Genomic DNA, 72089 nt, shown 5'->3' on the forward strand with positions numbered 1-72089 from the left:
CTTCAGAAGACCTGAAATATAGCATATACTTTTATAGTACTTGGTCGTCCTTTTTCAAGGTTTAAAGGCTTAAATCCAAATTTCTTGTAACTGCATAGAAAAGACCAACTATTTTCCTTTTTTGTTTCACAAGGAAAGAAAGTAATTTGAATTTGGAACAACATGAAGGTGAGTAAATGGTGATTTTTGGTGACCATTTCTTTAAAGGAAGGTGCAGAACTAGCAATACGTGTATAATGTGTACATTTGAAACACATAGATAATAGTTAGTTATAATACAGCAGCACCATGACTATATAAGCACATTGTGTCATTGATTAGGATTAGAATGTCTGCTACTTCAAATTGATATGTACTATAATTTACACATGTTGTTGCTCTGTGTGACAGGTGGAATTTGTTTCACTGTCAATATAAATGTGCCGTGTCCTTCGCTGAGTGGCTTTATTTGCCAAAAGCTATTCAAGTGAATTACAGATTCAGTTCTGTGGCTTAAAGCAAAGCAAAGTGCATGCAAGTAGTATTTGCAATACGTATACGTGGCCAAAACATCATATCATTATTTATTAGAATAATAGTTTTAAAACACTCTGCAAATGACAGATGTCAAGTCACGTGTTTGAAATGATCAATCAACTTTATTTGAAGTTTCTGGTCTAGTATATCTATCACTAATTTACAATTAAATTTGATTAAGATTACTAAATTATCACTTAGCCTAATGTACCCTTGTGAAAAAGAAGTGTGCTTAACTATATTGAATGTGCACTTGTAATGTACTTCAAATTTTAAAAGTTAATATGAATTAAACTCAAGTGCTCTTAAAGTACGCTTTCATGGCTGTTTCTTAACATACGTAAATACACTTTTGAAAAGTGCACTTTGTAATGTCAATTTAAAGGTTTAACTTTGTTTTAACCATTATGTTTTAATCATTTTTTGTTGGGCTTTTAAAGAAGTACACTAATTTTGATGTGTTGACTAACAAAGCACATGTGAAGTACTTGATTATCATTTTAACTGTAATGTGTTGATTTAAATGTGCTAAATTGCAACTTCATCATTACAAATATGCAATTACACATATTTTAAATACATGACATACGTATTTCAATAGACATGACATTAAAGTATTTTTTAGTTTACCATAAATGATTGTCAGTACATTTGTCGGTACAATTTAACCATACAGTATTTCAAAACCAGTAAGTAATAATGAAATTACATATAAAGATGTACTACAAAAAACACCCACCAAAATTCAGATAATTGCATTTAATTTAAATGCAAATTATAATGCATTTTAATTTAATTGCAATTAACATGCACTTACAACATTCAAGTATATTATTTTACTATTTCCATAATAAGTACACTTTTTTTAAAGGTATGTAAAAGTGTACTTCTTTTTCACAAGGGTATACTTCAACATGGATCATTATACACTTTTTCTTTTATAAAATACCTTTGAAATGTCTTTTATCTGTCACTGTATTGCCAACCATAACATGTTGCTATTGCCCTGTCGTCCCAAATGACACATCAACCCTTGCAGTCCTCCTCATAGTCAATGTTTTGGTGACATAATGCCACATAAGCTGCTAAAAAGACTTCTGCTGTGAAGTCTTCGCAGAAGGACACATAGAAGGCACATTACAAACACACGGGGCACTCTTGAGTCATGAGTCTAAATCATGAAACATGACAAATGTTGCCACAAATGTGCAAGCGAAGGCCACAAGATCACAGGTCCACGTCAAGTGCATCATTTGGGACAGGGCCTGAGTTCTCACTGAAGCTTGATATTAATCAATTATTTTCTCTCTGCTTCTGTTACAGTCCCCAGAGAAACACTGCTCTTATAATTTACTACGCAAACATAGCACTGAGAGCACACTGACTATAGCGTTTGTTCACTTTTGTCTACATGCTTACTCTTACTGATTTCATTGTGTTTAGCTGAAATGGTCCATGTAGTTTTGTAGGGCCTGACTGAATGGGAAGATTTATGTTTTAATATGTACTAGCTTGAGTCTTTTCAAAAGCATGGTTGCATTGAGAGTTTCTGAAGAGTGAAAGGCATTAACGTGTAGCCATAAAAACATTGTAACCATTCAACTGGAAAAGTTTAAACATTCAGTCGCCATTTACAAAGATATTTATGGTGTGATACAGTATATTTCAGAAGCATCAACTCTTGGTCAGTAGTTTTCCTCCCTCTCTCTCTCTCTCTCTCTCTCTCTCTCTCTGCTTTTCAAATATTGCAGGGTCAGTTATTGACTGGAAAGCCAGCAATGTGGGAAGCCTTTATTTCAGCAATACACCTGTAGAAAATTGCTTTGAGGTATTTATGTGAATCAGTATTTTTGTCTCATTTTCTTTTTTATTCCAGAGTTATTTCACTGGCCTCAATAGTGGAGTGTGCCTGAGGTTAGCTGGCTGTTTTGCATTAAGTTGGATTCTGAACTGCTTGCAATAAAGCATTTACAATAGACCTACCATAAATAAAAAGTCACATACGCAAAATGTCCATTCATGAGGCTGAAACAGTAGCCTATAATAACGCTGTTTACAAACCCAGTGAAGTATTTGAAAATCACCTGGACAATGCAGCTCTTACCACTACACACAACTAATTTTATATTATAACACAACACTAAATGTTATTTTTTATATCATTGATCGTTCACATGTAAATCTTTATAATTTGTTGTTCAGGACAAAGGAATGTGCCATACATAATCATAATTCATTTACATTATTCAGAACTGTGTAATATTACTTAACTCATTATAGCCTAATTTCTTAAGGGAACCAAAGTCCTACGAGTATCAGTCAAGTCAAGAAAATTAAATTAACATTTTGCCAAGCATTTGCTTTGGTTTATGAAGAATGCAAATGGCCATCTAATGTTTTCTGAAGTATTCTCAACTGTAGTTATTTGCACATCATTCATGTCATGGGATATTTGGTAACGATGTACATATAAAAGGACCAAAGTTTATATTGAACTTCTATTGATGTTTTTCCTCAATTCTTGAATGTATACTTTCATGTATATTAAAAAATGTAACCTCTCCATATCTTGCCCTTTTTTGTGTTTCTAAATGCATGTTACTAATTCCTAACTTTATATATGTTTTAAGTTTTGATCTGTGCAGTTAATGTTGTTTTGCACCAGACACTGCTCATAGAAAGGCACAGAAACAGACAGCTGAGAGAGAGAGAGAGAGAGAGAGAGAGAGAATACCCATCATATCTCACCATATGTGCCCTACAGTCTTTTGTCTCTTTGTAAATTTGTGGTTGTTAATGGAGGTTGTGTTAACTGATCTTGAGCCAAATTCACTTTTATCTTTCTCGCATATAATAAATTGGATTACTGAAACTCAGGGCAGAGTCCAGAGATTATAGTCCAGAGATAATAATACATTTCTCTGACATTATGACTGAATGGTATAAGTTTTGTCAGTAATGTCAGTCAACATTTAAATTAACTGCTTTTGTCCGGTCAAGGAAATTATTTAATATGACTAAATCAATCCAAGTGCATTGGGTTACACCAGTCAAAGTCATTAAATGCTTTAAGAAAGCATAATAATCTAGAGGTTCTCACAAAATACTATGATTAAACGAACAGAACACTTGACTTACTGAAGAAGATTATATTATGAATAACTATATGTTCTTAAATATTACTTGCCATGTCAAAATCATTTGCATATGGTGACATACTTTCCATATTGTTAATATCAAGCGTTGCATTAGTTCTGGCAGGTCACGTGAGTGAAGCTCACATCAGCTGACTCGGCTGATCCACTTCTAGGAATATGACGCCTCTCACAGCATCCATATATAAGGTCAGTATTATCAGCAGCTTTATCCTGTTGCTCAGAAGCAAATTGCCTTCCTCCATCCCCAGCTCCTCCTCTAATCCAGTCAGGACTTGGCCTTCTGGCTCATTTTTCTTGAATTATGTTGTACATTAAATTACTAAACATTAATGATATCTGCAAAACATTTGTTGGTTCTGTTCTGTCTACCCTAAGGGGGTTTATCGCTCTCTCTGCTCTTATCAATGCTAGGCGTCATGGATGGGCATTGAGTTCTTGCCCAGAACAGAACCAGACCGCCAATCCAAACTAAATGCAACTTGTCAATCATCTTTGACGATAGTGACCCTGACAGAAATATCTGTATCACTAGGAGACTCCAAATCAGGGGCTCTGGCTGCATTTATAATTACATGGTTATAATTACGTAACCCTTATATTCATTAAAAAGATTATTTTTTACATCATATATTTTGTGAGTCATTGAATTCCTATGTACATCCCATTTGTATTTATGGGGGTAGCTATATGGGAAATGTAGGCCTATTACTGTAAAATTATTGTATAATCTTTAAATAATATACTTAAGTGCGAAGTGAATGTTATGTTTTTGGAGACTTAATTGACCCCCCCCAAAGTTACCTTTGCTACGTCCAACATGTTTTCATGACGCTCTCACACCATACATCAATGAGGATCTACATTTACATGCACCCTCATAATGTGATTCCCTTTCAAGGGAACTTGTGCTGCGTTGAGAAATGACACTGTGGGAACGCTCTGCGTGAATACGCTGTAAAGCACATTTGAAATCAGTCCAGTGGTGTGATGGGACGTCAGAGGCGGGTGACGTCACGAACCAGGAAACTATAAAGCATATCCAAACATTGCAACGCTAGCGTCTGTGTCTTCAGTAAGCGCTTTCTGTAAAGTCGTTTGTCTTATTTAGTGTTGTCTGTCCCAGTACAAAAAGCAATTATATATTATGGCGAGCAAGCAGCATTTTAGATTGTGTGCTAATTTCTGCCCACGCTATCACGGGTGGGGATACACATGATTTATGTGTTGTTTGTTTGGGATCGGAGCATGCGCAGTCAGCTCTCGAGGGAGGGAAGGAGTTTCCATTACAGAAGCTTCGCTCCCACCTGGCGCTCTTCAAGGAAGGTTTCTCAGTTTCACGGTCCTCATTGCTCGGGTCCCGCTGCAGCCAAGGCACAACGGTGATCTAGGTCATGGGGATCGCAAGTGGATCGAGGAAGTGTTGAGAGGTTTCAGGAGGCTAGCAAACAGGCAGCGGCATTTCAGAAACTTCCCCTCCGGGGGGAAGTGGTCAACACCTCATTATACTGTGCCCATTTCACCTCAGTGCCCTCAGGGGGCCGTTCTGCCAACCCTGCCCATATTTATGGGGGTCCTGCCCACAGTGGGCCTGGAGCAGGCTCTGGTCATGGAACAAGAGGTAAAAACTCTGCTGGGGAAAGGGGCCATTAAACATGTACTTAAGGCTAAACGCCAAGAAGAGTGTGCTTTCTCCAGTACAGAGGATCCCTTTTAGGCGTGGTAGGGGATTCGGTTACGATGCAAGCACGTCTTTCTAGCCACTAATGTGGCTAGATCTATTGTTCTGCAGGCCTTCTGTCCTCCTCCATTCCAGGATCCAGACCAGGAAAGAAACAATCTGCTATGTCCAGTTCGGGCTTCTACGTCCACAGAGCTGCCCTTTGGCGTAAATCAAAACAGCTGTTCATCTGTTTTGGGGTCCCCAGCATTGAAGCAGAGGATGAGCAAGTGGAAAGTTGCATATGAGTCGGCCGGACAACCTTCACCCATGTCAGTCCGAGCCCACTCTACTAGGAGTATGGCTGCCTCTAAGGCTCTTCTGTCAGGAGTGTCACTTCAAGAGGTTTGTGATGCGGCATGCTGGTCCTCACCGCACACATTCGTGAGGTTTTACAACCTGGACTTGGGCTCTACTCCAGGGTCCCAGGTGCTCTCGTCTTAGTGCTGTTCTTCACGATTTCACACGAGACAGACACTAGTCATTAAGGTGGCGTGGGTATAAATATTCCTACAACATCATTTCTTGACGCAGCGCGAGTTCCCTTCAAAGGAAACGCACCGGTTATGACTGTAACCTTGGTTCCCTGAAGAGGGAACTAGATGCTGCGTCGCCCTGCAATACTCCCTGCGTGCCTGTCAGCGAATTACTTCAGCCTATGAGAATCTAGCGTTGCATTGTTTAGGCATGCTTTATACAGAATAACCTCCCAATACGTCCATAGAAATGTGATTTGCATTAAGATGTAAGATTAAAACAGCGGCCAGTAACATGCATGAGTTCATCCTTTGTGCTGTGGGGTGTGCGAAAAATGCTGACAAAAATAACCACATATTATAGTGAATAATCAGAATAATAAAATTGCATGTAAACGAGAGTGAAGAGGTTTGCTCATGTCATGTAAACATCTTACTGCAAGACCGTACTCCGATTATTTGAAATAATCGCATTATTGGTGCACATGTAAACATTCCTATGCAGTGAAAAATACATTGCGTCGCGTTCATCGCTCCGTCTGATGAAGATATGGAGCAGAGTTGTGTTGACAGAGTTTAGTGATTTGGAGAAGAGAAAACTTTAGAATAATGTCACGACATCCGTGAAGAACTGAGCACATGTGCACTTTGGTCAGAGCAGTAATAATGATATTAAGGTGTTTACATGCCTGTTTATTGCGATTAAAATCAGCATACGCCACATAGTTTAACGCGAATATGGTTACTACAATCATGAGCTTAATCGCATTAGTTTGATCAAAGTATTGTGTTTACATGTTCCTCTGTTGGCAGTGCTTCAGTTCAAGTGGCTTGAACCGGTCATCTTTACTACTAGTTAAAGCAAAAAATAAACATGAATGAACAACAGAAGGTATGTTGTTTCAACCACAGAAAGACATCAACACACACCATTTTTCAAGTTCAAGTCCACCGATGTAAATACTAACTCTACAGTCTGATTTGTTTGTCGGACAAAATGGCGGATAAACTGTCAATCAAACTCAAGGTGAAAAGTAAATTGCATGTTATTTGCAATTAAATGAAAATGAATTATAGTTTAAATATAAGTTTAAATAAGTTAAACTTCCATCCATCCATCCATCTTCTATCGCTTATCCGGGACCGGGTCGCGGGGGCAGCAGTCTAAGCAGGGATGCCCAGACTTCCCTCTCCCTAGACACTTCCTCCAGCTCTTCCGGGGGGACACCGAGGCATTCCCAGGCCAGCCAGGAGACATAGTCTCTCCAGCGTGTCCTAGGTCTTCCCCGGGGTCTCCTCCCGGTGGGACATGCCCGGAACACCTTCCCGGGAAGGCGTCCAGGAAGCATCCGGAAAAGATGCCCGAGCCACCTCATCTGACCCCTCTCGATGTGGAGGAGCAGCGGCTCTACTCTGAGCTCCACCCGAGTGACCGAGCTTCTCACCCTATCTCTAAGGGATCGCCCAGCCACCCTGCGGAGAAAGCTCATTTCGGCCGCTTGTATCCGGGATCTTGTCCTTTCGGTCATGACCCACAGCTCATGACCATAGGTGAGAGTAGGAACGTAGATTGACCGGTAAATCGAGAGCTTCGCCTTGCGGCTCAGCTCCTTCTTCACCACGACAGACCGGTACAGGGACCGCATTACTGCAGAAGCTGCACCGATCCGCCTGTCAATCTCCTGTTCCATCCTTCCCTCACTCGTGAACAAGACCCCAAGATACTTGAACTCCTCCACTTGAGGCAGGAGCTCTCCACCAACCTGAAGCGGGCAAACCACCCTATTCCGACTGAGAACCATGGCCTTGGATTTGGAGGTGCTGATTCTCATCCCAGCCGCTTCACACTCGGCTGCAAACCATCCCAGTGCATGCTGGAGGTCCTGGTTTGATGAGGCCAGCACGACAACATCATCCGCAAAGAGCAGAGATGATATCGTGTGGTCCCCAAACCTGACCCCCTCCGGCCCCTGGCTACGCCTAGAAATTCTGTCCATAAAAATTATGAACAGAACCGGCGACAAAGGGCAGCCCTGCCGGAGTCCAACATGCACCGGGAACAAGTCTTACTGCCGGCAATGCGAACCAAGCTCCTGCTCCGGTCGTACAGGGACCGGATAGCCCTTAGCAAAGGGCCCCGAACCCCATACTCCCAGAGCACCCTCCACAAGATGCCGCGAGGGACACAGTCGAATGCCTTCTCCAAATCCACAAAGCACATGTGGATTGGTTGGGCAAACTCCCATGAGCCCTCCAGCACCCTGTAGAGGGTATAGAGCTGGTCCAGTGTTCCACGACCGGGACGAAAACCACACTGTTCCTCCTGAATCTGAGGTTCTACTATCGGCTGGATTCTCCTCTCCAGTACCCTGGCATAGACTTTCCCAGGGAGGCTGAGAAGTGTGATCCCCCTATAGTTGGAGCACACCCTCCGGTCCCCCTTCTTGAAAAGAAGGACCACCACCCCGGTCTGCCAGTCCAAAGGCACTGTCCCCGACCGCCACGCGATGCTGCAGAGGCGTGTCAGCCAAGACAGCCCCACAACATCCAGAGACTTGAGGTACTCAGGGCGGATCTCATCCACCCCCGGTGCCTTGCCACCGAGGAGTTTCTTGACTACCTCGGTGATTTCAGCTTGGGTGATGGACGAGTCCGCCTCCGAGCCCTCAGCCTCTGCTTCCTCAATGGAAGACGTGACGGCGGGATTGAGGAGACTCAAAGTATTCCTTCCACCGTCCAGTGATATCCCCAGTCGAGGTCAACAGCTGCCCACCTCCACTGTAAACAGCGTTGGTAGGGCACTGCTTCCCCCTACTGAGGTGCCGGACGGTTTGCCAGAGTCTCTTCGAGGCCGACCGATAGTCCTTCTCCATGGCCTCACCGAACTTCTCCCAGGCCCGAGTTTTTGCCTCCACAACCACCCGGGCTGCAGTCCGCTTGGCCCGTCGGTACCCATCAGCTGCCTCAGGAGTCCCACAAGCCAGGCCCGATAGGACTCCTTCTTCAGCTTGACGGCATCCCTTACTTCCGGTGTCCACCTTAAGTTAAACTTAAGAGTGCCTTTTTGACCCATTTAAGTAAAACACCTTTATATGTAACTTCACAATTACTTCTATTGTCTTTGAAATTTGTGGTAGCATTTGTGGTGCATTACAAGCATATAGTAACTAAAATGTACTTTAATTAAATTTCTAATGACACTTGTATGTCATGCATTATATATGTAATTACACTTTAATTTGACATGATTACGAAGTAAATTTTCTTAAAGAAACAGTTTTAAGAAATTAAGTCATGAAGTGTACTTTCTTTAAGTTTTACTTCAGTGGCCTTTTACTTCAGTAAAAGTGTACATTCAATACAATTATGTGCACTTCTTTTACACAAGGGATGTCAAACCTTTTGACTAATAATGTGTCTAATTTTATGCTACCAAACAACAGATTGGGTGTCATGTTTTGAATTGAGTGAACTGCTGAATAACTGAAAAAAAATGAAAGGATTGCACAGAACAGCATGAGCACTCAAATGAGACATCCCAGCTGATGTATGAAGCTTTATGGACAGCGTCTACATCAGGTCATGCATATTTAAGGCAGGGCAGACAAAAATGAATAGAAACAACTCACACACAACATATCTTTCTCTTCCACATGTACTAAAATGTTAATTACCTCACATAATAGGTCCTATTAGGATTCAGCATGTCGTGCCACAGCAGTCTGACTTCACTTCTAATGAGTGTAATGGGAGCTTGAGTAATTCCTGCTAAGACTTAGACAAATGTGACACTGGAACACAAAACCAGTCACAAGTAGCCAAAGTATGCCAAAAATCATTAGGATATTAAGTAAAGATCATGTTCCACGAAGATATTTTGTAAATATCCTACAGTAAATATATAAAACATTTATTTTTGTGAGTGAATGCAGCACAATCACGAACATAAATGCACAACTTTAAAGGAGATTTTCTCAATGTTTCGATTTTTTTGCACCCTCAGATTCCAGATGTTCAAATATTTGTATCTCGGCCAAATATTGTCCTATCCTAACAAACCATACATCAATGAAAAGCTTATTTATTAAGCTTTCAGATGATGTATAAATCTCAATTTCAAAAAATTGACCCATGTGACTGGTTTTGTGGTCCAGGGTCACAAATAATCCGACAGCTTCATGGAAAACTGGAGAAAGAGATTTGACAGGACACAGACAGCAGAATGAGCTGTATTAATGAGCGTCTGTCACTTTAATTTTCTCTCTTTCTATCCGCCAATCCATGCCTATAATAAACTCTGTTTTTTTTCCAACCTTATGCTGTGTTTCTCTCTTTCTACCTCCCATTTGTATGTTCCAATTTGCCTTATTGCCTTAGGATTCAGTTCTCAGCAACTGTGAAATTCACGCCTTACTCACAGGATGTCAAGTCTCAGAGTTTTGTATCCATATATGGAGAATTGGTATTATTATATGGCACCAGAACACATGTTCTGAGGTTAACAGAGGATAAAAGAACACAGACGAGCACATTGTGTATACATTTTTATCACCAACATTAAATATTTTTTATTGCAAAAGCAAGACATGAACGTGTGGAATTCACAAGAATCCTGGATAACCTCACGTAAAGACAGTCTGAATCGTTTGGGATATTTAATCATTCTGTTTAAAACACCATTTGCTGGGAGGAAGAAAACAGTACTTTATTTATTTAAACATCACCACTCCCCACAACCACATGTGACACTTCTCTACACGAGCCACCTGTGTAAATACATCTCATCCGTCATTTTGTGTTCACGTATCTGTTACAGAAATATTATGGCACAACATTAAATGAAATACTAAATGGATTGCCTGAAATGCACTGAAATAGTCTATTTAATTACAGCTGAGATCCAGCACCTGCTCTACCCTAAAGCAATTACACTAAATGACAGTTGTAAAGCACCAAGCACAAATACAAATAAAGGCATGCGATTATGGAAGCTCTCAGTGTATGAACTGTGTGTGAAATGTTCTGCAAAAGCACTAAATTTATAATAGGAGCTTGCACCATTCCCAAGCTTTGCCTTTTGTGTGTCTTTTTTCAAACACAAGGAACATGGACATGCAACCTCGCCTGAAAACAAATATGTACCATGGTAGAGTACTAACAACCAAAATAGTGTCACAGCTATACCCAGCAAGCAATAGCCGTCATTTCACCGTCTAGTTTAACTAAAGACCCGATGTAGTCCGGCTATGAGGCCAAATAACCTTGAATTTGGTTACATGTCGTTTTTGCCAAAATAACTTGCGAGATGTATGATATTCCATCATGTAAGCAAAGTAAACAGTGATTGAGGTGTTTTTGTTTCATTTCTTTGCTTTGTTATCTAATGGATGACTAGTCTATCTTGGGCTATGGTTTAGACGTCTATTACATTTTGCCTGGTTTTAGCCTAGACATCTGGGCTGTGTTTGGACAGCTATTAGACATCTTTTAGATGCAAAATTGCTTGCTGGGTAGTTACTAATGTAAAAACCATAGTAGAGCATGGATAGTACTGGCATGGTAATGAAATGAGATTGATTACAATGGAATGCAGGGACGGCTAAAATGTAGATGACCCAACTGGTTTTTTTTGTTGTGTTTTTTTACGTCCCCCTGTAGTCAATCATTTTATCCATTAAAAATCATCTTTGATCACCAAAATTACATATTGAAACGTTTTTTCTCGAAATTTATTTTTTCTTAATGCCTTAACATAGCTTGAATCAGAGAGTCACTCGTTGACGATCCAGCCTGATCTCACGGCAATTCGTACGAATTCTACGAGGTGGCTAATTCGTACGAATTCATCTGACCTCACTCGTACGAATTATTAAGATTTTTGCTAAATCGTACATATTTTACGAACTGCCCAATTCGTATGAATTCATACGAATGACCTACCCCTGACCCCGCCTCTAAACCTACCCATCACGTGGGTTTAGACAAATCGTACAAATTCGTACGAGTGAGGTCGTACGAATTCATACAAATTAGCCACCTTTTTATCACTCATACGAATTCATACGAATTGGTCGTGAGATCATGTTGGACGATCACACGTTGATCTGATTGGTTACAAGGTAGTTTGTGATGTTAGAAACACCAGCGATTTCAAAGCGTGTTTTTGAGACTGTCTTTGGTTCACTGCAGTTTTAAGGAGAAAATACTCAGCAATGGTGTCGACTTATGAATTTACACATGGTTTGTCTTAAAGCATATTAAAAACACCACATAGACATATAAACAACATTAAAAGCTTGATTTTCACCACAGGGGAACTTAAATATAAGCATTTGCAAAATGCAAAAATGTATTGTATATGTTTGTAGCTTCTTCAAATACAGCAACTGTGGCATATTGGCGAAACTATAGTTAGTTTAAATGGCAAATGTTTGTACATTCAAATATGGATTAAAAGTGCATTAATTAGTACTTTAGCTAGCATTAGCATCACTGTTCTTCATGTACTTTAAGTACCGACACCACAGTGGTATTAAATGTTCATAGTCTGATTTTTGCTCTTGGCATCACCAAACAGTGAAACTTTTATGATGACTATTATGAGACTTCATCTCCTGCCAGTTTACACTATTCATTCGACTCTGTAAACTTTGTAAAAACCTTTTAAATTAGCACCAAACTACTGAATACACCTTTAATATGCATTCGTGACTGGAAAAAGTAATTTGTCATTTTTGTTTTATTCCCCAATCTCTTTGCTTTTGCTGGTTTATATGGTCATTTTGTGGAGGAAGGACCATTAGCAATAACAGCAGCTGAAAAAGGCAACATAGAGCAAGTGATTTTATCCACATCCTTTCAGTATGAATAATGCAGCTTCATTCCATCAACAAGCACCTTTGACCACTGTTCCTCCTCTGTAGATGTGGATAAATTGTGGAAAACATGCTCAAACTCATTATGCATCAGCTGGAAACAGATAAACATGAAAATAAGGCATGACAAATGAGGGCAGCTATTAACTTGGAAATGAGCTTCATTTATTACAGATGTTCTGGGAGGGGAGGAGACCAGCAGAAGGTCCTGATCATTTAGCTTCATTCGGCCTTGATGAATCCGTATCCTGACTGCTTACTCACTGCTGATCCGAGGCCTAATGTGTTGACAGATGGATGAAGACTTATGATAAGTAAAGATGAGAAAAACTGAGCACTGGCCGATCCTTGAAAGAATCCAGCTGCAGCCCACAGTATTCGACTGCAGTTTAGCTTGACAGAAGTGTTTTTCTGCAGGAGGACATTACTTCCATTAGCCCCAGATATTATTATTTTTTATTTTTATTATATTTAAAGACAACATTATGGCATCAAGAAAGCAGTAAGAATTCCTTGTCTCAAGAAAAGTAGGTGTTGTGATGTCAGTCTGTGTTCCCCTGTCTTTTCATGTTTATTAGTCTCCCCAGGTGTTTCAGATTAGCCACGCCCCCTTGTTATCTTGTTTAGCTTGTTTGGCCTTGTATTTAAGCCCTGTGTTTTAGTCCAGTCTTTGTGAGTTCTTGTGTTGTTTCTGTTGATGTTGGTTGTACTGCACCTGAGTCCTGTTCCTGGTCTGAGTCTTTGTATTGTGTTCAGTTTATTGAATAAAGTGTGCTGCATGTGGATCCTGCTTCCTCCCTGTTCCTACCGCATCGTGACAGTAGGACATATCAAAGAGTTTGTCCTTTTTTGGACTCTTTTACATTAGCCAGTATAGTCTTTAGTTTACATCGTAGTTATGACCCATAATATGTTCTTGCTTTCTTGGCTTCGGTAACAGACCGTTATTTCTGCTGACATAATCAAAGCCACACAGAATAAAAATAATATTAACTAATAATATTACTCATATATTCCATAATATCCAAATTACAATGACAAAATCCCAGACAAAATTTCATGCTGAAGATCCTGTTTCACTCAGAAATGTATTACTTGCTAGTGCTGATAAAAAAAAATAGAGGAACAACAAAATATGTTAAATAAATAAATAAATAAATAAATGATGACAAATTGTTTAAATGCAGATGCCCTGTCACCATAACTGCTCATGATGAAGTTAAATTGTAGACTAGTATTTCTCTTTTCAACAGAAACTTAGATTTCATATCACTTTTATGTATGAGCGTCATCATGAATATCGGGATTTGACACACAAAAGCACAATTTATCATCTGGCAACTGTGGCACTACAAGAAATAAATATGATTTATATGCTTTCTGGGATACATAAGCTTCCAAACTAGTCTTGCATCAATCACATAAAACCAGCTTGATGGATAACAACCCTCTGATTTAAAGTGTCATGTGCATGTTTGAAGAAAAACAATACATCAGCACAACATTTTTGGACATTGTTCGATTGAATGTAGCATGTAAAAAGAAGGCTTTTTTGCATGTTTTCATAAGCTTTCATCAAACTTACTATTACATAACCAGGCCCCGGAGTTTGAGAAAAAATTATATTGTTTAAATACTTCATGAGATTCAATCATTAATGGATCAAATTAAGCCAACTCTACATTTATTTCGTACTGAAAATTCAGTTTCACTCAAAATTGTCACATTGTTAAAATGTTAATGCAGTTATTACATGCATAATATGTCCAGTGGTCACAGTCCTTTTGTATAACGTGATAGGATGTAAGTTTGAGTCCTGTGCTGTAGTTTATTTAACAAAGATGTCTTACTCAAAAATTTCTGCTAAATAAAATAAACGTAAGCTTTACAATATACTTTGATGGCAAAGTCACTTAGCTTTACATTAAACTTGAAGTTAGCTGATGGGATTTTAGAAAGACTCTCTCATACTATCATCTTTTTCTGAGTGCCATTCTATTTGACAGAAAGGATGTTTCAAGAGAGCATAGGACTCTTCACAGCTGTCATGCCACAGAAAACTAGCTGAATGATCGCTCATAAAATATTCATCAAAGGCTTTCCCTTCTCACCCTACAAAACACTGCATAGCATCTCCACGACTGCAGTCAAAACAGCTGGAGGTTGGGAAATGACACTTCTAGACACATTTGATCTTTTAGCAAGCAGAAAATTATTGGTTTAAGGTAATAACTTTTCAAATACCCAATGAAGCATGCTTTAAGCATATAGAAAAATCTGTTTAATTCAGTACAACATTAGGAATAAAATGTGAATGTAAAGACATAATTTTGGATATTCGTCTCTTTTATAGTAAACTGTACGTACACCGTTACGCCTCAAACAGAATCCGTGCAGAAGAGCAGAGCTGATGTCATGGACTATGTTGCTAGAGCACACACAAACCCAAAGATGAAGGAAATAAGGCAGTCTTTAATAAATCCACAGGTAAATCCACATAAAGAGAGTAGCGTATCATACATCAACCACAGACAAGATCTGAAAACAATGAACAGAAACAAGGGAACTAAAATACAGATATAAATGAGGTGAATAACGAAACACAGCTATTAGTGGGGGGAAAGGGTGCAAACAGGAAAACAGTCCAAACTGAGTGAAACTGTGACTCACTCAAAGAAACTTACAGAAACAGAAAGTCCTTTCCAATTAATTCCATCGCTGTAAGAAAAACAATTTACCCATGGGCAGCCCAGACAGGAGCAGAGTGAGATGTTACTTAACCATCTGAAACACCATTTCCTTGGTCTTTGATCTGATACCTCATGCTGTGCTTCAGAAGTCAAAGATAACAGATCTACTGGTGCTCTCAGCCTCCTCCAAATGAGAGCAAACTCAGTGTAGAAGGTGTAGATGACAGCTTTCCTCCATCTGTGACCCATAATAATGACTCCATCTTCTGCAACACCTTGTGCTATTAAATGCATTTCTTGTGCAACTTTTCTTATGCGCAAAAAAAAAAGCCTAATCCTGTTCCTGGAGATCTACCTTCCTGCAAAGCTCAGCTCCAACATTACTGAAGCAGCTAATTAAAATCTTGATAATTACAGACAGATCTGAACTCTGCAGGTAGGTCTCTGAATTTCTCTGAAATCCTAATTACACATTTTAGTTTTGCATAATTATAAATGGGTAGAGCAGAGCAATGAGCTTTTTATTAAAACAAAAAAATATCACAAAACTACCCTGTGTAAGACATCAATGAGAGCGCAAGACTTGGCAGGAGGATACTTTAGATGCTCACACAGGGCTGCAAACTCAAGGAGAATAAATAGGGAGAGCACACAAAGCAGGTAACAAGAGAGGACAGGTGGGGCAAATGAACCAATTATCAGTTAACAAGATGGGCGGGGTAAGACAATAGACAGGAGATCACATGGCACAAAGAAACAAACATGAAAAGCCATGTGCTTACACCAAACAAACCAAAACCTTGAGCTCATGGCCAGCAAACACAATCACTATCACATGTATGTTTTGTTTTGGTTCTGTTCTAGTTCCTGTTTCTTTTGTCCTCATTTTCCCGCCACTAGTTTGTTTCCATGGTTGCCGATTAGTTCACCACACCTGTTCTGTTTCTACCTTGATAACCCAGTCTTTATATAAGCCCTGAGTACCCATTCAGTCAGTCATGTTCGATGTTACGTCGGACTGACGTATTGGGGTCTTGCCTGGGAGCCCAATCACCTCCAAGTGGTAGCAAAACGAGCCAATGAATATTGGCCAGTGAGATTTGCATGCCGAGTCACACCTACCCGGACATACGGGTATAAAAAGGACCGACATTACTCACTTTATTCATATTTTGCTTCGGAGCCGAGCAGTTGCACAGCGATCACTCTTTCCATTCAACTCTGTGAAGAGTAAATTTCTGCAAAGAGCAAACAAAAGCAATTTTAATCCTACCAGGAGATTACTCCGAAAACAGCTATTTTAATTGCTACTTTGCCTGCAGCACATTGTGGGATCTCTCTGCCTCATTCCAGCGGTGTTTGCATCCAGCCTAGCTGTGCACAGAGTGCAGCACTGCACCCCTGAGCTACCGGCTCCTCCCTGGCTCCCTGAGCTACCGGCACCTCCCTGGCCCCCTGAGCTACCGGCACCTATTGGGCTTCCTGAGCTACCGGCGCCAACTTGGCCCCCTGAGCTACCGGCACCTCCCTGGCTCCCTGAGCTACCGGCGCCAACTTGGCCCCCTGAGCTACCGGCTCCTCCCTGGCCACATGAGCTACCGGCACCTATCTGGCCCCCTGAGCTACCGGCACCTATCTGGCCCCCTGAGCTACCGGCACCTATCTGGCTCCCTGAGCTATGGCACCTATCTGGCCCCCTGAGCTACCGGCACCTATCTGGCCCCCTGAGCTACCGGCACCTATCTGGCTCCCTGAGCTACGGCACCTATCTGGCCCCCTGAGCCACCGGCACCTCCCTGAGCTACCGACTCCTCCCTGGCCCCCTGAGCTACCGGCTCTTCCCTGAGCTACCGACTCCTCCCTGGCCCCCTGAGCTACCGGCACCTATCTGGCCCCCTGAGCTACCGGCACCTATCTGGCTCCCTGAGCTACCGGCACCTATCTGGCTCCCTGAGCTACCGGCACCTATCTGGCTCCCTGAGGTATGGCACCTATCTGGCCCCCTGAGCTACCGGCACCTATCTGGCCCCCTGAGCTACCAGCACCTATCTGGCTCCCTGAGCTACGGCACCTATCTGGCCCCCTGAGCCACCGGCACCTCCCTGAGCTACCGACTCCTCCCTGGCCCCCTGAGCTACCGGCTCTTCCCTGAGCTACCGACTCCTCCCTGGCCCCCTGAGCTACCGGCACCTATCTGGCCCCCTGAGCTACCGGCACCTATCTGGCTCCCTGAGCTACCGGCACCTATCTGGCCCCCTGAGCTACCGGCACCTATCTGGCTCCCTGAGCTACCGGCACCTATCTGGCTCCCTGAGCTACCGGCACCTATCTGGCCCCCTGAGCTACCGGCACCTATGTGGCCCCCTGAGCTACCGGCACCTATCTGGCCCCCTGAGCTACCGGCACCTATCTGGCTCCCTGAGCTACTGGCACCTATCTGGCCCCCTGAGCTACCGGCACCTATCTGGCTCCCTGAGCTACCGGCACCTATCTGGCCCCCTGAGCTACCGGCACCTATCTGGCTCCCTGAGCTACCGGCACCTATCTGGCCCCCTGAGCTACCGGCACCTATCTGGCTCCCTGAGCTACCGGCACCTATCTGGCTCCCTGAGCTACCGGCACCTATCTGGCTCCCTGAGCTATGGCACCTATCTGGCTCCCTGAGCTATGGCACCTATCTGGCTCCCTGAGCTACGGCACCTATCTGGCCCCCTGAGCCACCGGCACCTCCCTGAGCTACCGACTCCTCCCTGGCCCCCTGAGCTACCGGCTCTTCCCTGAGCTACCGACTCCTCCCTGGCCCCCTGAGCTACCGGCACCTATCTGGCCCCCTGAGCTACCGGCACCTATCTGGCTCCCTGAGCTACCGGCACCTATCTGGCCCCCTGAGCTACCGGCACCTATCTGGCTCCCTGAGCTACCGGCACCTATCTGGCTCCCTGAGCTACGGCACCTATCTGGCTCCCTGAGCTACCGGCACCTATCTGGCCCCCTGAGCTACCGGCACCTATCTGGCCCCCTGAGCTACCGACACCTATCTGGCTCCCTGAGCTACCGGCACCTATCTGGCCCCCTGAGCTACCGGCACCTCCCTGAGCTACCGGCACCTATCTGGCCCCCTGAGCTACCGGCACCTATGTGGCCCCCTGAGCTACCGGCACCTATCTGGCTCCCTGAGCTACCGACACCTATCTGGCTCCCTGAGCTACCGGCTCCTCCCTGGCCCCCTGAACTACCGGCTCCTCCCTGGCCCCCTGAACTACCGGCACCTATCTGGCTCCCTGAGCTACCGACACCTATCTGGCTCCCTGAGCTACCGGCTCCTCCCTGGCCCCCTGAACTACCGGCTCCTCCCTGGCCCCCTGAACTACCGGCACCTATCTGGCCCTCTGAGCTACCAGCACCTATCTGGCCCCCTGATCTACCGGCTCCTCCCTGGCCCCCTGAACTACCGGCACCTATCTGGCCCCCTGAGCTACCGGCTCCTCCCTGGCCCCCTGAACTACCGGCACCTATCTGGCTCCCTGAGCTTCCGGCACCTATCTGGGCCCCTGATGTTTTTTTATTTACAGAAGTTTTCTTACATAGTCGTATGTTAAAATGGTTCCTATGATCTTATTCATATATGGCAGTTCTGTACCTCTAATGCATTTCCTCATCGGTATTGTTTTTAGATAGTGGAATAATTTATATTACTGAATTTATTTAATTAGAAGTGTTTATAGTAATACACTTACTGCATAACATGCTTACTATAGCATAAATATAACACTATATACACAATATAATGATTTTTATGTATTAAACAAATTAAACAATTATATTCTACAGAAAGGGCAAGTAGAGGGAACTCCTAAAGGGAAGATGAGCTCAGCTTTGGGAGCAATATTAAATTGCTAATGATAAAATTCACTCAGTTTCACCGAGTTTGTAGGTGGTATATTTATACATCAACTTCTAAGAGGATTTTTTCTCTTTACTATTTTCCATTGTGGTAGAGATTTGCCATATAGCTACATTTTCCTCAAAAATGTATTTTGGTTGTTAAAGATGTTTTGTAAAAAAATATATTTTATGCAAATGTATTATGTAAGGTTAATAGGAAAACATATTTCCTTGTTAAAAACAATGCATAGTTGCATACCATAAAATGATTTGTACAATTAATAACCTATATATGTGAAAATGTATAATGTTATAAAAATTCAAATATAGTTATGTTATTGTTATAAAGCAATTCTGTTTATACAATAAGGAAGCTGATAAAAGTCAAGACGAGGAAGTAATTAAAGATGTTTTTAAGGTAATTTAGTGTTTGTGATTTCCTTTTCTCTTCCTTCACCTCTCTCTGTGTTTGTGTTCTGCTTTATCTTGTCTCCTCTCTGACTGTATGCATTTATTATTTATCAATCTGATTTATTTCAAAGAGTTCCTAAAAAACAAATCAGAGTTGCACGGCACCTGATGCTTTATTCATGGACTGGTGCAGCTTTCAGACGACCCACTGGCTCAAGGGTTGCTCTAACACAACTCCGGTGTTTCCTCAAAACTGAAGAAATGTTTCACTGTGACTTTCATCAGCCTCAGCAACATCTCAGCAAAACACAATTGGCAACCCTCAATTCAAAAGGCATGTTACACTAGAGGGTAAATATAAAAGTCTTCTCCTTTTCAGCAGGGATAGTTGTTTATCATAATTTTCTGTGAACTTTACCACCCATTAGCCATTTCAGAACCATATTGAGAGCCACAGTTGCTTAGAGACAATTTACACAAGTCACGCATGAAGATAGTAGCTTAGACCTAACTGCTGTTTACACTTCCCTCTTTATGCAGTACAGTACTTTTACTCTAACTGCACTCTAACACTGCTATAGCTTAGTGGAGGTATGCCACCTAGAAAGTGGACCTACGGCAAACCAGTCAACGTTTACTACAAAAATGAAAAATCCGTTGACATTTACTCACCCTCAAACCCATATTCTGAAATATTACATTAGTGTGTGTGAGTGCGTGTAAAAAAAATCTCTCTATATAGAGTTATAATATATGACAATCCTGCTCTCCACTGTATATGGATGTGGTTATGAAGTATTGTTGTATGGAAAAGACCAGTGTGAAAAAATTTATTTCCACAAAATTTCTTCCACAGAGAAATACTGACAGAATTGTTATTTTGGGGTGAACTATTCCTTTTAAAGTCATCAAAATGGACAATTCTTATATTTTATGGAATATCACAGAATAAATGATTTATTGATTTCTCCATGCATCTTATATTTTTTTGTTAATTCATGTGCCTCGTAATCTTTAATCAAAATAAATGCCCCTCTCTCTTGCAGCAACATCTCTTCTCATGTATGTTTACTGGCACGAGGGCGGGGCAACCTGTCACTCACATGAGATCCACCAATAGCAAACCACAACCATCCAATCAAGTCCCAATGGACAAAATCAAGTCCCACCCTACATTTTTTTCTTGTCAAAGAAATTCCATCAAAATGTCATTGTATCTTATGAAAAAAGGCAGAAAATGTTGAATGTAGAGGAGGTCCACCACTGTATCAACTTTAGTTTGAGTTTTTTTCCAACTTTTTCCATATCCTTTTAAGGTTAAAGAGGCTAATTTTGTTTTGGAGTCTCCTACAATATGTTTACATGCATTCAAGGCCAAAAACACTTTAATTTTCTCATAATATACATTGAAACATCAGCTCTTTTCTCACAGTGTCTGAAACAGTTCGATAAAAGATTCGATCTCTGAAAACCCCTCCTTTCCGAGAGCCTGCTCTGCTCTGATTGGTCAGATGGCCCAATCTGTTGAGATTAATCTACCACTTACAAAGCGTGTCGGAAACCAAACGCCCATTAGCATTTCTAAATTTCAGATCCGAATCTTCCTCAGCACTTGATACAGTGATACAAACTTCAACAATGGTGTTAGTTTTACCGTACCAATTCCAGCGCGAGTCTCATCCTTTGGAAGTGCATCAAATTAGATTTGCTTTCGCAGCAGAAAACAGCGTCTTCTCAACATGTCGACAACACAAAACAAACTCTTCCGGTCTCAACTACAACTACAGTGTTTGAGACGTTGTTCACAAGCAGCCAATGAAGACCATAGACTGGCATTATGCAAATTTATTACATTACGTAGATTTGTAACAGGAAGTAAGACTGGAATTACTGACGACTTGTTTCAGGCAGGTCAGAATTGCTTCTTTCATTTAGGAGACAATGCATTTATTTGTTGTGCACTTTGGTCTTTAAAACTTTGCAGACCTTTTACATTCACAAACAGCTATATTACACACTGCATGAAAGGTGATATTCGAAAAAAGCATAATAGAGACACTTTAAAATTTCACTGCTACCCTGCTCCATCAGTCCAGTTCAGATGATAACGTGACTTTTAATGTGTATTGTCAGAGTGACAGAGAAGGCTTAAGAATGAATTTGTTGTATTTCTAGTCTAAACTAAACCGTGGCACAGCTGTGTTTTGGTTCCACATTTACTGATTAAATGTGTAACCAGTCAAACAAAATAAGACTAGAAGTAATCTGGGTAACATCCCAATTGATAACATAATTAATAAGTCTTACAAGGTCAGTTAAGGAGGACAATCTTACATGATTGACAGCAATTTTGAATATAAAACAGGTCATAACGTTATCTCTGTAAACCTGTGTAAAGAAAACACACTCTATATAGTGTGTGCACATATGGCTCTTATCTCATTTATTTTTCAAGAAGGCAATACCCAACTCAAATAACCTGAACGGGAAATCAAGGGAGAACTGGAAACTTCCCTTTAGCTGAAGGAAATTTTGTCAACAGCAAGAGAAGTGATAATCGGCCCTGTGTTTGCAGAGCATGTGGGCAGTCACAGACACACAATGGGACATTCTGGAAGACAGCCTTTTTACAGAAGATAAGATTGGGGCCACCGTGTAAGAATCAGACAGAGCAGGATATTATCACTCGCTGCCTAATTGTTTAACGTCTTTTATCAATGCTTCTATGGCCTATTTTATTTTTTCTAAATGCTCCAGATAGAAGGTCAAATACATCTGTTGGCCAAGTAACAATATTAGCTTATGGGGATTTTTTGTAAAAAATACTGTCAGTATTACAAAAGATAATACATAGGTTCACTCCGTGAACAGATGAGTTGTAAATTTGCAGCAACTCTAATAGATTAAGAGTTTCTCATTGCACTTAATATTTGAACTATTAAAGTAACAAATCAATTAGTGTAATAAACACATGTTCACATGCAAAAATGACTACTTTTCTTTCATTAGATCTTTATAGACAATTACTATATAGGACATCATAATGTTCATGTTATTAGTCCCTGAACACAGTTTCCCTTGAATGCATGTGGGTGAACATTTTTACAATTTGATGCATATTCTTTATAATACTACTTGTTTTGTCAACAAAAATACATTTTAATGATAATTTAGATTGTGTGTGCATGTGAAGGCTGTCAAAACACATTATGTGTCCTACTCTGCCCCCTAGTGTAGAATAAAGGCTTATATGCTGTATATATAATTTTGAAACCATCGAATACTTAGCCACATAATTATTTTCTTTATATTTTCATACTCCTCCAATTCTAATTTTTACAATTCTAAATTTTGCATTAGAATGAGAGTGAATGAGATTTTAGATTTGTTTTTTAGATTTTACCTCAGCTTGACAGTTTGTTTACAGTCTATCGTAGGCTGGGACTTCCAGAGTATATACTTCCCGCAGTCCTATATACGGCCTTGTAATGAATGAGTAGCTTGACTCGAGCAGCCCACAGTCACTGAGGTAATCATTTCCCTTGCGTCAAAATTCCATTCTCACCAGGCAAGTTTTTCATTAAAATGACCAACGCCACAATTGTGTCCGATTGGTCCGAACCGCAGGCCCCAGTTTATGAAACGCGTCCTGTGATTGGTCAATCATCGAGGTCTGAAACAGTATTCGCATTTTGATTGGACTTCTTCACCGTCATCTTGATACAATGTAGCTAGGTTGGTTCTTCCTACTCTCCTTACGTAGGTATTAGTTTAATACATAGATAAGTTAGCGAGATATTAATTTATTAATATTTGTACAGTTAATACTTTAAATTAGTGCAAACAAAGCATGCGAAGGGTGACGCTTTTTGTCAACGGAACCTCCAAAAATGGCAAGGTGAGTGAACACACGCAGTACACGTTTAGCCTGGCCAACTCCAGTAAGTGTTGTGTGTGTGGGCAGACAGTGATGTCCTGTCAATGGCATGAAACTATTACTGTGTTTCACTTTATTTAATAAAGACACAGAAAACTGTTAGAACTCAAAACATTTAAGTTATTATTGTACTCCTGACGATATGGTTAAGGCCACATAAGAGCTCGCTCGACTGTTTTTTTTTTTTAAACATTATTGTTTATTATTATACCTCGTAAATGCATTTCTGTATTTCATTGACACTACCAACATTAACTAGTTACGTCAATTCATTTATATTGTTTAAATATAAATGTATTGACGTAACTTGCTAATACATTTAAATATTGTTTAAATCATTTTTACTGTATACATTTTTATTCATTTATATACTAAACTTGCTTATTTCATATGTATTCAGTTACAATACTAATATTGAATATTTATTGAAATATTCTATAATAGTGAAAGATATTGCTTTATTCACTCCACATTATCCATCCAGACAACAACTTGCAATGATGATTATAATAAGGGTGGTAAGACTTTACAATAAGGTTCCATTAGTTAAAATTAGTTAATGTATTAACTAATATGAACTAACAATGAGCAATATGTTAGTTTTGTTTATTAATCTTTGTTAGCATTAGTTAAATAATAAATAAATAATATAAACATTTAGAAGTATGTTTTCAATATTAGTTCATGTTAACTAGTGTAGTTAACCACTTTTTATCAAATGGATCCTCCTTATAAAGCGTTTCCATAATAATTATTGGGTAACACTATATTTTACAGTGTCCTTGTTACATGTTACATCTAGTTACTATAGTAATAACTAAAAATGATGCAACTTATACTAATACTACCAAACCCTAATCCTAACCCCATAGTAAGTGTATGTAGTTAATTAATATTACTCAGTACTTAAATGTATAATTACACTGTAACACAGACACCTTAAAATAAAGTGTAACCAATTATTGTAATAAACATTCTAACACTGTAATGCAAACATTGCAATATTAATGCCTTCACGTCTTCGCTTCTTTTGCAGGTTGTAGCCGTTTATGGGACTCTGCCTGATCTTTTGACAGTCGCCAGCAATAAATTGGGAATCAGGGCTTGTAACCTATATAATGGGAAAGGTGGTCTTATAGATGACATTGCGCTCATCAGGTACAGTTGCATCGGCATTCTTGAACTATCATTCATTCATTTATGAAAGACAATGATGGGAACAATATGAAAAAAAATTGCAATAAACAAATGGGGTAAACAAAGATGACCTGGTAACACTTTATTCCTCTTTAGACATTCTGTTGACTATAAGTAACTTCACATCTACATGTCAACTTTTTCTACCAACCCTAAGCCCTTATTCTACCAAATTATATTCTAATCTTGAAGTGGATTTACTATGATTTTATAAAAAATACATACAATATGCATATTTACTTTCAAGTTGAAAATATAAGTTATTTGTAAAGCATCTTTCAGTCACATGATGTAGGTGCAGCATTACTTATACTCAATATAATGTCTGAAGGGGACCATCACAATAAAGTGTAACTGATTACACCGGAGCCTTGTACTTGATTCTTGAGTGGGATAGGCAAATGAGAGGTAATGTATAAGATATACTGACTGGTTATTGTATGTATTCCACAGAGATGATGATGTGCTATATGTGTCAGAAGGAGACGCTTTCATCGGTGAGCCAACATCATTTTGTTTTCCCTGTAGTTCAGCGGGTAGAATATGAAATGCCAAGGTCATGAGCTGGATTCCTAGGAGGGAACACAAATTAATAGCTAAAAGTCATTTTTCATAAAAGTGTAAAAAGTCACTTTTGCATAAAATGTATTATCATTATTGAATGAAACTGAAGGTGTACATATAGGTCAGTGTGTAAAACTATGACTGTGTTTGTGTTTTAGATCCTCAGAGTGATGGGAAAACGTCAGATGACATCTCAGGATCGCACACTGATTGGCTGACGCTGAATATTGGTGGGCGGCATTTCACAACCACTAGGTAACCATGCAGCATGATTCGCTGTCTTGTTGGCTTACTGTAACTTTCAGTGAAATATCAAGTTCTGATCTATTACTGTAACAACTCTTAATAGATATTTTTGTAAATTAATAAATAAGTGAAAGGAAATAGCAAAAAGGCTGTGATTTGACAATAGTTAAAGGGGAACTATGTAGTTTTTTTTAGCTTAATTAACCTTAACTGAACAGCTTCAGAGTCATTGGAGTGGTTATATGACTTTTTTCGGGTTGAATGGTGGCCGACTCGCTTCCCCCTAGTGCCTGTGAGCGGAAAAACCACCCTTGCAACTTTGGGCCGGCGGGCGTCAGGGCGTTTGGGAAAACTTAGCGTCAGGAAGTATTGCGTGATATCAGGTCTCGTGATGTTATGGCAAGCAAAGCAATTTTTGCACTCAACATTATATGCTAGCCTTCTGTGTATCATACATACCTCAGTGGACATGGCTCTGTGCGTTCGCCAGCTTCTTTGAAAACAAATGCACATGACCAGAGGGAGAAGATGGGAGGGGGGAAAGTCGCCAACGAGTTTTTACGACAGTGTTGTCAAATATCTATTCCGAAGCTGTAGGGGGAGCTCTATAGAGAAACCTGCGAGCAAAAAGCGAGAAAACAGCGAAGAAATTGCCAAAACTGCATAGCACCGCTTTAAGAGGTGCTTTTAGGCAAGAAGGAAACCATCTTAACCATAGTAAAATCACAGCAATGCTTAATCTTGAGTGGTTACCTCAGGTGTGCATTATTTTCTAATAATTCAATGGACTGGAGTCAATTATTCCGCTTATACTACGGCTACCACACCTCAAGACATTGTTCAGATGTTGTTTTTCAAGAGATTTCTCAGGTTTTTGTCTTTAAAACTCTTGTGTGCAGGACTAATTTCTTACGCATCTAATCCCACTCCTCCGTTTCTTAATTCCAAAATGTCATTTTAGAGCTAGTAATGGAGGATTGAGCCATTGATAGCAGACTAATGCAGTTATTAGAGAGAGAGAGAGAGAGAGGTTAAGAATTACCTGAGTCTGTGTGTCTCTCAACACTGTTTGGCAGCAGCATCTTTACTAATAGTCAAGTCAAGTCACCTTTATTTATATAGCGCTTTTTACAATACAGATTGTATCAAAGCAGCTTTACAGTGATAACATGAAAATAATACAACAAAGTTTGTTTCTAGAAGAAAATTGCGTCAATGTCCACCTTAAGAAAGGCAGATCAATAATATTGTTGAATATTAAAAGTCCCCAACTAAGCAAGCCAAAAGCCAAGGCGACATCCGAGTGGGGCCACTTTTCAGCCCGGGAGTTTCAGGCCCAAGACCGGCCCATTTTTTCCATGGTGGAATTTCAAATTAGCACTTTTTCCAAATTGGATAAATGAAGCAACAGTTCAGCTCTTACTATTGTGTAGTTTGTATTAATACCATGTTCAACAAATAATGTAAAGGTTAAATAATAATTCACTTAGACTTTATAAGAAGCAATTGCGACTTTATTTCACGCAATTCTGACTTTATATCTTGCAATTCTGACTTTATAACACACAATTGCGACTTTATTTCACGCAATTCTGACTTTATATCTTGCAATTCTGACTTTATAACACACAATTGCGACTTTATTTCACGCAATTCTGACTTTATATCTTGCAATTCTCACTTTATAACACGCAATTGCGACTTTATTTCACAAAGTTCTGACTTTATATCTCGCAATTCTGAGAAATAAAGTCAGAATTAAAGTCGCAATTGTGAGATAAAAAGTCGCAATTATCTTTTAAAATGTTTTATTCTGTGGCGGAAAGAAGCTTCCATACCTCCTGGCCTCTTCCTCCCATCCATCCTCCCTGACGCGTACCGTTACGGTAGGGCCGGCCCAGCTATCGGTAGACGGTAGCCTACCTGAGAAAACGTTTTGGAAAAGATGGGTTATGGACCCAAACAACTCTATAGGAGGGGAGGGGAGAACTCCCTCACATGGTACAACCCATGCAGAGGCTGCGCGCTGCGGTGTCAGAATGCGGAACGTGTGTAGCCTAATGTAACTAAAGTGACAAATGTGAACAAAAAAAATTAAAAATCCTCGACCGGCCCAAAAGTGAAGCGGCCCACCGGGAATTCTCCCGATTCTCCCGATTACCCACCCCGGGCCTGTCCGGCTGACTTCAGTAAACCTCGGAATAAACAGAAAGACTAACATTAGCGTAGATGCCATTCTTCTTATGATGTAACGAGTCCATCAGGTGTTATAGGAAGTGTCCCCGAAAACTGTACGTTTACTGTACTGTACTGTACGTAATAGCGAAAACTGTAAGTTTATCTGCTTCAAGAACAGCACTGTTATTACCTCGCTAGTGAGAAATGTCATGTAGCTTTTAAGTTGCTAAACTATTTTACTGCTAAAATCGTCAGAGCAGCGCTGACAACATGTTTCTGTGCGTGTGTGTGTGTCCGTACTGTATGTGTGTGCGTTTGAGTGGAAGAGATTTTTTTTTTACCCAATTGTTTACTATATTTATTTGCTAAGTCAGTGTCGTTGTAGGTTTTGGTTCTTTTGCTGTTGTCGGCTTTAAGGACCTTTGAAATAACTGAAACCATTTGGCGAACAGTAATGCGGTCAAGCCCTGCCTGGAACTACTTTAGCCGTGTGTTTCCCTGAAAATAATTTTGGGGTGTCCAAACTCGGTTCTGGAGGGCCACTGACTGTCCTGCAGAGTCTGGCTCTAACTTGCCTCAACACATCTGGCTGGAAGTTTCTAGTATGCCTAGTAAGACCTTAATTAGCTGGTTCAGGTGTGTTTAATGGGGGTTTGAGTTAAACTTTACAGGACAGTGGCCCTCCAGGAGCTGGATTGGACACCACTGATATAAATAATGCTGAAACAATACTAGTCTGCACTGGTCTGTCGTTTAGGTGTCTATTTTTGATGTGTGGTCTCTGTGTTTGCTCTTGTTTAAGGAGTACTCTTGTGAGTAAGGAGCCGGACAGCATGCTGGCACACATGTTCAGAGGGAAGGGTAAGTTTAGTTCCCGTACACTCACTGACTGATTTAAGCATTGTTTGTTTTGCTGGTTCATCAAATAGGTTGTTGCACAGTTAAATCAGAGTTGTTTCCCCCGCTTTCTTGATCTGCAGATGTGTGGGGTAATAAGCAGGATGAACGAGGGGCTTACCTCATTGATCGAAGCCCAGAGTACTTTGAGCCCATCCTGAATTACCTAAGGCATGGCCAGATCATTGTCAATGAAGGAATCAACTTACTCGGTGAGTGAGGCCTGAATGTTAACTAAAGCATTCTCAGATGATAGTTCTTATCTAGTTTATCAGGTATACATTAGATGTCTATACATTAGATAGACATTCAGGTTTGGGGTGTAGATTATTGCAATAAATTTGAATCTTGGTAGATCACTATAATTAAAGGTTTTTTATAAAGTAACAGCCATGGAAAATGTAATAAAATACACAATTGTTCAATAAATAATTGTAATTAATAGCAAAAATATATTCTTGTCATAACCTAAGTCAGTTTTATTCTTTAGTTAGTTGAATGTTTTATGTTTTATAGGAGTTCTAGAAGAAGCTCGATTCTTTGGAATAGAGCAACTGGCAGAGCAGCTAGAAGTCACCATTAAGGTATTATTATATTATATGTATTATTATTATTATATATATATTATACACTACCTTTCAAAAGTTTTCATCTTCATTAACTCACCAAGGCTCCATTTATTGGAAAAAAAAAAATACAGTAAAAAGAGTATTATTGAAATATTATTAAAATAACCGTTTTCTATTGTAATATATTGTAAAATGTAATTTGTTCCTGTGATCAAAGCTGAATTTTCAGCATCATTACTCCAGTCTTCAGTGTCACATGATCCTTCAGAAATCATTCTGATATGCCTATTTGCTGCTTATTTCTAATTATTATCAGTGTTGAAAACAGTGATTAAACTTTTGTATCAATTGAATGCATCCTTGATGAATAAAAGTACTCATTTCTTTCCAAAAATAAAACATCTTTCTGACCCCAAACTTTTTAGAGGTTGTGTATATGCATATGTTTAATACATTTTTTCCATGATATGCAGAATTCTCATCCACCTGAAGACCACTCTCCTCTCTCACGGAAGGAATTTGTTCGTTTTCTGCTGGCTACACCAACCAAATCAGAGCTACGCTGTCAGGTAGAAGACTTTTGTTCAGTCAGGTGTATTAAGCCCTATTCGGATGGGATTAACTCTACAAGGGTAGATGGAGTAATGTAATTTTACCACAGGACGTCTGTAATATTAATGGCCAATTTGCACGGGATAAGAAATCTCAGTAAAACTAGCAGAAGTGGGAGAGTAACTCGATTTACACTCCGCCGTCACTCCTGTTGTCATGTGTGTATTACGCTGCTTCCTGATGTCACGTGCGCAAACAACCTATATTTATATATATAAAACAGTTATGTCCGGTCGAACGATGTACTAATTAACTTCAGATTGGATTGTGTTAGTAAAAGGCACTTACCTAACGCTAAAAGACGTTTCGTGCCTCTAACAAGTGCTTTCGATCTTCTTTCTGATCTGAATGGTGTGTGTGAAACACTTGAGTTTTGCCACAGACTCGTTCCAGCGTCTAGAACGCAACTGAACGCTTTTTCAAGCGTCTCCATACCTGAAAAACCGCAGAAAACTTCTTTTAAACAGGAAATGACGAAATATTTACGTACATATTTACAGCGGGTCTATTCGCATGGGATTGGTATTACCTGAGGTAATTTTTCCGGACCTTTTTCCAGAAGGTAAAAGTCGCCGTAATCTTTACTGACATTGTCCGTAATGATCACTGAGATGCACATTCGGACGGGACTAAAATCACAGAGAAGCTCTGCTAATTATTACTTTACCACACCCATGTTAAACTAGTCCCGTCCGAATAGGGCTTTAGTCAGTCTGATGTTGGTATTGAGGTGTCTTTTCCCCTCTCAGGGTCTTAATTTCAGTGGAGCGGACCTTTCTCGGCTGGATTTGCGCTATATTAATTTTAAGATGGCAAATCTGAGTCGCTGCAATCTCACCTATGCAAACCTGTGCTGCTCAAACCTGGAGAGAGCGGACCTTTCTGGAGCCAACCTGGATGTGAGCTGATCATCTCTTGCTTTCGTTTGGTTTTAATCCTCTTGAACTGATATGAAGTCTTGCTTGATCACTTTCTTCTGTGCTCCAGGGTGCTAATCTTCAGGGCGTGAAGATGCTCTGCTCCAACGCAGAGGGAGCGTCCCTTAAAGGATGTAACTTTGAGGATCCCTCTGGGCTCAAGGCCAATCTAGAGGGTAAAACTCCTGCACACAGAATGAGTCGTAGAACATCATTGCTAATGGAAATGATGCCACATTAATGTTGCATTGTCATGTTACTCTCTGTGCGCTTTAGGGGCTAATCTGAAAGGAGTTGACATGGAGGGCAGTCAGATGACTGGTATTAATCTGCGTGTGGCTACGCTGAAGAATGCTAAGCTGAAGAACTGTAACCTGCGAGGTGCAACATTAGCCGGCACAGATCTTGAGGTGAGAGTGGCTACCGTAGCTATGTTTACATGGACACCTTTTGTTTGAATGATTTCATTCTGATTGGTGAATCCGATCATAGTAACATGAACTCTAAATAAATTGATCGGGTTAATGTGTGCATTGATATGTCACAGGCTTCAAATCGGATTAGATCTTTTGAAAAGCACACACGGCACGAATATACAGAGTTTCCAGCTGTTGTCTCATACTAACCATCATTCTTTTCACTGTTTTAAAAGCAGTCTTAAAGGGATAGTTCACCCAAAAATGAAAATTCTGTCATCGTTTACTCGCCCTCAAGTTGTTCCAAACCTGCATGAATTTCTTTCTTTTGCTGAACACAAAAGAAGGTATTTTAAAGAATACGGGTAACCAAACTGTTGATGGACCCCACTGACTTTCATAGTATGGAAAAACAATACTAAGTCAATTGGATCCAACAACTGTTTGGTTACCGACATTTGTGTTCAGCAGAAGAAAGAAATTAATGCAGGTTTGGAACAATTTGTAAATTGTATGTAGTAAATGTATAGCAAATGATGACAAAATTTTCATTTTTGGTTGAATTTTTTTTGTTTAGTTTTTTAGTTTTTTTTTGTTTAGAGCTTTATTGATCCCCGTGGGGCAATTAGTTTGAGCTTACATGGTGCCTCACATAAAACACTGATCACATACATTCAAATACATAAATAATTACCCCTTTAATACCTATTGCGGGTCCTAATTAGGAGAAGATGGGCACATGACGCTTTGCGCCGTTCTGCTTATATTTATTAAGCAGTATAAACAACCCTTCCTTGCCCAAAATAAGGCGTCTGTGGAGGAGGGTCCGAAGCAAAGACTGCTGGGACGCTTCCGGCACCTTTTCACAAACGATGAGTGGAAGGAGAATTTTAGATTGACACGATTACACCATTTCTACATCATTGCACCATTTCTACATTGTTCCAGACAAACAAAGCGTTTACATGTCCTGTCGATTCATTGGTCAATTCATTCCGAGTGACGAGTTTACATGTGCCTACGTTATTTCGACTGTGCTCTAGGCTGACTACAGTCGGATTATTTAGGGTCCACGTAAACGCAGCTAGTGTTGATTGAAGGTGTGTTATTTTGGGGCATCTAGAGACACCATTATTGCACTGAAAAACATTTTCTGTGATGTGTGTGCAGAACTGCGATCTCTCAGGCTGTGATCTACAGGAAGCGAATCTGCGTGGTTCAAATGTGAAAGGAGCCATCTTCGAGGAGATGCTGACTCCACTGCACATGTCCCAAAGTGTGAGATAACCAATTAGATTGTTCCCTGCCCAGAAACCTCACCAGCCAGCTATTCCCAGCACTCCCTCACCCCGACCCCCTTTTCGTTTCACGCTCCCGTGGAACCGTATGCAATACTAGCACTTGGTTTGCCCACCTCTAATCTTTGAGCTTTACTCTCATGCACTAGTGCACATCCAGGGTCTGTAGTCACGGCCAACATAGCGAAAGCTTATCGTAGAGATTCCAGATATTTAAAAAGGTCGTTTATCAAACCAAACTTATTGCTTTTGGTTTTGTTTTTATTTATGCTTTGTGTTGAACTATTGTTCGATTTTACTGAATGTATACGTTTCATGTTGTGTTTTGTCTCAAATAATGAAGTCAACATTTCAATCAATCAGTACAACCAAATATGTCTATCGAATTTTAGATTTATCAATGAATTTATAGGAGGCTTATTGTTGCACAGCTTACCGCAGACGAAACAAACTCGTATAATAGCAGCCTTTTGTATAGGCCTATATAATATGGAATAATATACCTTAAACATCTCATATAACTGACAGTTCTGGTGTCAAATATGCAACATATACATACAGCTCTTATATATTCTGTTTTTACATTTACTCATAAATGACATTAATTGCTTATTTTGTTTTTCGATTTGCCATTCGTTGATCTACCTCCCATACAACCCGTTCTTGTTTTTCGTCATTTTTCGTTATTGAATCCATGCAGTCAGACAAAGACTTCAACCAAATGCAAACCACATTTTGCTGCATCTTGCAAAACCTATTTAATTTTTGATAACTGTGTCATAACACTTAGCCATAGGTTAATATGCACAATAATTAACCAGTGGTGCCAATATGCTATTTTATCATATCATTATATAATATGTGGATATGGTATGCTTTTCGCTTTTCAGAGTTCTTATTTTTATTTCATTGAAGTGAAATGTTGAAGTGACCAACCCACACCAAAAATTTTCATGTGATGTTTGTCGGGTCATTATCAAATCCAGTGCTTCCTTATTTAATGTTTATCATGATATAACCGGACACACTTTACAATAAGGTTTCATTAGTTAACTACATTAGTTAACATAAACTAGGAATAAACAATACTTCTACAACATTTATTAATCTTAGTTAATGTTAATTTCAGCATTTACTAATCCATTATTAAAATCAAAATGTATATTTGTTAACATAAGTTAATGCACTGTGAACTAACTTGAACAAACAATTAACGACAGTATTTTTATTAACTAACATTAACAAAGATTAAAAAATACTGTAACAAATGTATTGCTCGTTGTTAGTTCATGTTAACAAATGAAACCTTATTGTAAATGTTTCCGATATAACATATGCTCATCAATACTGTCCCACTTTTTGTTTGACTGTGCATTTGTGTCCAAAAATTCTGTGTAGTAAGAAGTAGCACATTTATAAAATGCTGCTCAAATATTCCTAGATTATTTGCTGCATGGTTAAATGAAAACCTAACCATCTCGGTCAGAGATTTCTGACATTTCAGAGTTTTTTGTTATAAAACATGCTGTTGATTTTCATTTACAAATTTAATTGTAGGTACTCCGTCAATCCTGTTAAATGAAGGCAATCAAAATAGACTTTTGCACTTTAAGTGTGATCTCTATGTATATCAGACCCTTATGGAAAGGGTGCAAGCTATTTATTTATGTATCAGGCTGTATTTATGTAAGTGGTGGAGGGGAGGATCTATCGGTTCTCTCTTTACCGAACCCTGTTGCACTCTATTACGGAAGTGTGTTTCCATAAATAGACTGTTATAATCAAAGTCTGGTTGTCTGTCTTTATTTATGTGTGTGGAGATTTATGCACTAACATTCAAAGGTTTGGGGTCGGTAAGATTATTTTTTACATTTTTTATTATGCTCACCACAGCTACATTTATTTAATCAAATATACAGTAAATTTATAAATGTTGTGAAATATTATTACAATTTAAAGTAACCATTTTCTATTTTAATTTATTTAAAAATGTAATTTATTCCTTTGATCAAACCTTTCAGCATCATTAGACTTCATTGTCACGTGATCCTTCAGGAATCATTTGCTGCTGAAGAAATAATAATTTATTATCAGTGTTGAAAAGAGTTTATGATTAATATTTTTGTGGATATTAATAACGTTTCTTGAGCAGCAAATCAGCATTATCTAAACTGTCTGTCTCTCCATACATGGTCAAAATAATGTGGACACTCAGATAAGTGCTCACAAAACTCATACATTTGTTGACTAAAAACATACCACGGATAGTTCAAGACTAGCCCAAAACGATCCAATGGAATGCCGCCTACTGCAGGACTTTTATTTTGGTATGTCAATGGTACCTCTCCTACGCAGGACTTTTATTTTGAAAGTTCGTCCTTTTGTTGAACGCAGAAGTTGCACATCTCTTCACTGGTGCTCATGTTGCAGTGTTTCCCAACTCATGTGCAGGTAATGACAGTTTTATACACCTTTTATAGGTGTTGGTTGGTGGTTGTTCTGAATTTGAACTGTTTCAGTTTCTTAAACAAAAGTGTTAATTGTTCGTTATAAGTTGGCATATTATATCAGGCAGTTAAATGTGAGCAAGAGCTGAACTGATTTAGTTATTAGTGTCCATAACAAATATGAAGCATGTGATGTTTATCTTTGAAATGGTTTATACAAAATATAACCACGTTTATTTCACACACAGTTCTTTAAACTTACATTCACTTTAACTTCACTTTATATATAAAAAAACTGTCTATGTGCTGCTTTATAGCATTTAGGATGGATTCCCATGGAAGTCAATGCACCTGTAGTGCCCATCGCTCAACACCAAGTGTCCATCAAACCCTGGAGGAGATGGACTTTGAGAGAGGTGCATCCCCTGCTTATGTTCATATGTCATCATATCACACAATGTTGGTATTATCAAAAACATGTGAATTGCTTGTTTGTAGGTATTTGGTCAGCTGCAATGGATGGAGATGTAGAGAGAGTCAGGGCGTTTATTAAAAAAGGAACTGATCCAAATATGAGGGACCAGGCAAACTACACCGCTTTGGTTTGTTCATTTTATAATTCACCACTAATGCAAACATCTCATAATGCATAACCCGGATCTTCTTTTTCTTTGGAGCAGCATTATGCCAGTCGAGCAGGTCATCTGTCAGTGTGCGAGTTACTCCTGGACAGTGGCGCTTGTGTGAACGCACAGACTCGTGGCGGGGCGACCCCCCTTCATAGGGCGTCTTACTGCGGACACCACAGTGTGCTCAAGCTACTGTTAGACCGTGGGGCCGATCCATGTCTGACTGATGATGATGGATCAACACCACTTCATAAGGTACTACTGCTCAACATAGCTATATTTGAAGAACTAACCTCATTTTATTTCACTTAATTCTTAATAGAACTTGTTTTTAAAATGTAGGTTCCAAGTAATAGACCTTAGTCAGGTTAGACGGCATATTGAATTTAAAGAGATAGTTCACCCCAAAATGAAAATTCTGTCATTAATACTCACCCTCATGTCGTTCCAAACCTGTAAGACTTAAGTTCATCTTCAGAACACAAATGAAGATCTTTTTGATGAAATCTGAGAGTTTTTGGCCCTCCATTGACAGCTACGCAACTACCACTTTAACGCTTAAGAAAGTTCATAAAGAGATCGTAAAACGAATCAATATGAATTAAGTGGTTTAGTCCAAATTTTCTAAAGAGACACGATCACTTTATATGATAAACATATTTAATTTAGGCTTTAATTTAGACAAATTCCATCATGTAAATAGCGAATCCGTCATGGCGCGAGCACAACTGGCATTTAAAGGGAATGGGAGATGAGACTCTGATTGGTTTAACAGATGTAAATCCCAAAACACACCCATTACTCATTAAGAGAATAGGGACAACCCTTTTAGACCATACACCTAAAAGTGGATTTGGACACGCCCTAAGTGAACTTGCGCCCTGCGCTTTAGACCATAAGCTTAGATCGTTAAAATAGGGCCCGATATATTTTCAAAACTGTTTTATGGAGTTGTATCTACTCTTTTTGGAAAGAGGTTTCATCAGCTGAACAATGAATGTTGTTAAACAACAGTACAATCCGTTGAACACCCTGTAATTCTACCCCTCACAGCCTTGTTTTCATTCCTGTCAAAAGTTAAGCATGTTGCTACCCTGATTAAGGTCTATTAATTTTTGGGGTTGTGATTGTGTATGCACACAGGCTGCTGAACAGAGGCATTTCACGGTTTGTGAGCTGTTGGCGAAACGCTTCCCAGCCTTGCGAGTTGTGAAGGATAAAAGATCATGCATACCTTTCGATCTCTGTCCCGAGAAGGACCGAGTTTGGGAGTTCCTGAGACCACCACAATGACCCTATCTAACTTACAGTCTGAAATGCCTTTTCATTAAGGATTATGAAGAACATTTGCAAAAAATGCGCCTTGTAAATCAGTGTGTCTTATGGTTGAAAAGAGGCATAAGTTGGTCTTTATGGTTACACAAGCCTTTCCTCATGTTGTGAGAGCCTACAAGAGTCGATTCACTGCTACTAAATGTGACCAGATCAACAAAAAGTCTTGAATCCGTGGCACATTTTGATGCATGCCAATTCTACATGGAGTGAGCAAGGTTTGTCTGGTTAGCATGAGCAGTTAGCCGCTGATGGTAGATGCTTTAACTAGAACATTTCGTGATCCAAAAATCTTCACTTGTTGATGGCCTTGCCAAAAGGATAGTTTTCTCCACAGTGAGCCTTGTGCTTTTAGATAGAGTCCTGTTAATGTTCACTGAATAAAGAAACCCAGGATTGATGCTTCTGGAGATCTTTATAAACCTCTGTTTCCAGCACCAGAAATCCTATATAAAGATGACAAACTGCTTTAAAGGAGAAGTTCACTTTCAAAAAAACTTTTGCTGATAATTTACTCACCCCCATGTCATCCAAGATGTCCATGTCTTTCTTTCTTCAGTCGCAAAGAAATTAAGGTTTTTGATGAAAACATTCCAGGATTTCCCCCCATGTAATGGATTCTATTGGGACCCAAACGGTAGAAGGTCCAAGTGACAGTTTAAGTGCAGCTTCAAAGGGCTTTAAACGATACCAGACGATGAATAAGGGTCTTATCTAGCGAAACGATCGGTCATTTCCAAAATAAATAAAAAAGTTTAAGTTTTATAAGCACAAACTCTCGCCTTGCTCTGTTCTGTGATGCGCGTTCGTGACGTCACGTAATACGCAATTACGTTGAAAAGGTCACGCTTGACGTGTTTACAAATGTGCAGAAGGAGGACCATATACACATTTTCAAATGTATTTGTGTCAGTTTATCGTTTAAAATGCCCATTTCGTGTGCGTATCCTGGGTGTTTTAATATTAAAAAGCCAAAAAGAACATTTTCTTCAGGACAGAAATTTTTCAAGCGTGACCTTTTCAACGTAATTGCGTATTACGTGACATCACGAACGCGCATCACAGAACAGAGCAAGGCGAACATTTGTGCTTATAAAACTTAAACTTTTTTATTTATTTTGGAAATGACCGATCGTTTCGCTAGATAAGACCCTTATTCATCATCTGGTATCGTTTAAAGCCCTTTGAAGCTGCACTTAAACTGTCATTTGGACCTTCTACCGTTTGGGTCCCAATAGAATCCATTACATGGGGGGAAATCCTGGAATGTTTTCATCAAAAACCTTAATTTCTTTGCGACTGAAGAAAGAAAGACATGGACATCTTGGATGACATGGGGGTGAGTAAATTATCAGCAAAAGTTTTTTTGAAAGTGAACTTCTCCTTTAAAATGTTTTCTTGGCACAGCTCAGATCAGTGCTGAGTTATAACTGCATAGCAAAAGGGTGATCCTGTGCAAACTTGGTCTTATGTGGTTCTGTTGCATTAAATAACAACAGCTCAGGGATTGTTGAGCTATCTCGGTTGAGCTAGCGCGAGTCCGAAGATGAATCACAGTAATAACGTGATTTAGCTGGTAAGCTGTGAACGTATACACAATATAAAACACAAAACTAGTATTTTGAACACCAGGTAGAAAATATATACATCAATAATTATTCATACTTACAGGTTGTGATTCTGAGGAGGAGCAAGTTAGTCCAAATAAACTGGGCACTGACCCATCTTTCAAGAGCAAGTGCTTTTCGAATCTCGCGTTGAACTCAGAGATTTGAGAAGCAGTCTTCAGTAAAATGACGTGTTGTGGGCTTGTCAAGTTTGCGGGCGGACAACGTACATCATAGGTGGGCCGCGGGCATTATGCAAACGTATCTTCTAGTGACGCAGAACCCTAAAGCAGAAGGATTCGAAGGAGAAACGACTCGTATAGGCGGTTCAGAGTCGATTCTTTCTTTTGCAAGACAATAACTTTATTTATCATGCACTTCAGACTTTACAACTTTGCAGACATTTTACATTCACAAACAGCAATATTACACACTGCATGAAAGGGAATATTCGAAAAACCATAATAGGGGCAATATAAGAACAATGTTGTGTTGTACTTGTACTAGACCAACACATTTTGCCCTTCTGTACTGTTGATTTTTTGTGATATACGTGGTAGCCAACACATCTGGAAAACTACAGTGGTTTCTGAAATCCACTGTTTGGACTTCTTCTGTTTTGACTCTCTTATTCTTTTTACTATTTACTATTACTTTGGGCAACCTTGGTCGTATTAAAATGTGCTTTATAATTAAACCAACTGAAACTACACACTGCACAGTTTCAGGAGCAGTGTTGTGGAAATGTATTTTGAAAAGTAAAACTTTACAATATTGTGTTACTCCCTTACAAAGTAACTAATTGCATTGCTTAGTTACTTTTAAGAAAAGTAATGTGTTACGTTACTTTTGCGTTACTTTTTCTCACCTGGGGTGAGCTTTATTTATTTATTTATTTTTAAACAAAACGCTCTATTTTGGGGCAAATATAAAGACACTTTCACACCAAAATTTAAAGGGATAGTTCACCCAAAAATGAATATTACCCCATGATTTACTCACCATCAAGCAATCCTAGGTGTACATGACATTCTTCTTTCAGACGAATACAATCGGAGTTATAATAAAAAATGTCCTGGCTCTTCCAAGCTTTATAATTCTGTGATCAGGGGTACGCCCCTGTGTTAGTGATGGAGGGGGAGTCAGGTCTTTCTGCTCACTGCTTGGGTTAGTTTAGACTGCCAACTGAAATTGGTTGTTAGTCAAAGAGTTAGTCATAAGTGTGACAAAATAACCTCCATGCACTATTTAGGACGAATACATCTATCAGAGGGAGAAATGTGGAGCTTCGACCAGTGACTATTTGGGAGCCAGTTATTTTATGAACATCTGAACCTGATCTGGACTTGTCTTTTTTTTCAGAAAGAAAAATGTGAGTACACAAAATGGACTCTTATGTTGCTTTGTAATAAAATACACATGCTTTTCTGTTTTATTGAATTTGAATAATATTATTTTGTACTGTCATAATGTTTTTATAAACAACACTTGCCTTTTAAGAAGAGATGGAGTATATATGTATATGTAATGTTCTATATAAAGATAAATGTCTTAAATGTTAGGTGCTATGATTGATCACCATTAATTAAGTGTTTTGCTATTTTAATGGACCTTTCCGCTTTTATCAGTCACCTAAATAGTGGCAGGACAATTGTTTTTTGAAAGTACATACAAAATAGATATTGATATGAGGTCATAAAAACTGCTTGTATAATAATTGTTTTAAACACAGAAAGCATATAAGTCCTATTTTGTGCATTTCCAACAACTTGAACACTTTTGAGGAAGGTTTGAAATCTGTGGAAAATAAAACGGTAGCCTACTCCATACTTGCGATGAAATGCGACTGAATAAATTATGTGGATAACCAATTCTTCACTGTTTGCAGCTTCTGTTTAAACTGTTGCTTTATTTATTGTTGCTCTAATTAATTATCCATATATATCACAAATCCATCAGATTGGTCAAACTTAAAACATTACAGTTTACAGTTAAACTTTCCAGTTTACATAATTTTGATTCATTCAGCAATCCTCTTTGATTGTTCTTATACTGTTTCGGTGAAATTCTGCCCTGACACACACACACAGTTTTTTCAGCATGAATCAGTTTTCCCAGAAGAATGAACAGGAAACGGCATGTGCCAAATAGCCTCCTTATTTACTGGCACTCTAGCACTGAGGCAGCTTTAATCGGAAACTTTGTGTAAACAAAGGAAAATCTTTTATTTTTGTTTATTTTTTTAAATCTAGCTTTTATATCAGCTAAAGCTTCTTATAGCAGCTAAGCTTCTTTATTGTGATGTTATTTCCTTCCAGTAACCATACAGTTTCTATTCCCAAATTCCCAAACATGAATATATGTGCTATCTGAATTATGCCATTTGTTCTGATATTATGTGTGGGTGAACTAATAAAGAAAGAAAGAAAGAAAGAAATTTCCCATTTCCCCAAAAGTCCCTCCAAAGGTAGTTATTCCCCATATAAATGTCACTGTTTCTGAACTCCCTGAGACGCCAAGATGATTGACAGGGCAGTTTAAACATTGACACGATGCATGTAACTAAGCAACAGAGCTGTCCTTTAAAGATAACGAAGTGGTATGTGACATACCACTTCGTTATCTTTCATTTTAGTTACCGTATGTCCATAGATACTATATTAGATGTCTCGTCCGCGCAGCTGGCCAATGGAGGTCGACGTCCGCACCTGGCGGCCATCTTGCCACAGTCAGTTCGCTCACTCGTAACATTGTGTTTTAATGGTGCATGTACTTTTTAAATAACCATAACTTGCTCAATTTTCTACCGATTTTCAAACGGGTTGGTTTGTTATAAACATCAGAGATGTAGTTATGACACTGCATCATGAATAATTATAACCATGGACTTCCATATGAAAATCACATTGAACAGAACAGATAGGTGCAATGAATATACACACGCACAAGGTATTTATGTTATGTTAAATCAATATATAGGCTACTAAAACTCAGTGTACAGAATGGTAACATGATATATATACACTTTTATAATATGAATATTACTATTATAATAAAATAATTTGAATAGGCGTCACAAAAATCTGGCATCTTCTCTTATAAAGCCAGCAATTTCCTGTATCATAATGTAAGATATTTAACCAAACCGATTGGAAATCATGTGCAACTTAAATTATATTGAAAAGAAAGAGCAATTCTGCCTCTCCCACTGATGTAAAATTGCTGGGTAGCAGCTAAACTGTAATGTTAGCTGCTACTAGGTCTCACTCAAAGCTTCTTGTTATTAGCCAGCTAGGCTAATAACTACAACCACACTCACAGCTTCTTGTTATTAGCCAGCTAATAACTACAACCACATCCACAAAGATTGTAATTTAGACCAGGGTTCACCAATCTCGGTCCTGGAGGGACGCTGTCCTGCAGAGTTTAGCTCCAACCAGCTCCAACACACCTGTTTGAAAGTTTCTAGTATGCCTAGTGAGACCTTGATTAGCTGGTTCAGGTGTGTTTAATTGGGGTTGGAGCTAAACTCTGCAGGACAGCGGCCCTCCAGGACCGAGATTGGTGAACCCTGATTTAGACAAAAGATTAGTAGTCATAAAATTGTTATTGGTGTCAGTAAAACCTATATAATTGAACAGCTCGATTGTGGTCTCAGCCTTGATAACTTGCGCAAGTAGCCGTGACGCACAACTATGCTGCACGATTAAGTCATTTTTCGAAAAGAAAAGCTGCAATTTCAACATGTTCAACCATCCAGAATTATAGCCACGTTAATAACGTTTGTAAGAAACCAAACCGTTTGTAAATCCGTCAAGATTTCAGCGAGATAAGAGTATTTGTGTTCGTGCAGATCACTTACCTTACATCAGGTACCACAGAGCCCACCAGAAAGGTTGCCTGTGACAAGATGGCCGCCTGTGATTACGTTAGAGACTCCGTCTTAAGACATCTAGCCTTTATTATGTACACTCACCTAAAGGATTATTAGGAACACCATACTAATACTGTGTTTGACCCCCTTTCGCCTTCAGAACTGCCTTAATTCTACGTGGCATTGATTCAACAAGGTGCTGAAAGCATTCTTTAGAAATGTTGGCCCATATTGATAGGATAGCATCTTGCAGTTGATGGAGATTTGTGGGATGCACATCCAGGGCACGAAGCTCCCGTTCCACCACATCCCAAAGATGCTTGTTGAGATCTGGTGACTGTGGGGGCCATTTTAGTACAGTAAACTCATTGTCATGTTCAAGAAACCAATTTGAAATGATTCGAGCTTTGTGACATGGTGCATTATCCTGCTGGAAGTAGCCATCAGTGGATGGGTACATGGTGGTCATAAAGGGATGGACATGGTCAGAAACAATGCTCAGGTAGGCCGTGGCATTTAAACGATGCCCAATTGGCACTAAGGGGCCTAAAGTGTGCCAAGAAAACATCCCCCACACCATTACACCACCACCACCAGCCTGCACAGTGGTAACAAGGCATGATGGATCCATGTTCTCATTCTGTTTACGCCAAATTCTGACTCTACCATCTGAATGTCTCAACAGAAATCGAGACTCATCAGACCAGGCAACATTTTTCCAGTCTTCAACTGTCCAATTTTGGTGAGCTCGTGCAAATTGTAGCCTCTTTTTCCTATTTGTAGTGGAGATGAGTGGTACCCGGTGGGGTCTTCTGCTGTTGTAGCCCATCCGCCTCAAGGTTGTGCGTGTTGTGGCTTCACAAATGCTTTGCTGCATACCTCGGTTGTAACGAGTGGTTATTTCAGTCAAAGTTGCTCTTCTATCAGCTTGAATCAGTCGACCCATTCTCCTCTGACCTCTAGCATCAACAAGGCATTTTCGCCCACAGGACTGCCGCATACTGGATGTTTTTCCCTTTTCACACCATTCTTTGTAAACCCTAGAAATCGTTGTGTGTGAAAATCCCAGTAACTGAGCAGATTGTGAAATACTCAGACCGGCCCGTCTGGCACCAACAACCATACCACGCTCAAAATTGCTTAAATCACCTTTCTTTCCCATTCTGACATTCAGTTTGGAGTTCAGGAGATTGTCTTGACCAGGACCACAACCCTAAATGCATTGAAGCAACTGCCATGTGATTGGTTGATTTGATAATTGCATTAATGAGAAATTGAACAGGTGTTCCTAATAATCCTTTAGGTGAGTGTATATCTATGGGTATGACCCAAAGCTTGCCAACTCTTCTGACAGACTTCTTCACAAAAAGAGTACATACTTTTAGGGTGTAGAATAAGTAGGCGAATTGGGATGCAGCAGCAGTTTTTGTACGGGGCGGGACATTTCCCCAAACATGCTTGAAGCGGTTGACCAATCGCAACACACTGGTCCAGCCAAGAACACATAGTGCTCTTCGGAAGGAGGGGCTTCATAGAGACAGGAACTAAACAGAGCGTTACTGACAGACTGGGAAGATAGGAGCTGCAACAATGGAGAATATGAGAAAAATAATATTTTTTTCAGAGCTGACCTGGATGCAGAGAGAATCCTTGATGATAATGATGAAGAAAACTATGCTGCTGCTGATCTTAGTACTCCTAACTCAGACTCTTCATTCACAGGGCAGATCAGCCATCCAAGCTGAGGGTAAGTTTTTTTCAAAAAAATCAAGTGTGATAATTTTCACCTATCTATTCTGCAATTAAATTTTGCACTCGTAAGATATGACTTCTGTTGTGATCGGCTATAACCTCATCACAATCATTCAAACGTCATTAAGATTTCTCAATAACTTTAAGCTTAGTTTCAGTAAATTAAGGAGTAGTTAAGATGTGGATCTTCAAAACAAGAAAATAATCCAAGATGAAGACGATAATTCAACAGCACCAAAACAGACAATAAAACAAAGACAACAAACAAAGGAAGACTCTCACACAGGGCTACATATACTGAGTAAAGAAGTAACTAAACAAGAAACAGGTGAACATAATGAGTAACTATGGCAACCACTTAGAACACATTCAGGCTGCATCCAAAATCGCATACTTCCCTATATAGTAGGTGAAAAACAGAATGTGACAAAATATGTCCGAATACATAATACTCATAAAAGAGTAGGCAAAATGTACCCAGATGATCTACTGCTTACGGAGAGATTCTGAAGTGTGCACATGATGGACACTTTACTATCCCATGAGGTGCTGGTATGTCACATGATAATGACAACATGGTGAATGTAGTACGTCCTGATTACATTTATACTACAAACACTATATTTTTAGCGGGGCACAATCACGTAGTGTGCATTATCAAAGACGCGATCTAGACCTGTCTGCGATTCACAATCCTGCTGTGTGAAATGTGTTCTTGACTGAAAACTACATCGGCGATGACCTATAGCCAATGAGAGAGCAAGATACAGGGCAGCAGGAAATTACAAGGACATTTGCGGGCTTCATTGCACAATGCACATATACGCTGTGAGAAATGTGCGCTTTGCTTAATGTTATGCTCTCGAAGGGGACCTGCATTAGAGGAAGTGGGCGCAAAGGCGCTTTTGGGGAGGCCGGTGGATTTACCAGCTGACATTCACGACATGCCGTGCACCATCTGCGCACATTCTCGTGAATGCACGGCCAAAAGAATCGGGTCATGAGACGATTTAGTGTCGTTGCCTGTCCTAAATGTCCTGCCATCAAATTACAGTAAGCCGCCCGGAAAAGCATTTCCCGATGTTTTTTTGGTACTAATAATTGGGTTGTATCTTGTTTGGTCTGAGTGTCTTGTGTCACTCAATACAACCTATCTTTAAAAATAGCAAAATATGGATAGGAGAGTGGATGAGCAGGCTAGAGAGGTTAACCACTGACAGAGTGGACCTGTTCAAATGCATGTTTTACACCGTACCTGAACCATGCGGCTCTTATCTAATGCCTCAGGCTGAATCAGGCTTTAATGGATTGAAGTTTAGTTACATCCTGAATCCACCAAAGCCCGATAAGGACCCCCCTTAATACTCACAGGTATTTGGTACAAGCCATCTTGATTGGGGGCAGCCTCCGCGGCGTCCGGGACCCGGATCAGAGTCCCGACTTCCATCACCGTCAATAAAATGCCCTGGGTCCCCACTTCCTGCAACAGGCCGGCCCAGACCTCCCCGCCATCCTAGTTGTAGGGAGTAGGTCAAGGGACTGACGTGGAGAGAGTGGGGGAAAAAGAGCTGACGCTGCACCAGTTCTGGCCAGCCCCCTGGGCGAAGCTCTCAGGCCAGCGGGAGACTCAACAGCTTGCCCACCCCGCCCTTGGGGTGGGACTCGAGGAGGGACATTGGAACTGGACCTAGGAAAAGGAACAGGTCAGGTAGAGGGAGAAAACACAGGGGAGGGGAAAAAGAGAGAGACAGATGGAAGAGGTTCGCCGACCCCTGGGCACACCACCATCTGGACCTCGCCAGTTGAATGGCCAGGTCCAGCGACGTCGGGCAGTGGCACTGGACCCATTCCGCTGTCTTCCTCGGAAGACGGACGATAAACTGCTCCAGAACCACTCAGTCGATGATCTGCCTCACGTTGCTTCCCCCAGCCAACAGCCATTTGCGGCAGGCGTCCCGGAGCTGGTGAGCATTCACGAAGGGCCGGCGGCTCACGCCCATATCCAACAACTGGAAACGTTGGCGATGTTGCTCTGGGCTCTGGTGTTTTTGTAGTTTTTTCAGAATTTCTAATTCAACAAAGTCACATGAGACAACAAAGTCAAAGTAACGCATTTCAGCAACGGCTGATCATTGTTTACATCAGGGTTCCTCAAACTTGCTCCTGGAGGGCCACTGTCCTGCACAGTTTAGCTCCAGCCCTGATCAAACACACCTAGCTGTGAGTTTCTAGTGATCTTGAAGACATTGATTTACTTGCTCAGGTGTGTTTGATCAGTGTTGGAGCTAAACTCTGCAGGACAGCGGCCCTCCAGCACCGAGTTTGAGGAACCCTGGTTTACATTATCAATCATTGGTGTCACTTTAGAGTCCTCGTGCACATCTCTAGTAATAGTGATGCGTATTATGTGTGGATGTTATTATGTATTTGAAACAAACCAATAAATCTATTAAACATCTTACCTTTGTAGATTTAGACAAGTTGGAGGTTATCCTAATGGTCGCCAGTTTGCTGGTTTTCCCTAATGGTTGGATAGGAACTTTAGAATTCTTGTGATAATTTTTTTAAAGAACATTCTTTTCAGGAATTCAAATTATATTAAAACTTAACATAACTATTTTGTTTTTCTGTTCTTTGGTCAGATGGATTGATAACCTCAGAAGATGATGATGAAGATGACTCTTCCTCAGAGGAGGCCAAGCTATCAAATGACCAGAAGCTGCTTCGTGAGTCACCGTTGCTCTCTTAGTCAAACTCTCTGTGCTCGAAACTCTGACTCAAAGATATGCAAATGTCAATGCGAATCAATATTGTTAGGATTGTCCTTCAAAGCAGGAATTATAAGTGCAGAAGGAAATAGTGTATTTTGATGGATTAGTCTTTGAGTCCCAAGGGCACTATCAAGCCAGTCAAAAGGAGCGAAACCATCCACCAACACCCAAATCTTGCACACTTTGTTTTGAGGTCACCTTAGTACAATCCCTCTCCTGGAACGTGCTCGTATCGTTGCTTTGGATTAGTGTTCTACGATGGTCATCCTACTGATACTACATTGTAGTTTCATAGTACTGTAATATTCTCAGTCTTATTTTTTTTTTTTACTTTCTATCGGTTCCTCAGCAATGGCTCCTGTTTGGGCTCACCCTGATAAGATGGAGAAGAAGCTCCACGAGGTTCCCGCCAGCAAAACTGTCAAGTTTCGTTGCCAGGCCAACGGTAACCCTACACCAACTCTCAAGTGGCTCAAGAATGGCAAAGAGTTTAAGAGAGACCAGCGAATAGGAGGCTTCAAGGTAAGGGCAACTGGAAGAAGAAACCACAGGCAACTAAAGCATGCTTCATACTCTTGATCAGACACCTGGCATTTTCGATGACTTCATGGCATGCCGCTTTCCTTTTTTTTTTCCAAAAACATAATAACATATTGCTTAAAGTAATAGGTCACCAAAAAAATGTAATTGTGTCATTATTAACTAGCCCTCATGTAATTTAAATCTGTTAGCTGTGTTTTTTAAATGCAACTTAATGGTGAATCTTGAAGAAGTCAAAGAGAAGCAATACTGAGACTTTGTTTTGTGAAAAAAGCACCATGAACACTCTCCTTGATTGGCAAATGATAACAACTTTCATTTGAGGGCAAGCTATAGGTTTGTCAAATGAGAGGCAAAATTGGGAGTCACCTACTACATCCTAATTCAGCTGCACATTAGAGATCCATGTTATAGAGCTCTTGGCTTGAGAAGCGTTGTGTTTCTAGAGACTGCAATTTCGGCAATCCTATTAGATCATTACACACACACTGTACGACATGGATCTAATAAACTTGGGTATGACATGTATGTAGACTGTACAGTGTTGACACCTATTGAATTGTAGTGAAAGATTGTGTATTTCAGTTAACTTTAGTCAGATGCATTTACATTGTTACTGTGCCTCAAGATGCAAACAGCTCTATCTGTGTCTGTAAAGATATGAACCAAATGGCCCATACAGATGTATAGCCCATAGAAACCGATGAGTGTGAATGACAAAGACCCAACATTGCTCAGGGTGAATTATAGTGTTCATCAATCTCCTGTGGGAGGTCCAGACAGTTTACTATTGTATGTAGCCCTTTTGTCTTCATGTATAAAGTTCTGTCACACAGACAGAACTTTGGGTTAATATTATTTGAAAGACTACATGCTAACATCGCAGCTGAAGAACTGCTACACTACAAACCTTCTATTAATTCGGTAATACTTTATTATGATAGTCAACTTTGACTATGAGTAACTTTGCAACTACATGTCAACTAACTGTCATTAGAGTATTAGTTGACTGTATGCTTAATATCTGCTAACACTTTATTTTGATGGTCCCCCAACAGATATTACAAGTCAACTAACCCGAACCCTAACACCTAACCATAACCTAACAGTCTACTGACAATCTACTACAGTCTACTAATATTCTAATTAGAGTTAGTTGACATGTAGTTGCAAAGTTACTTACAGTTAGTAGAATGTCTAAAGTGGACTATCAAAATAAAGTGGAACCATAAATTCTTCTCCCCACAAGAACTGTGGTCAAACAAACAATCGCTTGGCCAAATGCAGCAAAATCTAACTGTAGACTACGACGCAAGTTAGTATAGAAGAATAAAACGTCATCAGCATGCGTTAGTGGTTAACAAATAAAGCCAGATAAATCACACTTTGGCAATTTTGGTTTTTATGTGTGCTGAAAAAAAGAGGAGGAAGCGAAAGAGGAGGATATGGACTCAGCCATGGCTCGGGAAAAGAGGCCAACTTGGCCAATTTTGCAAATGGAACTTGAGGCAAGTAGTTTTAAAGGGGATGTCTAATGCCATTTCATGCATTCTGACTATTTTTTAATTGTATTTATTTATTTAGAAAATGGACAATCATGTCCGTTTTCTAGGGACAATTAATTAGGGACAATTAATCAAGGGACAATTAATCAACAATCATGAATGTAAATGTACCCAAATTACCCCGAAGGCTAGTTTTCATCGGTACTCCCTCGATTTATAAAAGAGAGATACAGCTGTACCGCTTCTTTCTGAAAACAGTCAAGCTTCTGGAGGCGTGCTTCCATAATCTGAACGAAACACTCTTTTTTATTTACACTGTTAAAGAGTTGGATTCTCATGCTAAACATGGCCAAAGTTTCAAAAAGGAGTTGGAAATATGACAGAGTATTTCTGTGCCAAATACACTCCTTCAGGGTTAGTATAAGTTTCGGAAAGTTTTTTTCGAGTATGAAAAAAGGGCGAAAAAAAGGTATGACGTCAAAAAGGGTGAAATTCCTTGTATGGGAACTTCTTCCGAAAGAGCATGCACACACATCAACCAGAGAGAGAGCAAGAGCGTGCCCATCAGCGCGTTTCATTCAGGTTATGGAAGTCGTCGGGAGAACTCAGGGGGGTAATCCAGCATCCAGAAAGCGTACCACCCCCGAGGGCCGCCATTGTCTATCAAGCCATCACCTGCTGTTAGCATTCCATTGACTCCCATTAATTTTGGCGTCACTTTGACAGCGAATAACTTTACATCTGAGGCATTTAAAGACTCTATTTGTCCATTGTTTATTTCTAAAGAAACACGACAATGTATAAAAGGCTCCATTACCTTGTATCTTACATTATGGCCCCGTAGAAGCAGTTTTTGTAAAAATAGGCTAACGATTGTGTCATAACCACGCGACTCTCTGGAAATTACCGCATAGACAAGAAGAGAAGCTTGCAGTCAATCGGGGACGTGGAGGCATAAAGTCCGATAAAGTCAAGGGAGAAGCCCATAGAGAGTCATAAAGTTGCTCCTGCTCCTACTCACGCTCTCCGTCTCTGCAAGTTTCGGAAGGGAATGATTCAAATTTCTCTTGGCACAGCTACTAGAAGACTTACAACTGTCAGACAGGCTGCTCACGTCACATCTACATCGTCAAGCTCAGTTTGAGTCCGCGCAGTACGCTCAGCCATCAGGAAGTGAGTGCTTCTAATTTGCTTCACTTTTCTCCGTTGAAATCTATGGGGTCGCTGTGTCCATTTCTTTTACTGTCTATGGGAGAACTGCACGGCACTCCTCTAGGAGCTTGACTGTTTTCGGAAAGAAGCGGTAAAGCTTTATCTCTCTTTTATAAATATGATAAAACTAAAGATTCTTCTGAGATATGAAGGATGCAATACTATTCTTTAGGTACTCAAGATTAACATGAGATTGGCAGAAACTGTGAGTGTTATGTCCCCTTTAAGTTTTAGCGCCATGTCGCGTTGATAAATACACTAGGCTATTTCATGTTGCAGTTTTATTGGCTAGTCAGTAGATGTAGGTCGTACCAGCAAAACACACTAAGATGATCATGCTAAATTTCTCACACTGTCTCTCTCTAACCCCGGATTTCCACCAACTGCGGAACGGCTGCGTGTCGGCTCCGTGCTCCGCTGTCCTTCATACCACCAGGTCCGGATTTGTTGCGGAACGGCTGCGGCCATGACTGACAGCTGAAGTCACGAGGACCCACGAGATCTCGCGAATTCACGTATGATCGCGCGATATAACCGCTGAATTGCTGCGGAGCTCTCCGGCATCCAGCAAAAATAGAAGCTCTGCGTATCTGCTCTGGAGGGCTGCGGATCGCCGGAGTCGGAACGCAGCCGTTCTGCAGTTAGTGAAAATACACACATTGACTTTAATGGAAACCTATTGACTTCGCCGCCGTTTCGCAGTTGGTGGAAATTAGGGGTAAGACGTAGGACCACCGTCTAGGAGCCACGATTTTTCATCATAGCATTAGTGGACATGGAGTGGCCTGATTCTCACTCTCCACCATAAAACACACTGTGATTTTTTCACTTTGGATTTTCTACTGATCTTAAAAGACAATCAGCCTTCTTATGCATTTAGCAGTTTTCTGCTTTTATACTATGGATGCATGCAGATTTTGTCTTAATCTATAACTGAAGAGTTCTGAATCAGATTAACTTTTTTTTAAATAATTTGTAAATTATCAGATTCACTTTTTTTATATATATATATAATTTGTACATTATGTTAATAGTAAATTTTTTCACTCCCACTTGGAATCTGCACTGACTGGATGTCCTGGTGTCATGTGTGGTGGCAAACAATTTTCTAATACTGAATAAGAGACAAACATGGATCAGTTGTCTTTAAAGATTATTTATTCCCTTGCAAGGAAAGGTCAGCAGTCATACAGTCATTAAAGTGCCTGCAGAGTGTGACAAAGAGTGGGGGCACCCTTCCTTCTTTATAGTTGACTCCCTCTATGTCATCAGAGTGGCTAAATGAACAACATGTCCCATAACTAACACATTGTTGCATCCTACTACCCTTGAGCAAAGGCCCTTTGTCTCAGTCATACATTACTTTTTGTCAAGTCACGTATACAAGGTCATACACGTACGTACATTCATAAGAGTTAATAACAGTTTTGTTCCATCAATGTAGCAGAGAATCATGGGCATGTAATCCTCGTGCCATTTTACTACATTAATCTTATTACTATGAATATAAGAAAATGACACATATAGAACATTACATTTCTTCCACACATGCAAGCTCTTATCTGATATGTGTATATCTGTTACTGCACAGGTTCGGGAGCACATGTGGACCATCATAATGGAGTCAGTGGTACCGTCAGACAAAGGCAACTACACCTGCCTGGTGGAAAACAAATACGGCAGCATCAATCACACCTACCAGCTGGATGTAGTCGGTCAGTCTTATTTCTTTTCTTACCTCTACATTTTAAAAGTTAGGTTGATGTAAATGTCATCTTCAAGGGCAGGCACATGTACTCTGGTGATGGTGCATGTTAAATGATCTATTGCAAATATGAAGTGTTTAAGTGACGTAGTGGATTCAGATGTGTTAGAGTTAGAGACATGGTTAGTGGCTGAGATTAGAGTAATTGGAATTAGATAATACATTTCATACACTGATTGGCTGACTTAATGGACTTAATTGATGCCTTTTTTATGTTGCACTGATTTATTTGCTAAATGATGAAGGTATCAATCAAGTCCACATCAGCCAATCAGTGAACCCATGTAGACACAATTGGAATTTGTCACTCACACACTAGACACACAATACATTTATGCCATCAAGTCCTCCTAGGACAATCAGAGGTTGTACTGTAATTAAAAAAAGTGGGTTTTTTTAATCATGTGCGTGATTTTGGTCAAGGTCATTGCGAGAAGCGAGAGCTTCTTTTTTTTTTTTTTTCAAGAAATGCAAGTGGAAGCACATATTTCTAGGCCTAGGTTGCAACATTTCTGTGCAGCCGCAGAGTTGTTGAGAAAAGTTTAGTTTTGTCGCACAAAATAAAAATTGTAATGATTTAATGCTAAGCTTTATCTATTCATTATCAGCAATACCCCAAAATGTATACAAGCTAAATCAGGGATCAGCAACCTAAATAAAGTCCCTCAAACTTGCATACAGAAATACATTTTGAGGTAATCATTCCTCATAGTCACACAGTGACACAGTTTTATTAAGTTAAGAGCTTGTCACGATTTGGTTTTGTTTCATGTCTGTCATGTGATCCCCTGTTCAAGTCATGTGATCCTGCCATGTGTTCCCTTGTCTCATGTGTCATGTTGTCTGGGTCTTGTAATTTGTTTGTGTAGTTGCTGTCGGTTTCATATTTTCCCAAGCCAAGTCTTTGTTTTCTATTTTGTGTTTTGTTTTATGTTTTGGATCTTTGAATAAACTGTACTTGGGTTCTACAAACTTGCCTCCAGTGGATCCCTACGTTACATAATACAAGACCCTCACAATGAACCTAGCAGTTCTTCGTCTCTTGAACCTCCGTCAAGGCGACCAGGCCATCGAGACCTATGTTCAGGACTTTTGTGGACTCAGCCATCAGGTGGATTTTAATGACGTTGCTTTGAAAGACATTTTTCGGGTAAATCTGAATGAGCCCATTCGCTCCCAGCTTCCTGGGGGAAAGATCCACTGGTCCTTGGCAGAATACATAGACTATGCCTTGTTGTTAAGTGGCTCATCGTTTACTGTGGGTTTTGCTGATGAGGAGCCCCGCAACCGCACAGTATCTGCCAAGTCTGAGCCTCTTCACGTCATGCCTGCCAAATCTGAGTCTCTATGGCCCCCTGAACTGTCAGGTCCGCCCTGGCTCCCTGAACTGTCAGGTCCACCCTGGACCCTTGAACTGTCAGGTCCACCCTGGACCCTTGAACTGTCAGGTCCGCCCTGGACCCTTGAACTGTCAGGTCCGCCCTGGCCCCCTGAACTGTTAATGCCATCCTGGAGGCTTCATAGCCTGCCAGGTCCGTCCACGCTATGCCACGGCCCAGGTCTGCCCACACTACACTACACGGCCCAGGCCCATCATGCCACGGTTCCAGCCTTGTTCCCTTGCACGGGACTGCCCCGCCATCCCTCCCCCAAGACCACACTCCTGGACTCTGTTTATGTTTCATGTTGGGCCCCTGTTCAAGTCATGTGATCCTGCCATGTGTTCCCATGTCTCATGTGTCATGTTGTCTGGGTCTTGTATTTTGTTTGTGTAGCCGTTGTCTGTGTTTCGTGTTTTCCCAAGCCAAGCCAAGCCATGTCTTGCCAAGCCAAGTCTTTGTTTTCTATTTTGTATTTTGTTTTATGTTTTGGATCTTTGAATAAACTGTACTTGGGTTCTACAAACTTGCCTCCATTGGATCCCCACGTTACATAATACAAGACCCTCACAATGAAGTTGAACCTAGCAGTTCTTCGTCTCTTGAACCTCCGTCAAGGCGACCAGGCCATCGAGACTTATGTTCAGGACTTTTTTGGACTCAGCCATCAGGTGAATTTTAATGACGTTGCTTTGAAAGACATTTTTCGGGTGAATCTGAATGAGCCCATTCGCTCCCAGCTTCCTGGGGGAAAGATCCACTGATCTACAGATAGACTGAAGTATATCTCCATCGATTATGCAGCTGACACTCGGACCCTGAAGTTAGGCACGTCGTGACCTTCCAGGACACAGATTTGGGTTGCTGGGCGCCAGCATGTCCCGGACACCAACTCAGTCAATCTCCAATAATGCCATTGGTTCCTTAACCTGTAACCAAGAAGACTAACACATACACCAACACACAGCTTTTCCAAGGTTGGATTTGGCCAGGCTCTAACTATAAACAGGAGAGTTTTCTCAAAACATCAAGATAATGCGTTCTTTCTCTCAAGGAGAGTTACACTTGAGTCTAACTGGAAAGTAAGGCATTAACAAATAAATTGTCCCTTAAAATATTGGCTTCAATGACCCCTATGTTTTAACACGTTGAAGACCTTTCTCAAACACAAAACAAGACCCAATTTCATTTCTGGAAGCCGGGCTAAATAAGCAAGCACTGTTACTGCATTCAGATATCAAATACAGACAAATACAAATACATGTATCAGATACAATACATGAAAATAACATTTCAGTAATCACACTGGTAACTTCTATAACAAAGTAAAATCTCCAGAGAAGTCATTCAACTCATTTAATATTTAGAAGGAAAAATATTGATTAATTAAATATTGATTAATACCTTGATTATAATCACTCATTACATATACATTGAAGCAGAAGTGGAGTCCAATCAGAGGGGAAGAGGGGAAAAAAGCTGATCAGAGAAAGGAGTAAAAAATAATTGATGTTATTTTTGCAAATGTTAACCACCCTGTGTGTGTGTGTGTGTGTGTGTGTGTGTGTGTGTGTGTGTGTGTGCGTGCGTGTGTGTGTGTGTGTGTGTGTGAGATACAGAGCGCTCACCGAACAAGCCGATCCTCCAGGCTGGTTTGCCTGCTAACCGTACCGCAGTGGTGGGAAGTGACGTGGAGTTTGAGTGTAAAGTCTTCAGTGATCCTCAACCACACATCCAGTGGCTGAAGCACATCGAGGTGAACGGCAACAGAGTCGGCCCTGACGGACTGCCGTACGTCCGGATCTTGAAGGTAAAACCTCTTCACTAGTCTGAGATTGACCTAACTTTTTTTGAAAATTCTCATGTTCCTACACAAAATAATGTAGTGACACATTTTACGACATTAAATTGTCCTACAGTGTGTAAAAAATGTACTTTTTCAAAGTAACTTTCATAAGAGCATTACTGGGCAGGTTATGCAAAGCATCTCTCTCACCTCTGGTTGGTTTTCCCGGATCTCTTCGGCTTCATCCTGTGGTTCTTTTCTCTAGACGGCAGGCGCCAACACTACGGATAAGGAGATGGAGGTACTGCAGATCAGGAATGTGTCTTTAGAGGATTCTGGAGAGTACACCTGCTTGGCTGGGAACTCTATTGGCCACTCCCATCACTCTGCATGGTTGACTGTCTATAAAGGTATCTGTGGTTTTTGTGGTGCTGTTTTTGGTTGATGGTTTCATGTCCCTTTTTAACAGCAGCAGTTTACATGCACTCAAATCATCTGTTAGTAATCAGTTTGGAAGTCAATCAGACTGAAAAGACTTACTGTAAAATCTGTATGAGCTCGATCCAAATTCAATTTAAATCGTATTGAAAGGAGTGGTGTGGACCTGGAAAATCCAATCAACAGGAAAAAATTAAACATGTAAACGCATGAATTAGACAAATTTTGGATTCAAAAAATCCTTGCGCACATGCTTATGTCTACATGCGTTTTATATCATACAAATATGCGTGATTTTCTGACTGATTTCAAACTGGTCAGTGGATGCAACTACATATTTACTAAATATTTGCTAAAAACACTCCTGACTTGATGGAAGTCACAAGCTATTATGTTTAAGTCATTGTCAGTGATAACCTAACTATTTAACATCGATTATTTGCTGCATGAAAGTGAAAACAAACCATCTTAGTCAGAGACAGACAGTTTTTTTGTGAGGATCCTACACTGTAAAAAGTGGTAACCTACTCTTATTAAAGAGCATCTACCCAATTTAACCCATAACAAGTCATTTAAATGTTACCAATTCTTTTTAGTGTATGTTTATACTGTACTTTTGTGACAGATCCTGGAACAAATGTTTTTAATGTCTTGTCCTTGCCTTTTTTTCAGCATCATCCTCCAGTCCAGCCGGGCTGGTCCTATGCCTGTCTTCTGTACTGTTACCTGCCCTGTTACCTGTGTTTTTCCCCCTCATCGTAGTTTTTGTTCATTTGTTTGTATTGTGACCCAAATAAAGCCCACAATTTCCTCTGCCCCGAACTCCCTTTTTTCTTCATCCCCAAACCATCCCATACAAGGTTATGATGAATTTCTTTTTATAAGTAGTGAAATGTTTGTTTAGTGAAAGGTCTTTTGAGAAAGATGGAAATTCGTATGATTATTTTATTAGTTTTCCCCCTACTTTGTGTTTTGAAGTTATATGCTTATATGTTGAAAAAATGTCAAACAAAAAAACAGTGCATGTGTCAAAAAGGTCAAAAGGAAAATGAACAAGTCTGTCTTAAGATTAGTGAGTTAAGTAAGTTTGGTGATTAAATGAAGATTAGAAAAGAAAAACATGTAGTTATTTTTATATACATTCTGCAAAGAGTGAGTGAGTGTGAGTGAGTGAGAGTGAGTCAGTGAGTGAGTGAGAGTGAGAGTGAGTGAGTGAGTGAGTGTGTGAGTCAGTCAGTCAGTCAGTCAGTCAGTGAGTGTGTATGTACTGTATGTGAGTAAGTGAGTCAATGAATACACTCCTGTCCGATATTTCAATACATTCTCATTTATACAAAGAACAAGTTAGTGTGTTGTCTTGGTAAATGCTGCACAGCAAAGAAGGTGAAAACTAAAGATTCTAATGCCCACATTGTACTGATTGACAGTGACATTTTTCATTTTTTTTTATGAGGTGCCATGTAGGGCGAATCGTAGGCTTATTTAATTTTCTGAGGTCAGAGGTAAATAGGGTTGGTAAAGTAAAATAAGGGACTTTTTATTTTTGGTCAAAACCTGTATTATTTGAACTGTAAAGTTTTTTTTTTTTACAGTCATTTAATGGTTTGGATGTTACCATAGACATTGCTTTGCTCCACCCATATGGTATTGATTTTATCTTAATTCATAAACGGCCTTACCATACTACTCTTACTACTTATGTCATAGAAGGATATTGTAAAATTAGTACGAGTACTATGCTAGTATGTGGTTCTGAATACAGCAATAGTCTTCTCCACAGTGAGCCTGTGCTTAATGTTTTCTCCAGTAGAGTGTGATAGAGTCCTGTTAATGTTCACTGAATAAGGAAACCCAGGATTGATGCTTCTGGAGAACTTCATAAACAGCTGTTTCCAGCACCAGAAATCCTATATGAAGTCAATAAACTGCTTTAAAATGTTTTCTTTGTACACAGTTACAATACAGATTAGAGCTGTTTTATCAATGCATGGGCAATCCAGTGCAAAGCAACCAACATGTTTTATGTAATTCTGTTGCATCAACTGACAACATGGGTCTAAAAATGTGGTTAAGAGCAACGTTGTGTGCCAGTAAATGTACAGACAGAATGTACGGTGCTTTGCTTCAGTCAGTGCTATGGTGGTTGTTTGGGCTGAGGTTTGTGTTTGTGGCTTGTACTTGACCAGCACATTTTGCACTACTGTTTACTCAGGATGTTCTCTAGTGATACATGTGGTAGCCAACACATCTGGAAAACTACAGTACTTCCTGAAACCAACTCAAACAACTGTTTGGACTTCCTCTGATCTGATGTAACTGTGTTCCAGAGACAGGTAAAAAAAACAGCCTTAAAGGGAAAGTTCACCTAAAACTTAAAATCATAAAGTGATAATTTACTCGCCCTCGTGTCGTTCAAAACCTACACCAACGTTCAGTTTGGGGTCTTTTTTAAAGAAGTCTCTTATGCTCACCAAGACGCCATTTATTTGATAAAAAATACAGTAAAAATAGGAATATTTTATTGTGAATATTGTGAATTATTATTTCAATTTACAATAATTGTTTTCTTTGTGAATATATTGTAAAATGTATTTTATTCCTGTGATCAAAGTACAATTTTCAGCATCATTACTCCAGTCTTCATTGTCACATGATCCTTCAGAAATCATTCTAATATGATGATTTGATGATCAAGAAACATTTTTTATGATGATCAATGTTGAAAACAGTGATGCTGTTAAATTTGTTTGTGGAAACCATGATGTGTTTTTTTTTCCAGGATTCTATCATGAATATAATGTTTAAAAACATTTATTTGAATTATAAATATTTAGTAACATTATAAATTATTTTACTGTCACTTTAGATCAATTTAAAGCTTCCTTGCTCAATTAAAGTATTAATTTCATTATAAAATCTTCCTGATATCAAACTTTAGAAGGGTATTTATTCATTATTCAACATTCTTCCAGATATATTTAGTGTTATGCTGAAGAATGAAACTCATACAGGTCTGGAACAACATGAGGGTGATGATAAATCATAAATTATGACAAAGTTTTCATTTTTGGGTGAACTATCCCTTTAACAATGAAAGAATATAGCATGCATTAATATGGTTTGCATACAGACTTCTTGCATATTTTAATTTGAACAATTTTTACATCATTTAAAAATTTTGAATAAATAATTTAAACATGAATCATTCTTAGAGAGTAGGCTTCCCTGTGAGGATGTATTTTCACATGATTGTTGTCCTACTCATAGCATGACTCTTTATCTGTTAATAAATACAAAGCAGTACCAAAAAGCATGTTGACTACTTGAATATAAATTTTGCTCTCCTTTCTTTCTGGCCAGCAAATTTCTCAATGACTCTCTAATTAAAGTCTGAGTCAGTCATCTGAGTAACAAGTCTCTATTCCATGGACAGCAATGCCAGAGCATTCAGCCTCTCCTGAGTCATGGTGTTTCTGAGAAAAGTTTTTATTCTTTTCAAGGTTGAGAAGCACCTCTCAGCTTCAGCCGTGGTCATGGGTGTGGTAATGAGAACTTTTAGGAGAGTCACAGTTTCGGAAAAGACTTCTTCGAGATTATTCTCCTTGAACAGCTGGAGTAGGTCCACGGCACCACAGTAGAAATTCTTTGTGAGACTGCAACCTTTTTTAAAACAAAAAGATTTTAAAAGTTACCAAGAAATACAAGAAACATTTAAGCTAATTTAACCAGCCACTTTGAAATACACCTCTTAAGATGTCATATCAAATTTGAGGTTGACCAAAAGTGGATTTTACTGATATGTAAGTTTCACTGATATATGTTGCCCGATAACCGATTAACCAACCGATAGTTTTTAAAATGGATACTGAAAACAAACAAAATACTACATGTAAACTAGTGCTGAACTTTATTGCAAAAAAACAAAACAAAAAACAGTAGCCTACTTATTAAATTAAATAAATATTAATATGAAATATTAATTAATATATTAAACCTTGATCATTCATGTTAGTTCAGTGCTTTAATGTTAATAGATACACCTCTAATAATGTATTGGTAAATGCTGAAATTAATGATCTAACAATTAACAATACTTCTACAGAATTGATTTAACTTAGTTAATGTCACAAATGAACTCTTATTGTAAAGTGTTACCATTTTGCTTAAAGATGACGATCTTTAACAGACCATAGCATGGAAATTATACACATATATGTATATTGTATTTATTCTCTCACACGTTATTGCTATTATTTTAGAACACTTGATTATCTAATCAAAATAATAAAATATGAACTGAAAACAAAATTTCTGATTTGTTTCTGTTGGCTGTATGTACGATAATTTGCTTTCTCATGTCACTAGCTTTAAAGAGGCAACTTTGCTTGAGAACGAATGCATAAAAATGGCCAGCTGGATACAAACTAATGCAAATATATGGAAACAATCATGACATTAAACATTTAGGGTCGAATGTGCGTGTGTTTTTGTCACTGTTTGCTTGAGGTAGTACTCGCGCCCTCTCAGTCACTCACAACAGCAAACACACTGCTGTTCTTTCTCCACTAATGCATTATGTAGTCAACAAATTAATTAGGCTACTTTATAGTGATATGAAAACATGTAGTGTAGTGCACTGTATACATACCGTTTCGTTGTCAATGTTTTAAATCTGCATCTTCTGTGCAGCGCGTGGCCTCGCGTGTCAGAACCTCTAGAGGCCGCTCTCGTACTGTTTAAAGTCCCCATGAAATCAAAATTGAAGTTGGCTTTAAGTATGAATATGTTAAGCCTTACTGTTGTATAAACTAGTGTGCTCCAAACTAATTACAAGATTAGCATTAAGAAGATATAAGCAAAACTTACAGTCTCTCACTTCCACCAATATGGATCAATGATTTTGATGACATCACTCTGCACTTCAGCTTCTCATCAGATTTTCTGTCCAATCAAATGCTCTCTAGAATCTGAAGCTCCGCCCCCTACATTATAAATAGACGCTGAAGCTGTGGCTGAAATCGGTCACTTTTCACACAATTATTACATGGTGAATGGCACACAGTGCACTATATAGGGGATAGTGAATGATTCAGATGCTGTAAATATGCTTTCCATCAGGGCGAATGAAGTCTGGTTTCACGTTAGTGTCACACGAACCGCCGCATTTCCGGTCCATAGACACGATACACAGAGCGGATCATATGTGCAAAAATGTATAAGACCCATTTGAATTCTGCACAGAATGCTGTATTTTAAAGTGAAATGGAGAAGATTAGGAGGAGGAACGGTTAGAGATTAGGAGGAAACTGCGGCTTTATCGAGCTCAACGGCTCTGGCCGAGCTGTGACATAAGGTGTGTTCGACATCGGCTGCGGCTGGATGCAACCGATCGGCGAGAGTAGCCGCGTGCAGGCGGGGAGGAGCTGCAAACGGAGACGTGAAGTCGGACACTTTCTGGTTCCCGTAGTGACCACTCACGTGGTGTTCGCATACTTTACCACAGCTTAAGTGAAATAAATCAATGCAATATTTGCCAAATAATACACAGATGTTTCAGAGACATTTTCATTCAATACTTTATGTATTGCTTCATACGGAGTCTGTTTGAACAAGAATAAAGTTCAACATAAGATACTATCAATGCAGTGGAGTCTACGTTTTTTAATCAGTTTTAATTGGATAAACATGACACAATATAACATTGCAACGACATGAAAAGAGTGTTCACTGTTATAATAAACTGATTTGAGAGCTTTAGAGGAACTAAAGGTGTTCGAATAAACACGAAACACACGTGATCGTTGTCATGCGGTGAATCCGGCCAATCGTGGAACAGCTGTGTCGTCATCAGCCCTCCTGCAGCCCAGTGCAGCCGCTCTTGAGAAGCTGCGCTGGCTGAGTTCTCCGGCTACTCTCGAATCGCTCTCGCGGTACTTTGATGGCATATGTCACAGTCACGTGGCGTCGGCGCTGTATCAAGTCGGACAAAATTTTTAACCGGCATGCACTGCTTTAAGTCAGCCGCCGATCGGTCTGCGCAGAGCTGCATGAAGTCGAACAAGCCTATAAACTAAATGCTATTGGCTAAAAAAGGGGAGGAGCTGTTCGATATGTCCCACCCATAGACTGTAAAAAATATGGACAAAGCGTCTGTGACGTCACCCATAGACTTTCTGAAGAACGGTTTTGAAGGCGTTTATGGGGGGTATGGGCGGCGCCATCTTGGAAAATCCTAACCCCGCCCACCTTCTGGCCAATCCATATATGGGTAAAGGACGCAGCGCGCGTCACTCAGCTCGCTCTGCTACTCCGGTTATCTCTGTGTATATTTTAGGCAACGAAATATGTTATAAAACACCATACTAACTCTTTTCGTTTTCATTTAAAGAAATCTTAAACATTAGCCACACAAATGTGGTTCAGGCAACGCGTATTAATTATATTCACTGCATATAACGTTTACCTATTTATAACAAAACGAAATATAAAACACAAACCTGCCTCTTTTCGTTTTAAATATAATATAAAAATATTAAACATTTTAATATGGTCCAGGCAATATGTGCATTTGTACTAAACAACAGATGTTGCAGTAAACAACATTACAGATCATCTTCGTTGTATTAAAATTTAAAATGACAAAACTCAACCCAGTCTCTTTTTGTTAAATTTCAGTTTTATCAATATTAGCTATTATAAAAGTATAAGTAAAAGGTACAAGAAGCTATACAAATAAAGCAAACAATTCAGTCAAACATACAAAGTCAGCGCTCTATAACCATACAACGGTAAAGTTAAATAGCTTATAAAGATATGAAACTTCCCCTCAGCCAAAACGATTGCCCAGGGAACAAATTATAGATTCACGAGACCAAAAATCGTCCGTTAGATATACACAAGACGAATTATATCTCATATTTAACCACTACAGAGACGCCAGAGTCAGCAGCAAACGTCAGAACGACTAGCCGAGGAAAGGCTGTTCCAGGCGGGGTACATGAACGCCGAGCGCCCGGTCATCGCTGGATCTCACAACCTGGATAAAATTTTCATAAATCTTTATAAATAAACCACAGATTTGAGCTTTAAACAACTACATTCTCGCCTGAAAAACTCTTAAAACTACATTTCATGATACAGAAACAGTAGTATTATATTTCAACTGTGTTAAAAAATGGCGCTTCTTATGTTGTCATTCTCCTTGGCGCTGCCTTATCAGCTGTCAATCAAGCTGTCAATCAAAGCTAACCACGCCCTTATTTGTCATACATTTTAATAATAATAATAATAATAATACATTTTATTTGTATTGCACTTTACACGTGAAGAACACATCTCAAAGTGCTACAGGTGCACAGGTAAAAACACTAAACATAAGAACAGTCAAAACAGCAAAAAATAAAATTATATTAAGAAAATGCAATACAAAATAAGTGAGTCTTTAAATTATTTTTAAAAACCTCTATAGATTGTGGCGCCCTTAAGTGATTGGGGAGGGTATTCCACAGTCAAGGCGCAGCCACCTGGAAGGCCCTATCTCCCATAGTGCGGAGTTTAGACTTGGGAACCTGGAGTTGGTGGCTGTCAGAGGAACGGAGATGTCGGGTTGGGTTTTGCCTAATATTGATGAGGTCTTGGAGGTACACTGGTGCGCTGCCGTAGACACACTGATAGGTCAGGAGACAGATCTTATACTCAATCCTGAACCTAACAGGAAGCCAGTGAAGTTTATGGAGAATTGGAGTGATGTGCTCAGATTTACGCACCCTCATCAGAACCCTGGCAGCGCAGTTCTGAATGTACTGCAGTCTCTGCAGGCTCCTGCCAGGGATCCCGATGAGGAGTGCATTGCAGTAGTCGAGCCTGGAGGAGACAAAGGCATGAACCAGCTTCTCTGAATCGGAAAAGGAGAGGGAGGGGCGGAGTTTGGAGATGTTCCGGAGATGAAAGAATGCAGTCTTACAGATAAATTGGATGTGAGTGTTAAATGATAGGTGGGGGTCAAATCGAACCCCCAGGTTTGTTATAGAGGATGTGAGAGAAATGTCATGGCCAGCAAATGAGTAAACGGTCAGAGGGGAGGATCGGAGTTGGTGTGGGGTCCCAATGAGGAGACCTTCAATTTTGGAGCTGTTTAGCTGAAGGAAGTTGTCAGTCATCCATGCCTTTGTCTCCTCACGGCAGGCAGTTAGAGTGGGGAGTGATGATGTGGGGGATGTGGGGTCCAACCTGACATAGAGCTGAGTATCATCGGCATAGCATTTTATATCTAAATACGATCTAAACTAACGAGTTAGAAAAAAATTCACCCCCCTCACAGTTGTCAGGCACTCGGAACCTATCGAAAAAAATACAATAAAAGTCCATGGGACCAACCTGTAAAAACATGAATTTATGCTGTGAAAACGGACATTTTAACATGGGGGTCTATGGACATTTGCTCCCTTTTGGGACCTTCCTCTAGCGGATTTTCGATGTATTGCAGTTTTTCGCACTTCCGGGTAGGCTTCATTTTTAAGATTAGAATGTTGCCGCTTGGTCCCGCCCTGTCTTCCTGTTTCAGTGGAAATTTCATCAACACATTGAATATTGCTGTGCGTTTCAAGGCACTTCAGTGGGCCTTTAAAGACAGAGGACCCTTCTCAGCCACTCCAGCAACTGACGCAACCATCGATATGGATTTTTGCCAGCAATTTGCGATCAGTCGGTCGATCTCTAATTCAAATAACAAGAAATCACAATTGTGAGATATAAATTCACAAACTTCGGGGTCAGGACTTTGGGGCTTCTGGTTGCCTGTGGTGCCCTGACACTTGACACAAAATATGAAACAAATGAAGAAAGTTATCTACCGCACCTGATGGTGTTCATTCTCGTAAACTTGTGTCAATATTTCTCTTATTTGTTATAAAGCTTTGGATACTATATCCAAAGAGGCTGGTGCCCCGGGACCTCACAGGACCCATGATCTATCCTTGTTCGTAATACATAGCAAAGGAGATAATAATGTACCACAACCATACACCATCTAAGCTATAAAGTGTTTAGAAGGCACTATTAAAGCCTAGGGCCAGGAACAGATTACATTTCTTGTTTATTTCATATTGTGCCAATAGTCACTGGCTGTTTTAGCTTTCAAGCACTGTTTGTCAATCTATATCAATTTTACAGTGGCCTTTCAACTAGAGGCCCGGTCTATAATGTGATTTGCGAAATAAAAAGGAGCAATTATCTTTTTATTTATTTTTTCTGCGGCAGAAACAAGCTTCCATACGTTCCAGACAGATGACGCATTCAAGTCATGTCAGAAAGATGGTATTTACGAGTGATGGCACACATTAACAACACCACAATGTCGGAAATACGAGTGGGAAGCTCGGGAGTTTCTTTAACTCCCTAGTTTACGAGTTGGGGTCTTGTCAGTGAGAAACGTGCATGGTGACATACAACATGCTATCGGAATTATGAGTTTCCTGATTAAAAAATGGGACATTAACGTATTTACCTCATGTCGTAGGCTATTTAGCACTGGGAAGCTCGGGGATAATTTTGATACCAGAGTTCCTGAGTTTGGCGGGCAATAAACTCTAAACATGGTGGAGGGGAGAACGATTGCTGCTGTGACTGCTATTTTTTATTAGTTTTTTTCCACAACAGCTACATCTCCTTGTCTTGTCAATAAAGTAGCCTAGTGCATATTTACATATATAAATAATAATTTGAAGCATATTGTATGTTTTATGCACAGCGAAAATAGCCTGTATTTGACCGAAATACCAGAATCAGGTGAATGTTTGCCAATGAATGAATGCTAAATATCATTGAGTTTAATAAGATTTTCCCAATTAATAGGCAAGAATAAACCTGGTGTCCTCCGTCCTGTTCTTTCCGACAACAAAGCACCTGAATGAGATTAGCTAGTAGGCCTAATCACGACTTTAGAAGTGTAGAAGAAGGAAATTTCCGATAGTGCGTGAAGGCAGCATAAGAGAAGGTACACCGCCATCTTATTCCGACGAAAGTAACTTGAACGCACCTGACGTCATAAATATGAATTCCTAGGAGGACTTGTTTGCACTAAATGTGCATCCATTAGTGGTGGGGATTTTCCTAATTTGCTTCACCACGCCAGTAGATGGAGACAAATGTCCTAAGTGAGTGTACATTTTAGGACATCCTCAGACCTCAGACATATGAAGACAAGGCATCATGCCTCAGACTAAAAGGCTTCAGTCATTGGACAAAACGGCATCGCGCCTCAGACTGAAAAGCTTCAGGTCTCAGGAAAAACAATGTCAGGTGTCAGGTCTCGTACAATTAGGCATCAGATGAAACAGCCTCAGACAAAAAGGCATCAGACGAAACGGACTCAGACTAAAAGGCATCAGACGAAATGGACTCGGACTAAAAGGCATCAGACGAAACGGACTCAGATGGAGTTTGGAGATTCGCATTGCCCCGCCCCATATAACATCACATGTACGCGGTTCATAGCTCGAAAGAACGCTTTAACTCCACGATAGTTTGCCAACATACAAACTAGCTAGTTGAAATATGGCATCTAAGTTTTTAAATGTGCAAATAAAACTTGCGAAATGCATGTTCTCTTCTGTAAACAACTTAATTAGTGTAACATTTCATTAAAGCATATATATATATATATATATATATATATATACAGTACAGGCCAAAATTTTTGAAACATATACAATTTTTTTTTTTAACAAAAAAAGTTTTTAACCCTATACAAATATGGGATACATGCTAGGACAGAGAGAATGTTTTTAAAAGAAGTTTCTTCTGCTTATCAATCCTGCATTTATTTGATAAAAAATACAGAATTTTTTTTTTAATATTGTGATATATTATTACAATTTAAAATAATTGGTTTTCAATTTATTATACTTTAAATTATCATTTATTTCTGTGATGCAAAGCTGAATTTTCAGGATCATTACTCCAGTCTATCACATGATCCTTTAGAAATCATTCTAATATGATGATTCATTATCAAAGTTGGAAACAGTTCTGCTGCTTAATATTTTTTCATAACCTGTGATACTTTTTTAGGATACTTTGATGAATAAAACGTAAAAAAATAAAAATAAAAAAAAGAAGCAAATGTTTGTTGTTGCCATATGTTGCCACCCCTCAAAAATTCCTGCACCCCTCTCGCCACACCATAATATTTTTCTAGATCCGCCCCTGTAAAGAAGATTTATATTATTAGATGTTGTTTTTATTTTGAATAAATGCAGTTCTTTTTAACCTTTTATTCATCAAATATATTAGGCAGCAGAACGGTTTCCAACACTCATAATAAATCAGAATATTAGAATGATTTCTAAAGGATCATGTGATAGACTGGATGTCACATGTGACACTGAAGACTGGAGTAATGATGCTGAAAATTCAGCTTTGAATCACAGAAATAAATGATAATTTAAAGTATAATAAATTGAAAACCAATTATTTAAAAACGTAATAATATATCACAATATTACATTTTGATCAAATAAATGCAGGCTTGATGAGCAGAAGAAACTTCTTTCAAAAACATTAAAAATAGTAATGTTTCCAAACTTTTGGCCTGTACTGTATATACACTAATTATGTTGAAGAGAACATGCATTTCACGAGTTTTATTTGCACGTTTAAAAAGTTAGATTCAGCTAGCTTGTATGTTGGCAAACTATGGTGAAGTAAAGCGTTCTTTTTTTTCTTTTTCTTTTTTTTCTTTTATTGAATATGTATCAGATAACAAGCGGATATAAAGGACATAGAACTTCTACAGGAATTAAATTAGATCAAGTATATGTAAAGCTTCACATATATAAAATAAAAAAATAAAAAAATAAAAAAAAAGACATACTCAGAGGAAACATTATGCATCAGTGGTATTGTCAAAAATATCATCATAATATTTCAAGAAGCTGTCACTTTTCTTGTTTTTAATCAACCTTAGAGACTTCAGAAATGAATCAAGTAAAGCGTTCTTTCGAGCTATGAATCGCGTACATGTGATGTCACATGGGGCGGGGCAATGCGAACCTATAAACTCCATCTGAGTCCGTTTCGTCTGATGCCTTTTAGTCTGAGTCCGTTTCGTCTGATGCCTTTTTGTCTGAGGCTGTTTCATCTGATGCCTAATTGTACGAGACCTGACACCTGACATTGTTTTTCCTGAGACCTGAAGCTTTTCAGTCTGAGGCGCAATGCCGTTTTGTCCAATGACTGAAGCCTTTTAGTCTGAGGCATGATGCCTTGTCTTCATATGTCTGAGGTCTGAGGATGTCCTAAAATGTACACCGTACTACGGGCAGATTTACTTAACAGATTCAGATGGATTAATTCAGCAACGCCACTACAGAGTTGCTCTGTACTAATTCCACTTTAACTTCGTTTGGAACCATTTTCGTTGGCGAAACGTCGACAATAATGACAATATTGTGTCAGAAAATTAAGTTTAAATTAAGTTTTTAAAAATTAAAATTAAGGAGATTTTTTTCCCATTTACATCAGCTAAATGCACTATTTTTCAGGCTGTTTTGAGACAATAGAAAACCTGTAGCCTAACACTTGTCCGCGGTTCGTGACGCTGCTTCTGAATCTCTCTCCGGCCGGTGAGGTTTACTGTTAGTGTTCCGTATAAAAAACTTTGTTATGTCCATTAACTTCAGCCGGTTAGCCAGTAAGCTCGATACGACGCCGGTGAAACATACAACAGCCCGCCAGTCCCTGAAGACAACGACGAAGAAGATTTATATTCTTCTTCCTTAGTTTTTATTGGCAGTTGGCAAACAAGCTGAGTGATGCGCGATGCACCGTCCGCCACCACGCACGGTAATAGAGCTTTTGTTTAATTTTTTGCCGCTCCAGTCAGAAAGACTGAGAGGAAATGAAACAAAGTTGAAGTTATTTTAAAAAACCTAAAAGATTCGGGGCTTAAGCCCAATTATTATATATTTTCTTTTTATTAATTTTATTTTATTAATTTTTATTACTCATTTAAAGTTTGATATTAAAAAAACCTTGATTTTCCAGGGGGGCTTTAATTATACATTTATATATCCATAAATTATAGATGTGTGCTAAATCTGAGAAAATATCCTTTTGGGTACTTCCTCATTTGTAAAAAATTATATATAGGCGGCTGCATATATGGAAAAAAAAACACCTAACCCTAAAAAAATTCTAACAAAAGGTTTCTCAGCTGTTTTTTGTAGTATCAGGTGTCCTTAATAACACACTAAAAGTTTACCAACGTCTGACTACTAGAAAGGTATAATTTTCAAGATGGCATCCAAGATGGGAAGCCCTTAAAATATCCTAACTCCTTCATTATTTGACCTAGCCAAGTAATCTTGGTGTCTAACCCCATGTGGGTCTATGAATCCATTGGACTTGTCTAAATTGCACTGAAATGATTACACACTTATGGAATACATGATTTTGTGAGATTACTGTAAGGTTTTATCTTTGTTTGGGGTGAACCAGAGATGTAGACGATTTAGCCTATGTCATGTAACTCCTACTCAGTATGTGTTTTTGGACAAATACCCTTTTTTTGCTAAAACACAGACTTGACATTCAATGTAAAAGTTATTGCACCCAAAAGTAACTTAAATTGGAGCTGTATAACTTTGATCATAAACAACTGAATTAGCCCGAACAGAGGCATGTGTGTGAACCCTCTAAAAATGGTCACTCATTTAAATTTGAATAAGGGAATACATATGTAATGCATCCTCTATAGATGTTTTTGAGTATAAAGGTGGCATTATACTAAACCTCAGGTTTAGTCAAATTAAGGTAAACCTTCAGACTTGAACCACGGTTTCTTCAGCTGCTACTTCCTCGTCCCAAAGAAGGATGGGGGTCTGCGCCCCATATTGGACCTGCGTCGCCTGCATTTTTCCCTTTACAAAGGGAAGTTCAAGATGCTGACGTTGAAAACTATCCTGGCGCAGATTCTAACAGGGGACTGGTTCGTCACCATGGACCTGAAGGACGCATATTTCCACATCCAGGTCATTGCACGGCACAGGAAGTTCCTCTGGTTCGCCTTTGGGGGAAAGGCGTATCAGTATCGGGTCCTTCCATTTGGTCTAGCTCTGGCTCCGCGGACGTTCTCCAAGTGCATTGATGCAGCTCTGGCCCCCTTGAGGCTCCAGGGCATCCGTGTGCTAAATTATCTAGACGACTGGCTCATTCCAGAGAGTTGGTGTGTCCTCACAGGGACGTCAGAAGAGAACTCCTCAGCAGACCACTTTCCTGGCTGTCTAACTTGATTCTCTCTCGATGCAGGCCAATCTGGCCCCTGCTCGAGTTTCCAGTCCAGAAACAGTTCGCGTTTCAGGCTCGGCCATCATGTATCAGTGGGCATATGTCGCAGGCTTCTGGGGCTCATGGCAGCAGCCTCTCCTGTGCTGCCCTTGGGTCTCCTTCATATGAGACCATTCCTGTGGTGGATGAAACTCAGGGGCATCCGCCCTTCTTGGTCTGCCTTCCGCTTGCTGAGAGTGTCTCGCAGTTGCCTTTGCACTCCAGGGTGTCAAGATGGGTGTAGTTTGCCGTCGCCAGGTTGTCACGACAGACGCCTCTTTGACTGGTTGGGGTGCGATCTTCGAGGGCAGACCGGCGTGCGGTGTTTGGACGGGCAAGCTTCTCTCGTGGCATATAAATTGCCTCGAGCTGCAAGCCGTCTCTCTGGCTGTGGATCATTTTCTCCCGGCCCTGATGGGCTGTCATGTCATTGTCAGGACAGACAACATGGCAGTGGTGTCCCATTTAAATCGCCTGGGAGGCTCGCGGTCGCGTAACCTCGACAGGCATGCTGACCACCTCCTCCTTTGGGCTCAAGACAGGTTTCTTTCGCTGAGAGCAGTTCACGTTCCAGGGGACCTGAACGACGCAGCAGACTTTCTGATAGCCCAATTCTGGCCATCCCAGACGTGGTTCTCGGAACTGAGCCCCCTGGTGGAGGGGTCCCCTTGGCAGATTCCTATCAGGAGAGATTTGCTGTCTCAACTCCAGGGCAGGATTTGGCATCTTCGACCCGAGATATGGAGGTTGTGGGTTTGGCCGATAAGAGGCAATCGCTAGCGACAGTGGCGTCTGGTCTTCCCACTGATGTTCGGGAGACCATTGATAATGCTCGTGCGCCTTCTACTAGATGGCTGTATTTCTCTAAGTGAAAGCTTTTTGAGTCTTGGTGTACGGCAGGCTCTTTCTGTGAGTGAGCCTTGTATGGAGTTTGCCCCAGGTCTTGTGAAGGTGTTCTACGGCCTAGACCTGGATATGTCCCCAAAGTTTTGTCCACATCATTCCGCTCTCAAGTGGTCGTGCTTCACTCTTTCTGTCCCCCTCCTTTTTCCTCTGCTGAGGAGGAGAAACATAATTTGCATTGCCCTGTTCGGGCTTTAAAGGCATACGTGGACCGCTCTAGCAAGTGGCGCAAGTCGTCTCAGTTGTTCGTATGCTTTGGGGCTGGCCGCCTCTAAGCACAGGATCTCTCACTGGGTGAGATGTAATTTCCCTGGCTTATGAGGTGCAGAAGCTTCCTTCACCTCTGGGCATTAAAGCTCGCTCTACTAGGAGTATCACGTCCTCCCAGGCTCTTTTCAAGGGAGTTCCTTTAGAGGATATTTGTGTGGCGGCAGGTTGGTCCTCTCTGCACACTTTTATTAGGTTTTATAACTTGGATTAAGATGTGGCCCCTGGTTCCCGGGTTCTTTCTGAATGAACTGGTCGCCTAGGTCCTAGTTGAGTCTGGTCTGGCAAAAAGAAAAGTTAAGGAAAGTTCCTTGTTGGGCCAGATCTTGCAGCGCTTAGCTTGGCATGTGTGGTATATCGTTCCCATTGCGTCATCGCTACGCAACGTAGAGTGAACCTATGAAAGAGAACGTTTCGGGGTTACTCGCATAACCCATGTTCTCTGAATAGGGAAGGAGACGCTGCGTTCACTGCCAAGCTCCTCTTGCTGCCGAACAAGCTTCTTCTTTATCGGTGGAAAATCTGAGGAGCAGATGGCACGTTCACTGTATAAGAGTGAGTGACGTAGCGCCGCTGAGGAGGTGCCCGCGCCATCAGCCAATGAATTGGCGTGATTCTATACTGGTTCAGACAATCAGCACATGCCTTCACGTGGCAGCCCTGTTTTGACTAATTTTACAGTACCACACATTTCGAATTAATTTATTCTTTAATGGAATCAAAAGAATGGTTATGAACCACAGAAACCACCAACACTAGGCAAAACGATATGATGAAGGAGAAATATTACTTAAGGGAAATTGTACTTATTTTTCACATAAATAGGCTTGTAACCAATTGCTTTAATATATAATTGTACTTGTATTCACTTATATATCATGCAAATATACTAATTAGAATATTACTTGGCCCAAACATGTATCAGGCACCAGTATTCCTGGTCTAGGAGGAATACAAAAGAGGTAATGGTCATTTTGAGGACATGATGGCCGCCATTT

The 72089-nt window shown here is 39.9% G+C and overlaps 4 protein-coding genes across 5 annotated transcripts in view; all 4 read left to right on the forward strand.

Annotated features, from left to right (window-relative positions):
• The window catches only part of npy8br (neuropeptide Y receptor Y8b), a 17122-nt gene extending 14041 nt beyond the window's left edge, over window positions 1-3081 (forward strand). Inside the window, exon 2 of the mRNA XM_084138460.1 lies at window positions 1-3081. This exon is cut by the window's left edge and continues 2244 nt beyond it. The gene's annotated coding sequence lies outside the window, so the exon portion shown is untranslated.
• A 20345-nt stretch (window positions 3082-23426) lies between these two features.
• kctd9a (potassium channel tetramerization domain containing 9a) lies at window positions 23427-34345 on the forward strand. The gene is made up of 12 exons (XM_084087621.1): window positions 23427-23626; window positions 24702-24823; window positions 25316-25359; window positions 25585-25681; window positions 28653-28711; window positions 28831-28959; window positions 29264-29331; window positions 29790-29885; window positions 30678-30827; window positions 30916-31021; window positions 31122-31255; window positions 32432-34345. The coding sequence occupies exons 1-12, from the start codon at window positions 23579-23581 to the stop codon at window positions 32546-32548; spliced, it is 1170 nt and encodes a 389-aa protein (XP_083943747.1). The 5' UTR covers window positions 23427-23578; the 3' UTR covers window positions 32549-34345.
• A 598-nt stretch (window positions 34346-34943) lies between these two features.
• On the forward strand, window positions 34944-39716 carry ankrd39 (ankyrin repeat domain 39). 2 transcript variants are annotated; one of them, XM_084086336.1, is made up of 5 exons: window positions 34944-35010; window positions 35324-35422; window positions 35505-35608; window positions 35687-35890; window positions 36779-39716. In XM_084086336.1, the coding sequence occupies exons 2-5, from the start codon at window positions 35332-35334 to the stop codon at window positions 36926-36928; spliced, it is 549 nt and encodes a 182-aa protein (XP_083942462.1). In that variant the 5' UTR covers window positions 34944-35010; window positions 35324-35331; the 3' UTR covers window positions 36929-39716. The 2 variants fall into 2 exon arrangements, with proteins under 2 accessions (XP_083942462.1, XP_083942461.1); XM_084086335.1 differs by having other exon boundaries at window positions 35331-35422; window positions 36779-37071.
• On the forward strand, window positions 39710-56411 carry LOC311065670 (fibroblast growth factor receptor 1-A-like). The gene is made up of 8 exons (XM_084086334.1): window positions 39710-39946; window positions 44073-44195; window positions 46843-46926; window positions 47321-47493; window positions 51820-51943; window positions 54992-55182; window positions 55424-55568; window positions 56269-56411. The coding sequence occupies exons 2-8, from the start codon at window positions 44084-44086 to the stop codon at window positions 56382-56384; spliced, it is 945 nt and encodes a 314-aa protein (XP_083942460.1). The 5' UTR covers window positions 39710-39946; window positions 44073-44083; the 3' UTR covers window positions 56385-56411.
• The last annotated feature ends 15678 nt before the right edge of the window (window positions 56412-72089 follow it).

Source organism: Abramis brama, assembly GCF_963993115.1.
Source record: "Abramis brama genome assembly, chromosome: 16".
NCBI classification, from domain to species: domain Eukaryota; kingdom Metazoa; phylum Chordata; class Actinopteri; order Cypriniformes; family Leuciscidae; genus Abramis; species Abramis brama.

What these genes read in the sequence shown, in the direction of transcription:
- kctd9a (XM_084087621.1), top strand. Translation starts at nt 23,579, where the DNA reads ATGCGAAGGGTGACGCTTTTTGTCAACGGAACCTCCAAAAATGGCAAG. An exon ending in ACACATGTTCAGAGGGAAGG is followed by an intron (nt 28,712 to 28,830) that starts GTAAGTTTAGTT and finishes CTTGATCTGCAG; the next exon opens with ATGTGTGGGGTAATAAGCAG. An exon ending in TGAAGGAATCAACTTACTCG is followed by an intron (nt 28,960 to 29,263) that starts GTGAGTGAGGCC and finishes TATGTTTTATAG; the next exon opens with GAGTTCTAGAAGAAGCTCGA.
- LOC311065670 (XM_084086334.1), top strand. Translation starts at nt 44,084, where the DNA reads ATGCAGAGAGAATCCTTGATGATAATGATGAAGAAAACTATGCTGCTG. An exon ending in AAATGACCAGAAGCTGCTTC is followed by an intron (nt 46,927 to 47,320) that starts GTGAGTCACCGT and finishes TCGGTTCCTCAG; the next exon opens with CAATGGCTCCTGTTTGGGCT. An exon ending in CGTACGTCCGGATCTTGAAG is followed by an intron (nt 55,183 to 55,423) that starts GTAAAACCTCTT and finishes TCTTTTCTCTAG; the next exon opens with ACGGCAGGCGCCAACACTAC.
- ankrd39 (XM_084086335.1), top strand. An exon ending in GGAGATGGACTTTGAGAGAG is followed by an intron (nt 35,423 to 35,504) that starts GTGCATCCCCTG and finishes GCTTGTTTGTAG; the next exon opens with GTATTTGGTCAGCTGCAATG. An exon ending in GATCAACACCACTTCATAAG is followed by an intron (nt 35,891 to 36,778) that starts GTACTACTGCTC and finishes GTATGCACACAG; the next exon opens with GCTGCTGAACAGAGGCATTT.